Below are 54,966 nucleotides of genomic sequence, written 5' to 3' on the forward strand. Positions count from 1 at the left end.
GATTCTCACAATTCAAGAATTTTTTCCTCACCTATTACCGTTTGGCCATGAATTACACTTGTTTGAGGGTAGGAAATTTGTCCCTCGCTCAGATTTCTTCAGATTTCAAACTCTGGAAATGAGGCACTTTTTTCTCTCGTCATATCTTTTTGATGGATTTCAACAGAGACCTGAAAATTTCCATGACTGTTCACCAAAGCCTGCTGTTTCTTACGGTGAAAGAATGATTTAGATGCTCCATATAGATTTAGAGTTACATAACGTTGTTTGAGGGCAAGTCAAGGCAGTTTTGCTTCGCCTCTACTCAGTTACAGTGTATTACAAGTCATATATCTTTAATAATTTATATTTTATCTCTGAATTATGAAGGCCTGAAGTTTTCCCCATCTCTTCTGAACAGAACGGTGTCAGAATGAGCATTCTAGCCCCTACGGTTAGGAAATTATGGCCATTTGTTCGAGGGGAATCCTGAATGTGAGAAATACACTGAAGAAAACCCATAGCTCTCTCTGTGTCTGTGTGTGTAAGTGCTGATTACAGCAGGTGCAGCCAATTTAGCTGACCTAGATATACCAAGCCCAGACTCTTAACAGCCCCTGTACACTTTGCTCTATGTGTATGTGTGTGTCTGTGTGTATCAATAATTCTCCCATGTTAAAGTATTACTCCTCCATAATAGTATTTCTGTTAAATCAAAGTACTTCTACTACATCTTAGTACTTCTGCTCAATCATAGTATTTCTGCTAAATCATAGTATTTTTGAAAATTCATGGTGTTTGTGCCAAATCATGGTTTTGGGGCAAAACCATAATATTTATTTTATGTTATAGTATTACTACTACGTGGAGGAATGTCTGTTATGTTATAGTATATTTGCTGAATACAGTATATCTGCCAAATCATAGTATTTATCCCAAATCATAGTATTTATGCCAAATTACAGTATTTCTGCTAAAAAGCAGAAACAGTACCTTTTAGCAGAAATTTCTGTCCAAAGATATTATTTATGTTAAAACATAGTATTTCTGCTAAATCATAGTATTTGTGCCAAATCATAGTATTTGTACCCAATCATAGTATTTGTACTAAATCATGGTACTTGTGCCAAATCATAGTATTTTTTGCAAATCATATTATTCAAACCAAAACATTGTACTTGTACGAAGTCATAGTATTTCTTCTAAATCATAGTATTTTAATCAAATCTCAGTAGTTGTGCCAAAACGCAGTATTATTGCCAAATCATAGTATTTGTACTGAAACATAGTAATTCTGCCAATCATGGTATTTGTACTAAATCATAGTACTTGTGCCAAATCATAGTATTTGTACCCAATCATAGTATTTCTGCCATATCATCGTATTTTTTTGCCAAATCATGGTATTTGTGCCAAATTATAGTATTTGTGCCCAATTAAAATTTCTGTTATGTTATAGTATTACTACTAAGTCGTAGAATTTCTGTTATGTTATAGTATATCTGCTGATTATAGTATATGTGCCAAATCATAGTATTTATAACAAATCTTAGTATTTGTGCCCAAACATAGTAATTCTGCCAAATTGTAGTATTTGTGCAAAAACATAGAATGTCTGCAAAATCACAGTATATCTGTTATGTTATAGTATTACTACTAAGGCATAGTATTTCTACCTAATCATAGTATTCCTTCAAAATCATAGTATTACTGCAATTTCATAGTATTTGAGCAAAATCGTAGTATTTGTGCAAAAACATGCTATGTCTGCAAAATCACAGTATATCTGTTATGTTATAGTATTACTACTAAGGTATAGTATTTCTACCTAATCATAGTATTTCTTCAAAATCATAGTATTACTGCAATTTCACAGTATTTGAGCGAAATCGTATTATTAGTGCAAAAGCATATTATCTGTTAAATCACAGTATATCTGTTATGTTATAGTATTGCTACTAAGGCATAGTATTTCTACCAAATCATAGTATTCCTTCAAAATCATAGTATCACTGCAGTTTCGTAGTATTTGAGTGACATCGTAGTATTTGTGCAAAAACATACTATATCTGCTAAATCGCAGTATATCTGTTATGTTATTGTATTACTACTAAGTGACAGTATTTCTGCCAATTCGTAGTATTTGTACTAAGTCATGGTACTTGTGCCAAATCATAGTATTTTTTGCAAATCATAGTATTCGAACCAAAACATAGTATTTGTATGAAGACATAGTATTTCTTCTAAATCATAGTATTTCACCCAAATCTCAGTAGTTGTGCTGAAATGCAGTATTATTGCCAAATCATCGTATTTGTACTAAATCATAGTACTTCTGCCAAATCATAGCATTTCTGCCATATTGTGCTAGTTGTGCAAAAACATAGACTCTCTGCAAAATCATAGTATATCTATTATGTTATAGTATTACTACTAAGTCGTAGACTTTCTGTTTTGTTATAGTATATGTGCTGAATATAGTATATGTGCCAAATCATAGTATTTATAGCAAATCATAGTATTTGTGCTAAAACATAGTATACTGCCACATTATAGTATTTGTGTAAAACCAGAATGTCTGCAAAATCATCATATATCTGTGATGTTATAGTATTACTACTAAGGCATTGTATTTCTGCAAAATCATAGTATTTTTGCAGAAACATTGTACTTCTGGTAAATCATAGTATTTCTACTAAATAATAGTATTTCTGCCAAATCATAATATTTGTTTCAAATCATACCATTCGAACCAAATCCTAGTACTTGTGCCAAAACATTGTATTTTTAGTCATAATATTTCTTCTAAATCATAGTATTTCAATCAAATCTCAGGAGTTGTGCTAAAATGCAGTATTATTGCAAAATCATAGTATTTGTACCCAAACATGTCAGTTCAACTTGTTTAACTCTTCTCAACAGCCCAACACCTCTTCTTCACCCCGTTTCAGCAGAATTGTGAGTTTTTTCACCCCTTTCAGCACAAATCCCAGATTTTTCAGGTGTTTTCAACAGAAATCTCTTTTTTAGCAGAAATTCTGTTGATTTACCTCTTTTCAGTAGAAATTCTGCTGATTCACCTATTTTAAGCAGAATCTTCAGCCTTTCAACTCTTATCAATACAAATCTCAGTATCTTCTGCTCATTTCAGAGGAAACCCTTTCTACTCTTTTCAGTAGAAATTTGAACTTCTGCACCCCTTTTAAGCAGAATCTTTGCCTTTTCACCTCTTTTTCAGCAAAAGTTTCTTTTTTTTCACTTGTTTTCAGCATAATTTTTCAGTTTCTTTAATGCCATACAATTTTTGCAGCTTTTCATCTTTTTCAGTCATTTTCACCAGACAGCTTCAGCGTTCTGGCATCCACACAGCATTTTCGCAGGAAATGCAAATTTTTTCTAGTTATTATTCTAGTTGCTTCCGTACGTTTTTTGGACTTTAACTACTTCCACAATTTTCAGCCGATTTTCACCGTTCAAATTTTAAACTATTCAGCTTTTTCTGCTAACGACTGCTATGACTTTTGGTATTTTTAACTATTATACTTTTTAAAATATTAAGCTTTTTTCCTTTAATTTGTCCCATTGAAATGAATGGGAAACTTCCACAATTCTGCTAAAACTTGCTTGTTTTTGAAACTTAACTACTTCCTCATACTTTCACCTAGAACAACCATTCAAACTTTAAAATGTTCACAAATTTTTCTGCTATTCTTGTATGATTCAGCTTTTTCATATCTGTTACCATTTTCATATTGTCCCTCTTTAAGTTTTGAGTTTCATTTTTGTGATTTTTCACAAAATACATGCGTTGTTATGGTTGCTATGCACTTGGCTTTCAGTGAGCCACTGTAAGTTTCGCAGTCTTCTCTTCATGTCCGAACAACTTCTTGCTACTCGTTCAATTTTCACTCAACCCACACAAATTATACATCAAAACGTAGGTATTTTTGCTGGCTTTCAGAAAGTGTCACTATCATTGTTGTGGGATTTATAGAATTTTCCCAAATCCCCTCAGACCAACACAAGGTCGGAAAAGTCTCCATACAAAGTCAATGGAGAGTTTGTTCAAAATCACCGCTTGATTTCTGTCATGAGAGGCATTTTCGAATCGTCATATCTCCTTAACGAAGCGAAGTTAAAACATGAGGCTTGTCCCAGTATATCTTCAGACACTCCTGACGCTCACAGTTCAAGAATCTTTTTCTCACCTATTACCGTTCTGAGATGAGTTACACTTGTTTTAGGGTAGGAAATTCGTCCTTCGCTCAGATTTCTTCAGATTTCAAAATCTGGAAATGAGGCACTTTTTTCTCTCGTCATAACTTTTTTTGGGATTCCCACAGAGACCTGAAAAGTTCCATGACTGTTCACCAAAGCCTGCTGTCTCTTACAGTGAAAGAATGATATCGATACTCCAAATAGATTTAGAGTTACAAAGCTTTGTTCGAGGGGAAGTCAGGGCAGTTTTCTCTTCGCCTCTACTCAGTTATGGTGCATTAGAAGTCAAATATCTTCAATAATTCATATTTTAATGATAAATTGTCAACACCTGAAGATTCCCCCATCTCTTCTGAACAAAACGGTGTAAGAATGACCGTTCTAGCCCCTACGGTTAGGAAATTATGGCCATTTGTTTGAGGGGAATGCTCACAATGACAAATACACTGCAGAAATCCTGTCTCTCTCTGTGTCTGTGTGTGTAAAAGCCTGCACTTGGTGCACCAGTTTTGGCGGGAAAAAGCACACAGCCTCTCTGATTGGTGAATTCAAATTAAGCAGCTCCCAGGCTGCTTGACTGACCTAGAGTCTTGCTTGTCTCTCCCTGTGTGTGTGTGTATGTGTGTGTGTGTGTGTGTGTGTGTGTGTGTGTGTGTGTGTGTGTGTGTGTGAGAGAGAGAGAGAGCTTTTTTATGGGAGCATCTTACTGTATGATTTAAATTCAATATATTTAGACTGGTTGACTGAATTTGGTCCTGTGTGTGTCTCTCTGTGCTTGTGTGTTTCTATATGTGTCCATCTTTGTGATTGTGTGACTGTTATACTTTTTTTTACTGATTTTTTTTTCATTTAACAATTACATTTGAGGGACCCTTAGCATGTTCAGGATTTTTTCAGCTGTCCATTTTGGTTTTTCAATTTTTTTATTTAAGTTATTACTATTGTGCTAAGTCATAGCATTTCTGCTGCTTTTCAGTATTTGTGCTAAATACAGCATTTCTGCTAAATCATACTATTTCTGCTATTTCATAAGATTTTTGCTACATGTAATGTTTCTGCTAAAAAATACAATTTCTCCCAAATATAGTATTTTTGATTAATTATAGTTTTTCTACCAAATCATAGTACAGTTTTACTGCTTTTTATATGGCGTCTAAGACAACCAATCATGTCTGAGGGCTTGCACATTCAAATTTGCATATTGGGGCCCTCGTGGCTTCTTAGATAACCAATCATCTATGTCATATATCTATGATATTTCATATTTTTATTTTAAATGGTCAACATTTCAAGATTCTCCCATGTCTTCTGAACAAAACGGTGTAAGAACGACCATTTTAGCCCCTACGGTTAGGAATTTATGGCTGTTTGTTTGAGGGGAGTCCTCACTATGAGAAATAGACTGCAAAAATCCTGTCTCTCTCTGTGTCTGTGTGTGTAAAAGCCTGCACTTGGTGCACCAGTTTTGGTGGGAAAAAGCACACAGCCTCTCTGATTGGTGAATTCAAATTAAGCAGCTCCCAGGCTGCTTGACTGACCTAGAGTCTTGCTTGTCTCTCCCTGTGTGTGTGTGTGTGTGTGTGTGTGTGTGTGTGAGAGAGAGAGAGAGAGAGAGAGAGCCTTTTTATGGGAGCATCTTACTGTATGATTTAAATTCAATATATTTAGACTGGTTGACTGAATTTGGTCCTGTGTGTGTCTCTCTGTGCTTGTGTGTTTCTATATGTGTCCATCTTTGTTATTGTGTGACTGTTATACTTTTATTTACTGATTTTATTTTCATTTAACAATTACATTTGAGGGACCCTTAGCATGTTCAGGATTTGATCAGCTGTCCATTTTGCTTTTCCAATTTTTCTATTTAAGTTATTACTATTGTGCTAAGTCATAGCATTTCTGCTGCTTTTCAGTATTTGTGCTAAATACAGCATTTCTGCTAAATCATACTATTTCTGCTATTTTATAAGATTTGTGCTATGTACAGCATTTGTGCTAACTCATACTATTTCTGCTATTTCATAAGATTTGTGCTAAATACAGCATTTCTGCTAAATCATACTATTTCTGCTATTTTATAGCATTTGTACTTAATATAATATTTCTGCTTAATTATAGTATTTCTGCCATTTTATAGTATTTGTGCTAAATAATGCATTTGTGCTAAATCATACTATTTCTGCTATTTTATAGGATTCTTACTTAATTAAATATTTCTGCTTAATTATAGTATTTCTGCTTAATTATAGTATTTCTGCCATTTTATAGTATTTGTGCTAAAACATAGTATTTCTACTAAATGCAGCATTTCTGGGTAATCATTGTATTTCTATATATTTCTGCCAGGTCCCCAGGGAGACAGTCCTCTGTAAGGACTGTAATATTCAAATTTACATATCACGACCTGGACGGCTTCCCAGCCAGCCAATCATATCTGAGCCCTGGCACATTCAAATTTGCATATTGGTGCCTTCATGGCTTCCCAGCCAGCCAATCATATCTGAGGCCTGGCACATTCAAATTTGCGTATTGGGGCCTTCATGGCTTCTAAGCCAACCAATCATCTATGTCATATATCTTTAATATTTCATATTTGTATTTTAAATGGTCAACATTTCAAGATTCTCCTATGCCTTCTGAACAAAACGGTCTAAGAATGACCATTTTAGCCCCTACCGTTAGGAATTTACGGCTGTTTGTTTGAGGGGAGTCCTGACTATGAGAAATAAACTGCAAAAATCCTGTCTCTCTCTGTGCTGCATGTGTAAAAGCCTGCACTTGGTGCACCAGTTTTGGCGGGACAAGCCACACAGCCTCTCTGATTGGTGGATTCAAATTAAGAAGCCCATAGCTATTTGACTGACCTAGAAACATGTTGTTAACAGCCCTGTTCACTTGTTGATGCTGCTGCTGTGTGTGTGTGTGTGTGTGTGTGTGTGTGTGTGTGTGTGTGTGTGTGTGTGTGTGTGTGTGTGTGAGAGAGAGAGACAGAGAGAGAGAGAGAGAAAGACACACACAGAAAGACCCTTTTTAGGGCAGCATCTCATTGTTGGATAAAAATATAATATATTCAGACTGGTTGACTGGCATAGACCCTGTGTGTGTGTCTCTCTCTGTACATTTGTGTATCCATATTTGGTTTTCTGTGTATTTGGTGATTTGTGTATCTATATTAGATTTTGTGTATATCTGTTGGCTGTTCGTATTTGTTTTTTTCTAAATGTATTTTTATTTAATTTTTTTCACAGGTGAACAAAAATTAGTTTTGAGCTTACTTAACCATCTTCCTTTTTGTTCAGCTTGTCATTTTACCTTTCCAATGTTTTCACTTAAGTTATTACTATTCTGCTCAATCATATTATCTGTTCTAAATCATTGTTATTAAGCTATATTGTAGGATTTCTGCTAAATCATAGTATTTCTACTATATTATATTTTTCTTTCTAAATATAGCATTTCTGCTATAGAGTAGTATTTCTGCTATGTTATAATATTTGTGCTAAACTGGAGTATATTTATTTAAATTTACAATATTCATAATATATTACAGTGTCTCTGGTAAATCACAGCATTTCTGCTATGTTGTACTGGTTTTCTAAATCATAGTATTTCTGTAATGTTTAAGAATGTTTGGCTAAATATATTCTTTCTGTTATCTTATACTATTTCTCCTAAATTCTTGTATTTTTGAGAAGTTATCGTGTTTCTGGTAAGTTACAATGTTTCTGCTAAGTTCTGCTATGCTATTGTATTTCTGCCAAGTATTATGTTTCCTCTAAGATATTGCCGTTGTGCTAAGTTACTACATTTTAGCAAAGTTCCTTTGCTTGTGCAAAGTTTTTACAATTTCTGCAACTTTTTAGCTTTTTCAGCTATTTTTAGCGGACAGTTTCAGCATTACAGCATCCACACTGCATTTTCGCAGGAAATGCAAATTTTTCTAGTTTAAAATTATGTTCTGAAAAGAAATCTGTGTCAAAATAAAATTCCTAAACAGATAAAGATATATTTTTGTTTAAACCCTTGAAATAAAAGTGATTAAAGTCTGCAGTTCAATCATTTCAACAGGTCTGTTCATAAGTAACCGTTCCTTTTTGAGCAGCGGCTCGTCTGTAGCAGCACTGTAGACGTTTGTAAGCACTTGTCCTTCATGCTTTGTAGAGCTTTGGGTACTTGGGGTGTTCAGAGACAAGAAACACAGTGCATTTGTTTGGACACTCGGTGTTCCCAGAACAGACACCATCATAGCTGTAAATGGGTTCTTCATGCTCTGAGACCAGCACAACAAAAGAGAGCAGGAGACTCTTTTTGTACAGCGGATCAAGAAGCTATCACACGGGCTGGCATTTAATATGTATTCTGATGTTACTGAACTCTCCCCCACTTTCAGTAATGAAGACCAGCAAATTTACAACCAGCTCTGCTACAGCTCAAAAGTGAGAGAAAGGTGGGAGACGATACTGGTGTGCGGGGATACTAAATCCCTGTACACCAGTGTTAAGGAGAGGAATGCTTAATGACAGGTTATGGTGGATTTTGCAAAAAGGATTGAAATGGCTGTGGTGAACATGTACTTTAAGAAGAGGGAACAATGCCTGAGGAATAAAGAAGTGCAGTGGTACAGATTATCAAGATCGAGGGTGATGCACAGAGCAGTTGTAAATACAGGGGGATGAAGTTGATGACAATGAGAAAGACTTGCTTAAGATAGGTTAAGAAGAGAGGTGACAGTGAAGCAAGTGTACCAACAGAGAGATGTGGAGAAGGTCTGAAGGAGTTACGCTGTCTCTTTGTGGAGAAAGGATGTGATGGTGACAGGAGGGGAACTGTGGTCCTGCACGACTGCAAGGTACACGAGGCTGGTGCAGGAACTATATATAGGAGGACAGTGAGCCAGTGGTGAGGTGTGCAGCAGGAGTGACAGATGAGCTCAAGGCAGAGGTGGGATCGTATCAAGGATCTGCTCCCAGCGCCTTCTTGTTTGCTATGGATACACACATGGTCTGTTAGATGAGGCCAGGCAGGGGTGTCCATGGACTCTGATGTTTGCAGACGACATTGTGATCTGAAGTAAGAGTAGGGAGCAGGTAGAAGAAAGTCTGGAGAGGTGGAGGTATGCACTGGAGAAAGAAGAACTCAAAGACAGGTAGGAAGGTGTACACACAAGGAGCAGAGACAGTGGAAGTAGATGAGTTCAAAGACCTGAGGTCAACCATCCAAAGCAACAGACAGTGTGCAAAAGAGGTGAAGAACATGCATGGCGGAGCAGGTGAAGATGAGCATCAGGGGTGACAGAGGAAAAGCCGTAGTGAAAGGGAAGCTTTACAATACAGTAGAGACTCTCTGAAGATGATGGCACTGACAAACAGGAGACTGGGCTGGAGCTCTGCACGTTCAGTCCTCATGTAACTGCACTGTTAATGAACTTTAACATTTAACATGCCACTCCACGCTTGGGTCTTTGTTTTCTGAAAGTTGAACAGTCTTAGCTGGTGAACTGGCTGGAACAGGTAACAGTACTTTCTCTCAGTCCTGTCCTGGGAAATGTTTCACTGGGATTCCTTTAAAATGTTTGTGTTTGAAAGGATCCATCCATCCATTCACAAGGACATCAGAGCAGTGAACATAAAGGCAAAGAGCAGCTTTTTGGAGTCATGGACATGAATCACAGTGTTAATCCAACTATGGATGTGGTGGCTTATCAACACGTTCATAGTTGTTTGAAAGATCAGACAAGAAACCCCTCAAACGTCTTGCAACTAAAGTATTTCTGCAAGACGTTTGGTCATAAAATTTCGAGTGGATGGAGATTAATGGGACATTACCCAAACATAAATTCTCCTCATTTCTAACACCAAGTGTACTTTTACTGCCAAGAGCCATCACATCCATTAATAAGTTTGTTTAATAAATGACTAAACAATTTTCCCTGTGGCGTTTATCTGCAAGTTTAAAGTTTAAACGTTGGCTTTGTCTTCATGCAGTTTCCTCTCCTGATGTCTGGGCCACACGCTCGAGGACAGAAAGAAAGTCTGCTTTCCTTTCCCATCTCTCTCAGGGCCTGTGGTCTCATAAACTCTATTCTGATTAATTAAATAAGCAAGAAAATAACAGCAGTAAACATTTTACTATTAAGTATCATTTTATGGGTTGGAAACAAATGTATCTGGTAGACACTGGTGCTTCAACACCCGATTAACTAACTAACCAGTTTCTTCTTCGTTTATTTTACATGTAGTGTTACATTAAACGTGGCCAAAATTTGTCCATGAGCCAAGACGTCAGGCTTAAGACGACTTTATGTGATTGCACAGAACCCCAATATGCTAACTAGCTGATCCCAGGCACACAGCTGTGGGTGTGAAAACACAAAAACTCAACCCACTTGCTGTTCAAGCCTTCAACCTCTGATACGTGGCTTAAAGGACAATGAGATAAAACAGTTGTAAATAAGCTGAACACAATGTTCGTACTTGCACACATATTTATGGACATTAGACAAAAGGTAATTATTTGTTAAACTTGCATTACATATAGTATGACAAAATGAAAGTAGATTACATTGATTGGTTTTACAAAGAAGGTCAAGGCACAGGCATAAAAGGTCAAAACTCCAGCACGACTGTGAGCCAAACATGTGGCTCCAGGTGTTTCATAGTGGCTACAGTCCGCATCAAAGTCCAGCATCACAGGCCTCTCGTGGGCTCAAGGTCCTCGGTCTCCACAGTCAGTGCTTCACGCTGGGAGTGAATGTTTTCATCGCCGCCCATTCGACACAACACAGGACACAGGAAAGAGAAAGGCCCTACTACACAGACTTTTAGTACGCTTTCAATTAACATTGTACGCTTTTCATATTTAAACACTGCATTAAAACTCACTTCCAAATATAAACATGACAGATTCCTGCTGTGCAGCAGGAATAAGAAGAAGCTGCCTTGTTCATGCTGTTGCTGCTCAGGTGAATGGAGATGATGTTTCATGTAGTGTAAATATATTATAGATGCATCTGATGAACAGAATCAAATAAAAGAAGGAACAAAGTCGACGAAACAGTAAACATCTCCACGTTTCACTGAAAACACTCTTCCTGGCACATTTTCATTTTAGTTTCCCTGGTTTGCATTGTGTGAATACTTGAACTGAACGCTGGATGCACTTAAAGATCAACCTTGTTAGATACTGTATCTCCTATAGACACGGCTTCCCTTGAACCACTGAAGAACTTCCAGGACAACAACCAGGAAAATGTATTTGATTTGATCTGCTTTCTACAACAAGGCAAAAAATAAAAATAGATAAGAGATGATTTCAGCTGCCTGTTCAGTGAGAAGGCACAGAGAATCTATAGGGTTATACTGGATATGGCTCAGTTTTAATGTGTTTATTGTCTATGCTACATCACAATAATGGAAAGGGGAGGAAAGCTGCTGCATATCCAGCTGAGCGCGTCTCATAAAGCATGTATGAATGAACTGCAGTAAAATTCAGGTAGCACATCCTTTGAACCAGGTCAGAAGTCCATTCTATTAATGAGGTGTGAGTCTAAGAAATACCTAAAACTATCTTTAAAACTTTTAAGTTGTTCACTACCTGTTGGCCAGGTGTGCAACTCCCACAGGTTTGTAACACTTTGTGGTCCTCCGAGGAGTCTGCAGTGATACACGTTTCTACTTGAACTTACAGTTACAGCGACTCTAATGTCACACGCTTCTCATTCCCGGGGTGTAAATTCCCGTCTTTTGCCAAATCCACACGGTGCGTGGCCCCACCCCCATACAGCCACACCCACATCGACACTGGTCCAGCAATGCTTGTTTTTTACGTTTTGGCACGATTGTGACCTTCGCCGCTTCTTTCTGCATACTGGAACATACTCTCCATCAAAGTGCATTTACACTGCACACAGAAAAACACATGTATGACATAATAACACGTGCTGAACATGTGCAGACCTTTTGTTAAACAAATACAACTAGCATCACGTTTATGCACTCAAGTCAAGCCCTTTAAGGGTTTTATTTAAAGTATCCAGATTACATATTGGAAGGTACTGCTCGCTGACGTTTATGCTGTTTTATAATAAATTTGAAATTCATCCCAGCTTTATCAGAATGAACATACTTAAACATCATTGCTCTAAATAACATCTTTGGCTGTTTGTATTCACCTTCTACCTGGTTCGAGCTCCACCATAGTAAATGCACTTGCGGCTTCATACTTCATTATTATCATAGTGTATCTTCACTAAAGCAACAGCTTTTAAAGACAACAGAGGCCGGACAAAGCGTATCTGATACAGAGGGATATAAAACACAATAATAAGTGTACGTGTGTGGATGTGTGGATAAGCACTGATACAGGCAAAGATATGCTGGGGTTTGTCCTTCTCCAGCAACGGTAGCACCAGCAGCAACACGGAGGCGTGTCTCCATCCCATCAGGTGTGTGGCTGCATCAGAGAAAGTGTGAAGGAAGCTCTGTTGCACTCAGCGGGGCTCATATCGTTCTGCTGGACAGAGACAACAGGATGCTCAACGATTACACTGACAAAGACATTCACAGCAGAGTCAGTCAGTTCGTTTTGGGTGGAGACTCTCTGACCTTTAACACCAATAACTACATTCTCTTGTTATATATTTTTATCGCTGCATATAATAGCAGAAAAACACAGACTTTTTGGATAAAATAAAAATGTAATGATTGCAAATAGAGCAGATACCCAAGGCCTCACTTAGGAAACAGATACATGTGATAATTTATTCAGATGCAGAATATAGAATCAACAGATGTATTAAAATGACTAAACATAAACAAATCGCCACCTCAGCATGTTTACGTGGGGTTTGTGTGTCCCAGGGCTTATGTTGTCGGGTTGCTTTTGCCCCCTGGGAGGGTCTCCCAAGGCAAAATGGTGAGGATGAGGTGAGGGTCTTTAGCCTATGGGGCTCAGCCCGAAGAGGATACATGCGCCCGCCCACCTGTAGACCCACAGCCTGCAGGAGGCACAGTGGGTGTCGGGTGACAGCCAGCGGCAGAAGCCCTAGGTGACCAATCCCCACTATCGAGACTGGCGACTGGGACATGGAACCAGTTTGGTGGTGAAAGAGCCTGAGCTAGTGCATGAGTTTGAGAGGTCCTAGCTAGTTACAGCAGGGTTTACCTCAACGCATGGCTTCACTCTGAAATCAGCCTCCTGAAAAGGGGCTGGACTCCAGTCTGGGGTTGCCCTCGATGAGAGGGGTCAGGTCCTGGAACGAGGAGTTTAAGTATCTCTGGGTTCACGAGTGAGGGAAGAGAGGACAGAACTAAGACCGAATGTAGTTAATTTTACTGGGGCGAGACAAAATATAAACCAATAATCCAGAAAAACTGATTACAGATGAAAAGTTATTCACTGATTTGCATGTCACTGAGTGAAATAAGTCTTTGGCACCCCACAGATTGGTTGTGTGCCCAAGTGGCTCACAGACTACAACCAATCTTATCTTACAGATACTCCCGATCTTAACTTGTTATGTGCATAGACACCTGTCCACAGAATCAGCTTCTTCCATCCCAACCTCTCCACTACCATGGGCAAGACCAAAGAGCTGTCGAAGGACGTTGGGGACAAGATAGACCATCCGGAGTGGGCTACAAGACCTTAATGGGCTACAAGACCATCAGCGAAACGCTTGGTGAGAAGGTGACAGCTGTTACTGTGATTATTAAATCAGGTCCCCTCGGTCTGGAGCTCAATGCAAAGTCATTTCCCGTGCACATGACTTGCATTGAGCAAAGTAATGGGATGAGGATGATCATGGAAACAGTGGTGGATCAGCATTAATCCACACTGCAACAGCTTGTTAAAATGTTATGTGAAGGCAGTTGGGACCACAGTTACGGTTGGTAACACAAACTACGCCATCTGAAATCTCACTGCCAATTATGCAGTTCCTCCAAAAAACCCTCCTACATCTGACATTTCGATGACGGGACTCAGGGCCACCTACTAATGCTGTAGTAAAAGCTGGGGGTGACTGTTCAGTTCTGAGTGCTTACCTGTATGTGCTTGTTGCTTTCTAGGTAGTGCTGAATGCTGTGTGAGTGCTCTGAGGAAGGCACATTGGGAGGAACAATTAGAGACCTGAGGTTCTGCTGGTTGATGGCTGATGTGCCCACCGCAGGCTCACTGTGGTTCCACTGGGAGTAGCAGGAACCTTGAGGAGGACTCTGATCCAAAGACGTGCCAGGCACCTTGAGGCTTGAAGGCTCAGAGATGGACAGGATGTCTCGTCCAGCTGGGTTGGAAGAAAACATGCAGCTGCTGGGTGCAGCTGCCTGGTAACCTGCCAGCCCTCCCTGCTGTGTGCCATTCAGTCTGGTGCCATTCCTCGGGAAAAAACTAGCACGGGTTTGGTTTTGTGAATTTTGGCTCTGCAGTGCTGGCATGGTCTTGTGTCCATTTTGCATCATGCTAGCATGAAGCAGCTTTTGCTGCTGGCTCTGTGGCCACTGCTGAAGAGGAAGGTTGTGCTTTTCAAATGGAAGACTTTCCTGCAGGCGAGGTGAGGAAAACTGAAAGGGAATATTAGGTGCATTAGAGGAAGTAAAGTCTTGGCAAGGAATCAGTGGTGGCACACTGTCCATAACAGTGGGTGGTGAACTGTTTGGTTGTGGAACAGAGCTCTGTATGTGACAACTTCCTGCCATTACAGGTGCCTGCAAACTGTTTTGGTGTAGCAGAAGATGGTTGGACTGCTGGACTTGACCAGAAATGTCCTGACGGAAGCCCGTGTGTGTGACAGACGCTTGGTCATGGGACTGAAAAGGAGCTAAAGAATTATCAGCTGAGATGTCAGGGACAGTGAGATCAGGCAGCTCAATAGATGGGCTGAAGATGTCGTGGAGCTGGAGCTGCTGAAGAGAAGGCAGGCTGGGGTCAGGCTGGGGACCCTGGTGAGAGAGCGTCTGGGCGCTTTGCCCTGATGTCACCGCATCCTGTTGGTGAATGTAGAGGCCATTGACCGGAGAGTAAGTGCAATCAGGGCTGGGTGCCTGTAATAACTGTGGCTCGCAGAGATCAGAGGCTGAGACGTGGGCAGCCTGAGTGAAGGGCTCCTGCTGATGGTTGCTGATGGCGGTGAGGCAGCTGGGAGGGACGGTGTCCAGACAATCCTCGGCTTTCTCCTTGAACAAAATGCTGTCGATGTAGTCAAATACATCGCTGGCGACAATGCTGTCCAGATCAGAGCTGACCTTACTCTGTGAATCCTCCTGTCCTAATCTCTTCAGAGCATTTTCCCACTCTAAGAGCTCGGCGTTATCCACCTCCAGTGTTTGCAAAGCTGAATAAAAATCCCCACTCTGCGCCATTTTTTCAAAGCTGCCGATCACAGCCATGACGGACTGCTTGGCCTCCTCTTTCACCACAACAGGCTCACTTGTTGTGACCGTTGCCTCGTTCCCCTGCCACGCATCACTGACAACGCTGACCAGGGGCCTGCTGTCCATGAACACTTGATCCACAGGTAGTGGGGTCTCCACAGTCTGGGTGTAAAGACTTTCATCCTGACTCAAGAAGCAGTCCAGCAAAGAGCCAGGCACCACATCCTTCTTCATGTCATTGTTGCCGAACATTTTATTGGACTGATGTTGCGGGATGTCCATGGTGGGGCCGGTGTTATAGAGGGTGGCCTCTCCTTTGGTGAAGCTGAAGGGAAGCTTCAGGCTCCTTTGGCGCAGATACTCCTCACCCTCAGCGTTACTGGAACAACCAGAGACAACACAGTCCATTACCAGACAACCTCTTATTCTTACAGTGTCACATTACTCTCTGATTTCATCCTTTAAACAACCAGTCGAGGGGACACTCACCTTATAGCTTTCTGATATGCAATGATAAATTCAGGTCTCCCTCCTTTGTAGATCATCTTGGCATTGGACTTCACCCACACCCAGCTGCCCGGTTTGCTGAGGAGCCTGAACACAGTCAGCCCAGTCTCTCCTGTTTTAAGCACTGACACACGGGAGAGGGTTCATAGTGAGAGAGGAGAAGGTGTGCTTGTGTTCATGCTATATGAAATCCTATATTAGGCAAGAATGGGAAACCAAACAACAGCAGCTGGTCTCCTGCGTTCACGTTGTTAAAAGAAGTCAACATGTTGTCCTGTCACAAAAATATAAAATTCATAATAAACATGTTTTTAAAACACTGTAACATTTAAAAATTAGTCATTTTTAGGTTTTTGTACTCATAAATATACATCGATTCATGTGTGTAGATGTTTTATGTCTGTGCCACGATCAAACCTAACCTATATAACTGTTTAACATGTGTAGATGTCATTTTTCATCGTCTTTCGTCCTTCCACCACTGCTCTCTCCTCCCTCCTCTCATCCTCTGAAGTCCGAGCTCTGTCACCCAAACGTGTATAAACATCTGCATTTATTCCAGATGTTGTCACAATCATTTCGTTGTAATCTCCCGTCCCAGCACAGCTGACGATGCTCCAACTAAACGACTACACCAGGTTATAAAGTTTGTGTTAGGCTCAAGTCACAATCACACTTTCCCTCTGATATAAAGTTTGACTATATTCTTGCAAATGAGAGTTCATTCACTAAATATTTACGCCCAACAACGTCAGACACACTACAAAGACAGTTTCAGACTAAGACGAGTCATGAGCAGCTACACGGTCTAATGCATGATCTCAGTCTGCAGTAGATGTGTTGCAGCATGTCGATACGATGGTATCAATGGTCTTAAATTTGAAGGCTGACTTTGAATTGCTAACATACTGCGGATGTGGTTGTCGGCACAGTGCATCATGTCAGCTGCGTGGATAAACTGGTATCCGGAGCCTTTCATGCACAGCTCAATCTCGGAATAGCCCAGCACGATCTTCCCCCTGGAAACAACAAATGGGAGAGTCATGGCCAGTGGAATAAAATTCAGTTAGCAGTAAAGCTGACTCCAGCATGACTGAGGATGGTGTTCTGAGACTTTAAGTACTTTAAAAACAAATATATGAAGAATATAAAAAACACACCAGCCCAGATAATTTGCTGTACCTGCTATCGATCCCTGTGGGAGTGAAGTCCAGCTTGTGCTTGGTTTGAAACAGGAGCATTTTAGCTCTGATCTCCACGATGGACGGAGGCTGCACGGGCATGGCAATGGCGAACAGGGCCAGCTGAGGTCTGTGACATGCCCCGTTGTCCCTCAGCAGACTCTGGCCGTGGAGGTACTTCAGTCGCCCCTGGAACTTGAGAGCCTGGTTAACACAAGGAAAGGCATGAGATGTATTTTTCTTTTTTTTCTGAGCTGACCTTTAACCTTCAACCTTTAAACTAACCAGAAAGCCCGAGGAATTGTCCAGCAGGCAGCGGAAGCGACACACAAAGCTGCGCTCCAGGAAGGAAGAGTTCTCCGGCGGGAGGTGCTCCGGATTGTACATCACTGTATTACCACAACTCTGCAAGACTGAGAAGGCAGGTGAAGCTGTTACTGCACGACAGAAGAGTCTGATGTGAAGCTCTGATTTATGCCATAACAGCAGAGTGACTCTGTAAACAGGTGCCAGGTCAGGTAGCACATCAGGGTTTGGTGCAGAATTGTTGCATGCATTGAAATTGTACTTGTGGAACCTTGTGACCACAGTTTCTCCAGGCTACATCCTGCCGCCTGTCCTATAACAGCTGGGACGAGCTCCAGCCCCACTTCAGGCTAACAGCATGGATGGATCAGTAACAGGGGCGGCTGGAGGCCATGTGGTCATACGTTCACAAGGGTCTCATTGGCCATAATTTGTACTTCAGGCACTCAAATGTTGTATAAAGCCAAACAAAAATAATACTGAGTCACACTGTGTGAGACGATTCCTTACAATCAGAATCAACACTACTGAAGTGTATCTGTAATGGTATAGGGCCTCAGCGCACATGTGTAACATGCACATCTGTCAAGACACAACATACTTAGTGAATATAACACTAAATACACACACACATGTGTTTGGATTTAACAGGGAGCCAATGAAGGGAAGCCAATACAGGAGAAATCTGCTCTCTCTTTCTAGTCCCTGTCAGTACTCTTGCTGCAGCATTTTGGATTAACTGAAGGCTTTTCAGGGAGTTTGTAGGACTTCCTGATAATAATGAATTACAGTAGAAGAAGTAATAAATACATGAATTAGCTTGGATGTTTCTAATTTTAGTGATATTGTGCTAGCAGATACACCTGTGGTATCTATTTGAAAATGCTACATCGCTTTATTCTGAAGTTATCACATTCACAAGATTTTCAGAAATCTTGACCTCTGACCTTGAGGTCATAGGAATTCAAACTCGTCCAAGATGTTTAGCAGATACACGTGTGGTATCTATTTGAAACTTGCACGCTGCCTCGTTCCTGAGTTATTGCATTCACTAACTTGGGTTCCACACCATCCACACCACCCGTGGGAGACGACAACAATGATACCTGATTGGCCTTTTACGACTGAGAGGTAAAAAGGTTATCTGGTAGGATGTTTGGAGCAAAGATGTCGATGCATGTACTGTTACACGCACACGTTTGCTTGAAAAGCACTCACCATCCTCATCGGCTGCAGCAGGTGGGTTCAGAGCAAAGTGGAGCTGCTCTCTGAACGTGCTGCGATCATCAGTGTGGATGAGATCAAACACACTCTGATGCACCACGTCTGACTGTTGGCAGAGGAGCACAGCATCAGTCAGTCAAGCTGCACAGTTTAAGTTTGGCTTATAAAACATGTGAACAAGGCATAAACACAATGGACGTCACCATCTGTGTACAGCGTAGGATTGTAATTCATGTTTGGATTTATAAATGTTCAAAAGAGATTCAAAAATATTATTTTCATATGATTATTTTATTGTATACTGATAAACTAATATTGCGTGAATGAAGCATTTCTTTGGTAAAACTCAGTATGCTGTTCTCTTGGCTCGGCCTCCTTCAGCACTGCTCCAACAATGAAAGCTCACAGGATGGAGGTGGATACTACCTTCATGCACTGAATCCACTGATGTGTGAAACTTCTGGCTGCTTCCTTTAGGGGTCGCCACAGCCTCGTCTGCCTCCCTGTCCTCAATATTCAGCATTCCCTGCTCGGTGCAGCCACTATTCCTGCTCTGCACACCTGAACCATCTCAGCCTTGACCTGGACTTTCCTCTCCAGGATGCTGTCCATCCCGGTCCCTGTAAACCTTGTAAATCATTCCTTTCACTATTGCTGCTTCAGTGTGCCTGTAATCTTCACCTCTCTTACACCGTCTGTTGTTTTGGGTGGTGGACCCTCGATAATTAGACTCGTCCCACTTTACTACCACTGCTCCTCGCATCTTTAATCAAACACAACATTTAAAATAGGAGGAGTTTGTGTGACTTCTGCATTTTAAAGTGCAAGTTCATACTCAGACCAACTTATCCAAACACCAAAGTCATAAAATAATCCAAACCAATCAGTCTGTGTTCTCCTTTGTGTCCACACGCCGTCAGCAGCAGGACATGAACACAGCCTCCACATACTGATTTGTCTCAGTTATCCATGGCAGTGTGTGGCTTTAGCCTCTGTCTGTGCTTTGGTGTGTGCTCTCCTGCTGATCACTACAGCTACACACTGACAGCGGTCTATTCTCAAAGTAGTGAAAACCACTCAGTCAAACAGTTTTTGTTTTATTTTTAACATCACAAAGAAATTAGTAAAGAAGCTTTCCTGCAAATATACAAAATCCATTTACCTCCTTCCTGAGAACTTTTAATCACTTCATAAATAAAATCATCTTTGAAAACAGTATTTTGTATTTACCGGTTATTTAATATTCATATGTGTTTGATGATTTGAAACTAATACTTTTTAATGGCACTGTGTGTGTGTGTGTGTGTGTGTGTGTGTGTGTGTGTGTGTGTGTGTGTGTGTGTGTGTGTGTGTGTGTGTGTGTGTGTGTGTGTGTGTGTGTGTGCAGTGACTCACCTGGTGGAAGCCCAGGTAGTCCTTGATTGTGGGGGAGGCGTAGAACACTAACCCAGCTGACGTGACCACCATGACGAACCCGTTCAGAGCCTGTACAGACGACACAGTCGCTGATGACACAAACATCCTACACAAGTTTAGAACTACACATTCACTGTGTTTTTTCAGCTAAATCTCTCAGCACATCGTACACACACTGTCACACTGCAGCAGTATCTTTGTGTGATGCTGGAAGAGTTTCGCGTTGTGGGTTTTGTCTTGAATGCATCACAGAGCACAACGTTGTGTCGTTTCAGCTGCTACAGTTTGCAGGATCTGCTGAAGTCGTGTTTGGGACTTTTCAATAAGCTGACATGAATGTTAGCCTGCTGTTATTCCACATTACCTGGATTATATCCATATTCACACTATACAAAGATTAGCAGCATCACAGTGATGTATGTGTTTTACATGTCGTCACACTGATTTGTGTTTGTGTGTGGACTGAAGTCTACGTTTGTGAGTTCTCAAAAGTTACACACGAATCACAGGAGTTTATTCTTGTGGATCAAACTGTAACATCTGGATGCTTTTGGAGAAAATTTCTCTCCATGTCTTCTGTAAAAGACAAAGTGCTAATAAACACTGGTTTCTATCAGGAAGCACAAAGCGTAACAAGGTTTTGGCACGTTCACCTGTCATAACGTCCTCATGACTGGACAGACGTGGATTAGCTCCACACAAAACACAACTATGACACAAACAAACAGAGGCTGAGTGTGTGTTTGTGCACCTGCCAGCGGCTCGCTGATCACTCAGGACCAACACTGTTACTGTGCTCGTCTGTCAGCGTCACGACTCTGGCTACAGAGCTGTTTATCTGAATCAGACTCACATGCTGCTCTGTAACAGCACACAGGGTCGTCTAAAAAAATTCACCTTCATTTGTGACAAAGTTATCAAAGCAGTTTTATTGATTCTATGTGTGCACTGAAATGAAAATGATTCTAGCTTCAAAATTAAATGAAAAAACAAAAAACTGCTCATTTAAGAGGTTTAAAGTTGGCATTAAGTAGTAAAACTGGCATGCAGAAGGACGTTTATAATAAAAGCTCCTGAGTCTCACCTGGAGCAGCAGGTCGCCTTCAGAGAAGGCTGTAGCGTCCATGTTGTTGTGCCCGTTCAGCCCAGGGAACATCACGCTGCTTTTGCTGTTCTTCATGGTGGCTGCATCACAAAACGTTGGCAAAGAACCGAGAGAAACAGGAATCAGCTGAGGTAACATGAACATTTAGGCTCGTCACTGATGGTCACTCAGGGTTTACAGTTCAGTCCTTTCAAATAAACAGGACAGTGTTGGAACCACACACACACAGAGTCTGAGAGACTCATGTACTCAGTAACATTCGAAATGTGGCTCTGTGGCTAAAGCTAATGTTAGATTTGACATGATGTGAGGTCAAAGAGTTACAAGTTACACAAAAAGCTTTCCCTTAAGTTTCACTGGCTGATGTGATTTTGAAATTCAATGAGAAAACAATCAGCCTTGACCATCAACAGCAAGACCAGTGACTTAATGCATTCATTTGAGCTGCTGTAAAAACCATGGCAGCAGAGCTAGTTTAGACGACCATTTCCAGGTAGAGAAACTTGGCAATGTGTCTGTTCTGTTTTTTTGACATTAGGAGTGTGTGCGAGGCGCATGCATTGCAAACAGATAAACCAAAGTGAATCTGAACATGTCGTGTCATGTTCAGATTCAGAGAAGTTCTCTTATTGTTCAATGAAATTTAAACATGTGCAGCTCAGGATCCAATAGCTGATTGTGATGCAAGCTTTAAGCTATATCATGCTAATAACGTATGCAATTAAAAGTTTAAGTTGGTTCCACTCTGCATCATGAAACTAGACTCTTATACTACATTAACAGGTTAATGGTGACCTGTGGAGCCTGTCCTGGGTGTCACATCATCGTTTTGCAGCAGAAAAGGCAAAGCCAGCTTTTTGGCTTTAGCAGAGGTCCAGTTGCTGGTTTGACTGCCAGAAAACAGGTTTTCCCATCGCTGGAAAGCTGATCTGGCAGGCTGCATATCCACACACACAGACACATTTATGCATCTGCCTGGGGGGACTTTTAGTAGGCAGCAGCTACACTAATGCTTCCCTTTATCTGGACAGCCACTGCAGGATATGGCCTCTCTCACTCTGGTCGTCCAGTCCTGCTGCACAGATCTTTTGATGAGAGAAGCGGCCCTTGAGCGCCACCGCTTCAAAACACCTGCCACCCCGTCGCCTAGGACTCACGTAGCACATACACAAACACTCTGACCTGCACAGCCTGACTTTTACACAAAGCTCAAGACCTGACATATAATGAAAGCCACACACACAACCGCTGCTAGCAGAAAATGTGAGCTTCACATGTGGCTATAGAAGCTATCAGACAGACAATCATGCTAACTGTCTTAGAAATAAACAGACATAATTCATTTGTGCTTCTTCAGCCAAACATATACACAAACAGCACACTGTTGTCCAAATGTGGACCAGCCACCACATTCCTCCATCACTTTTTTCCTCCTAATTCAGTGTTTGCGTGAGTAAGTAGGCCTCTTTGTGGCCGTCTGTTTGTTTTCATTCGAGCTGTGTGAACTCTGCGTTGGGTTCTCGTTTTTCCATCGCTAACAGCTCAACAGCTCATGGCGCTGTGGAGCGTCCTGACAGCTCTGTGAGGTTGTGCAAGAAGCATGTCTATAGATGCTTGACCACATCTTAGGAAACACTTCTGAGGGCTTGCAGGGGGCAGTGAAAGAAGAGAAACACAGATTAACATTAACATGCATGTACAGTCTGTGCATGTACAGCCACCTTGTGACTGTGCAGACGTCTAACAGTCAGATGTGCCCTGCAGTCGTGAGCAGTCTACGGTTTTCCATGACTTTAGGAGCTCAGCCTTCCTCTAAACCCAGGCACAAAGGCAGCTGCAGGGCAGTGACAGGACTTCTTTCACGCTGTCGGTGCTTCTACTGAAACCCTGAGAGCTCTTTGGACAGGTAACCTCAGCTTGCTCATTATACTTTAGCACTGGCCCTGGGCCATCGGGCTTTTGCTTAGACTGAACCCTGTGACCTGTGACGCGAGTGTACGTTTGAAATGTACTGAGCTGAATGATCACAGTATGTTTTTGCATTCTGTAAAACCAAATGAAACGAGTGCTCTCTGTGGTGTCAGCTCCAGTTAGAAACAACAAATCAGCAACTGGCCCGAGCGAACCAAAAGGATCCGCTCCTGCAGCTTCCCAAATAACACTGACTGTTATGTCTGTGACTCAGCCTTACTGTGAAAACCAAGACAGCACCAAGACAGAGCGAATGATAAACCATTTTATGGCTCTTCTTGTTTTCGCAGGCTACAGTGTAACGTGACACCGTGACAGCGCCTGTTTCAACATTAAACTGCAGCTTCCTGTTTAACAAAACAGACTGGCTAAGGTCCACTGTATACCTCTGATGGAAGATCCATGTCTGTCATTCATGCCTTTGCTCCATGTGGTAATGAAATAACTATGAAGTCTGAATATTCAGGAGACAGAACACCTACATCAGTAAACAGTGACAGCTCTGGATAAAACAGCAAAGAGGAAAAGCAAAGGCACTAAAATAAGCCAATAAGACTAAATAAACAACTGAATTGGATTCTTGAGCATGTAACGTGTACTTGAGAGTAACAGCATGAAGTGGAGGCACAGTGAGGCTAAGGGGAGAAAAGGGAAATGCAGTCACAGTTGGAGGTCTGCCAAACTCAGAGTAGTAGTATAAAGCATGCCAGCAATGCATATGGGAATATTGTCTAGATTTGAAAACATTTAGTTCCAGTAGATCCTGTACAGAGATCTCTGTTCTCACGCAGATGTGCAGGAAAGGGCAGAGCTCGCTGCAAGGAAGCCAATTAGCTGGATCACTTGGTCCAAAGGTTCATCCTCCCATCACGCCTTCGATCAGTGCACCCATTTACCTCCCTGATTTTAGGGGGAACACCTGGCCTCTATTGTTCAGTATCAGACTTCAGTGTGATCCCAAAAACGAAGCTTTGGATGGAAACAGGTTTGCTGATCGCACTCAGAGTTTAGAGTAAATTGTGGGATGTGCTAAATACCATCACGCCGCCATGAAGTTATGCAAATGTCATCATTTTCAGACCTGATAAAGTACAAACAGTAAAAATGTAATAAGTGGACAGCTTTGAATCTTCAATCAGCTGTTTGGGTTTATTAAAACATGTTTTACCCCAGCAGGTGTCTGTGCTGACAGGTGCGTAACTCTTTCCTTTAATACCTCAAACCACACAAACCCACCCTGAACATCTATAAACGAGTTACTCCACACTCAAATGACACAAATGAAATCAAACCCAACACCAGACTTAACAAGAGCGATATAGTGACACAACAACACAACAACACAACAACAACAACAGCTCAGGATAGCCGGTGTAAGAATCTGGGGCCTCAGCCCTGGCTGTGCTGATGTGTTCAGCAGCTCCAGGATGCACTTTGGCAACAGCGCTCAAAACAGGGTTCACAGCATCACAGAGCTGCAGTCTGGACGCTCCTTCTGCCACTTTGCACGGGTTTTAAGAGCTGAGGGGTTCACTTTCTTGGGGTAACTTTGCTAGGACGTCCACTCGTGGGAGAATGGCAACTGTCTCCAGAGTTCAGAAAACATAACACAATAGGACATTATGTTGACTGTGCCAGGTGTTTCCACCTCATTAAGTGCAATGAACCAACAGTTTGAGGCAACACAGCCACAGCATTTCTAAATGTAGCCTTGGCAAATCAGATTGAAGCAGCTGGATGCTGCTAGAAGACGGATAAATGCTTCAAGTATGGACACATATGCAGTTATGATCATTATGATCTCTAAAAGCTAAATGACGTTTACATTCTTGGCAGATTTGAATCACAGTGCTTAAATAAATGTAATAACACATGTTCTATGTTTCTGATGTCCCATCCAAACTCTGAGTGGGACAACAGCTGATGCTGGGTCAGGACATAAATAAGCAAAGTGTCCTCACAGAGAGCCTTGGTGAGCTCAGGCTGACCAGCAGAGACTCTGGGACTGTGGGTATGAAGAGAGATGTAGCGCCGTGGTCTGAAGAAGGACAAACCTTCAGAGAATGGAAAAGATGGAAACTGCTCTCCCAGTTGTTGCTTAGAGGATCACGATGCACTGACATGCAATCAAAACGCCAGCTGGCTGTCACTACATCAACACTGGTCTCGTGTGATGAGACAGAGCTGAATGAAGCACAGCCAGAGACTTCCTCCTAATGAGCCCACCAGGACGGAGACCAGACCGGTCTCCTCAAAACCGATTCTCTCGTCTTCCCACGTCGTTCCTCCTGTTACAGTCACGTGTCACGTGTACAGGTGTGTGTTTACATGGTTAAGACATCACAAATACCAGATGACATCACATTAAAGTGCACCACCTCAACTATGATTGCTAACAGGCCTGGATGTTTTCAGTCAACTTGGTAACTCTGCATTTTTCTCGGTTTTCTACCAGCGTCACACAAATATGTCAGCAGCAGCGAGCCACAAGCCTTCCAAAACATCCAGCTCTGCTTCACAAAGTCACGCTATGAGGCCGGGGGCCCAGCTTGTTCAGGGAGATTTGCTATCACCAGGCAGCCTGATAATGTTTCATGATCATGCCACGGAAACTGCCCCTAAAACTGCCTGTTTCTTTTTCCTCTAGGCCCTTTTCTTTTAGCCAAAGTGTTTTACTTTGGTGTTACAGGATCTGTATCTTAAATCCTCGGCATGTCACCACTTGAACGCTCGGGCTCCGGGCTCATATTTTGACCAGGACAGTCACCCTTGATGACCAGAAAAAACTGCTGCTGACCGATGTAGGGTTAGTGGTAGGTTTAGGGTAAGGCATGCATCTACCTCTTTATGTTGGGCTGTCATTCATTCTTTATACGAGAACTGTAACCTTACAAGGAAAAATCTCTAAGGTCAAAACTCATGCAGGAGTCTTGGTTTCAAAGAGTAACATGTTTGAGTTTCAGAAACAAATCCTGTTTTCTTTGATGCAACCCAACACTACCCATACAGGGTTTGGCAGCAACCTGGAGGATGTTCATTCTTCACATAGAGCTTAACTCTGAACTAAGAGCTGTATATTCAGCACAACACCTGCCAGCGATGAAGAACTCTGCATTCCTCTCAGATGTTGATCTGAGTCAGGTATCGACTCAGATCAACATCTGCATCAAGCTGAAATCAAATGAGAACAAACATAAATTACGTCAAAGCTCCTATACAGGGCTGTCTGCAGACACCTCAATGCATTTTGCCACAGCAATATAAAGAAATGCACAAACACTCTTAGAACATGCAGTGAATGCACTGTTTGTAGTCGCAGTATAAATCATGTCACTCCACAGTCACTACCAGCTGCACCATGCAAGAACCGCATTAGCTGCTCTAACGGATGCTTTTCAAAACGACTCGGATTTACCGCTCACTGATTGAATAATAAACCATACAACACAGCAATCCATGCTTTTTGACCACATAAAATAGTTCAATGTAAGCTTCATATGGACTTTTCTATTATAAGAGTAGCTGCAGCAAAAGCAGGATATTCTGTACTTATGGCTGAAACACATTAAAGTCAGTGGATTCAACGCCTTGTTTGGAGATATGACTGTTGACTTGAATAAATGCTGCGACGCTTGACGGTCTAATCTGATGTTTCCCCGACAAACATCTTTTTTGGCTACAATGTGAACAGCAGCATTTTAAAGCAGCAGCATGGAGCAGTGAGCCCATGCTGTAGTACTTAAGCATTTTGCCTTACATGAAAAAGATCTGAGACCAGAACGAAACACAAACCCACCCTCAGAGGGTCTCGAGCCAGTGTGCTCTTTATGCTGGTCCTAGATAAAAATCAATGGGAGGCTTCGATTCAGACTGATTTATTTCAATGTTAGTTTTAGAGAAGAAGAAGAAAGTTGTACGGCAAAATCTGAAGTCCTCAAACTCTTGATCGTCTTCCTTTTAGTGCTGAGCTAACTGTGAATGCACTGGGAAAGTCTCATACAGACACAGGAGCCTGTCTCACCTGTACAGACAGAAAGGTGTAATAGGAATGCCAGCGCTCATGTGATAACATGCAATATCCATTCACGATGCATTCTCACACTGCAAACAGCTGGGCTGACAACAAGCACGCACACTTTTCACACACTGTCTATTTAAGGTTGCACAGCATTTATAATTTCACTTGGTTTCAAAGATGTCTGTTACTGATAAAATCCGTCTTTGGAATTCACTTTGTGCATTTTTACCTCTACTTCCGTACGACTCCTGAACCAAGAGACGCAGACACCTGGAGATAAGACACTTCATGTCTATTGTTAGAGACAGCAACTTACTCAGCAGTCTGTCAGGAAACAACTCGGCTAAAATGTCTGTTGTACTCAAAGACAGGGATCCTCTGCAGCTGTGTACGACTCACATGTCATTGACTTTCTTATGACTCATCAGCTTTTCAAAGCCTGCACGTTTAATTAAGTTGCAGCAACTCTTAAAAAGCATTTGAGAAATATTTGAGGCTGTTGTGGGTGTTGCTCGGAGGCAAGGTGGGGTCAGGTTAGCGGCAGTGAGGATGTGCCGTTTCCTAAAACTGGATTCCTGCATACTTCTCATTCCTGCCTCAGCTGTCAGATGTAGTTCAGTCACTTACAGTGCTGGCTTCACTGCGCCCAGGTATCAAGCTTTGCCTACCTTTACTCCCACCTTAGTCTACATATATTACCTCATTCATACAAGTGTTTGCTCGTATTCATTATCAGTATTTTGGACTTTTGTGTCATTATTACGGTGAAATAAAAACTCCAGCCTCTATACTGATTTACCTCTCATATATACCTTTCACTGCGTCCACTGTTTCATGCCTACTGAGTCCTACACGTCCCCCTGTTTAACTGACAGGGTTCTAGTGACACAGTGCACCAACATGAGCTTCATTCCTCGTAGAGTCTCTCTTTTATTTCCAATTATAAACCACCGTTCTACTACAAGTTGCCCTGACTCAAAGCTTTGCCTGGGCAGACTGCAGGGAGCTGCAGACAGCCTATCTGCAGAGAGCATCTGCTGCCAAATGGAGGCAGTGTCCAAAGCATGTGGTCGAACCGGTCTGTGGGCTGCTCTTCCTTGTGCTGTCGTTGGTCTCTGAGAGCCGCAGAGAACAACTAAATCATATCATGCAAAGAACAGAAGGGAAACTGAGTGTTACAGACAATGTAAAGTGTGCACTGCAGCCACTGCAGCTGCATTTCATACTGCACTCTTTATCTTTGATGCCTTTTGCATTTCTCCTGATGATGCTAAACTTCTTCTCTGTTCAGGTCGGCTTGTCAACCAGCCAGCGTCTGCTCAGTGCAGAGGTATGCGCTGTTGGGTTTGTGTGGTTAAACACATTTCTTAACCACAGTACCACAATTACTCAACACAAGATTCGGTAAAACCAGACATATTATCGTTTACTCTGTGGTACAAAGAGCAGGCTGTCATGTGTTTGTGGCTATTATAAGGCAGCGAATGTGGAGGTCAGAGTGGGCTTATCATCATTTCATTTCACCACACAGCACTGACATTTCAACAAATCTTTGGATATGCACTGTGGCTGGTCTTTACCTTTGAAGAAGCTCTTAACCCTCAGATATCCCACGCTGAGACGGAGGACTGACAGTTTGTCCAGGCGAGAGCGCACCTCCTCAGGAAACGGCAGCAGGTCCATCAGCCTGTCAAGCTCCCCGTTCAGCCGATCCCGGTGGCGCTTTGACGGGTTGGATTTAACCACGGCATTGCCCTCACTGACCTTCTTTCTGAGGAATTACAAGAAAATATCCGGTTAGTGATTTCATGGCAAAATATCAACAGTGAATGAGTTCAACTGGCTAACTGGGGTGCAGCACGGCACATGGATGCACTGAGTCAGCCGTGCATCAGAGCTGCATGTGTTACTAAACCATGACGAGACAAACTCAGAGTGAGAAATCCAACCCAATAACTCTGATGCTAACATGACACCAGAGGAACATATCTATTGTTCTAAACACCAGAACAAAGCAGACTGGTTGTTCTTTCCCAAGGAAACAATCTTCAGCTCAGGATAAACAGTACAGACAGCAGTTTACAAAACACACATTTCCACAAGTCATTCGATCAGGAGGAAAACCAGTCTTTAACCACGACACCCACGGACATCTGTTTGACCACCCATGCTCAAATGCAAAGGGGAAACTCATGAGGCTCACTGGAGATACATGTCATTACTCACAAATCACAAACACATGCTGAACTGGGAGTAAGACCAAGTGTCAGTGAAAGTGAGCGATCAGCACTGTTATCATTCCTTCAGTGAACACCTGCAGAGCAAACTCACAGCACGAGGAGAAAGACTCCCAAATGTTCAGAAAACAACCACCTGCTCAAGTCTACACGGCAGCTCACTTGTGCCAGGATCACCAGATGGAGCACGAAGCGTGAGAAGTCTCAGGAATGACAATCCTGCAGTTAAGACACAGTAAAAAACATGAAACCAAAACTGTGACAGATGCTGTTTCAGGTTTCAGCAGTGTAAGCCCAACATGGCCTACGTCACGAAACTGCGAGTTATAGTCAGTCATGAATGCTACAAAGGTTTTACTTTATTTATGTGGAAATGATCAAAGACCCTACTCTTATATTTTGTCTTCTTCTACAACACTTTAAGCTTTTAACAGCCAGAATTAAGATTTTAGATCGTTATATGTGTTCACTATTTAAAAACAGCAGAATAATCTCTACATACATGTTTATGTCCGAAAATAAATAACACCTAAATATCCAGTAACAAAACAGAAACTGTCAGCTTGACAGAAACAATCATTTGATGAAGTACACACTGACTGATATGGAAACAAATGATCAGGATGACTTTTTCCATGTTCTCCCTCCTACTTCTGTGCTGAACAGTAACCTGGGATTTAACTAACCAATGTATTTTAGAGATTGTTCTAAATGGTCTTTCTTGTGATAAATCATATATTTCAGACATGGATTAATTCTTATAATTGACACCAGCATAGTGTCAACTGACCCCCAGCAACTCTAGCCATGAACCATGACTTGATGTGAGTCTGTCTGAGCAGGATTCACTGTTAATGAGTAAAAAAATCATGTGTGTGAATGTGTGTGTGAATGTGTGGATGACTGAATGTAGTGTAAAGCGCTTTGGGGTCCACAGGGACTAAGTAAAGCGCTATACAAATACAGGCCATTTACCATAATTTGGTGACTGAAATGAAGTGAATCATTCCCTCGTTGTTGTATTTTGCTCGATGTGTGTGTAACCCTGTGTGCCTGCAGCGCTCCCATTAGTGTTACCTGTCTCCCACTCAGCCAATCATTCTCTGCACAGAGCACACTTGCAGGATTGTCAGGTGAGCCAACATTTCCTTCTGCTCCTCATGCGTAGATGTTTTGCTGTATTTATGACGTTTTGGACTTTGCCCTGTCAAGTTTGCTGCCTCTGCTGTGTTTGCTTTGGCTGACTGTGACCTTTGTCTGGACTTCGGTTTCTGCAGTTTGGATGTATCTCTACCACCCCGTGTCCTCCTTTTGGGGTCTTCAGTCCTGTATAACTGGTACAAAACATCCACGATAATATTACGACAGGTTAAACTAGGGTTTGCCTTAAGCTGCATCCACACTGGAAGCTATTCACTCATGGCAACAAACTCATGGCGAGTCACATTTCAGGCTCTTGTTGCCCGGTTTACTACCAGGTCATGTATCAATCAGTGGTATTCATTACTCTCATTACTCGTCACTTTTTTCAGCTTTCCGTCCACTTCCTGATGCCGGCATTTATTCACTTGGAGTTGTGCTGTCTACCAACCAAGGTTATCTCTTCTGCTGATTCAACAGTTTCTACATCTCCTCCAGGAAATGGTAAATGTGCTGATTCTTTCTACCCTCCCGGAGCATTCAAAGCACTCTATACATTCATACAAGCACCATTTCTATCTAACAGTCACACTCGGCATTGGAGAGCAGCTTGGGGTTAGTATCTGACCCAAGGATATTTGACTGGATTAGCCAGGGATTTAACCATCAACCTTCCAATTAGCAGATGACCTGCTCTAGCAGCCCACTCAGTCTATCTTTGCACTGTGGTAGTCGTGCGTCCTCCTTTTCTTATTCTTTTCTGTGCTTTATGGTGGATGGCGCCAACAAAAAGGACCAAGATGGAGCGCCAACCAGATAATTACTGTTGCTTTACATTTTTATAATATGTATATTATCGACATATTATTTGTAATTAATTTTGCCGTTACCGTCATTATACTGTGACACCTCAACATGAAAGAGTTTGATTCATATGAACAGACTCGTCAGGGAACGGCTGTGTCTCTACAGCCGGAGGCTTTTCTTCAAATCTTTTCTTATGAAGAGGAACCAATCAGTAAACTGTGTTAGTCTAATCACATTAAACCACTTGGTTTACCAGTAACATCCACTTCAACTACTACTGTAGCATATTTAGAGTTTGTGGCTGTCTCTTTCTGTCTTTACCAAAACTCTGGTTAATGGCAGATTATTAAATTTCCTCCTGCAGCACTAACTCGACTTACCCGAGCTGTACCTTCCCACAAATGGTGCAAGCCTGACTTCAGTCTCAAGAAATGCTAGCACAGAAAAAAGGCAGCATTCAGAAGCATTTTTTCCACTTTGCTTTGCCATGGATCACAGGGTTGAAGACATCTGGGGACTCGCTGTATAAAAGGAAGATGTTTTAGCATATCTGTCAGGATTCCTCATCTCAACAGGGCAAAGCAGGGATATGAACCCAGAGTCCTCCGTCTCAGCTGTAAGGCAGCGCTGATGCACATTTGTCTGCTCTGAACAGGCAGAGCGTCTGCCAGATGCAGAAGGATGACTCAGTGGTGCTAAAGTATGAAACACATGCTGACAAACACAGGCGGCAAAACTGGAAGCAGAACAGTTTCCTCAACAGAGGAAAAAGAACACTTACACTAAATCCCACGTGTTCCACATACATGTGAAAAAAGACAGAGACATGACAAATGAGTGACAGTGGGACCAGCACCACCCTACAATACTGGAGTCAGGACCACGAGAGCTGAAAGAACACGGTTATTCCCATCTGCGGCTGTGCGTTGTGACCCATCTATATCCACTGGATCACGCGAGGAGATCCCCAGCACAGAAAAGCTCAAACATTAGTGACAGCAAGATGTAACATTAAGTCAGAAACAGCATGAAAGGATGAGCTGAGGTAGAGGTGGGTTGCAATATGGCTTGCAGATGCACAACCATTGGCAGATTGAAACAGCTTGAGTAGCATGTCCTGCATGAAATAACCATTTAGGTACGTTGGAGGGCATCAGCTGAGACTTCAGGACTGTGTGAGCTAAAGTAGCCTGAATGAACTAGTACTATGCCCGACATCGCTATAAAGAGAAACGATAGAATCAGAGGAAACCTCTTCATTAATAATTTCATCTTCAGCATTAATCCTGTGTTTAAGTCATAATCAGTGGGAACACTAAACGAGATGTTTTTGGTGGTGGAAGGAACAGGAGGAGTTTTTGATGATTAATTATGTGTCAGTTCAAATAGTTTTGCTCCCTGATTGCAAAGATTTAGGAGAACATTTTAAAAGCCTTTTATAGAAATGTGACATTAACGTACTGAATGTTGGTAGGGATTTGGATGAAAAGTTTCCTCAGGTCAGACCTGTGCAGGAGCTTTAAAAGGCTCCAGGGCTGGGACTGCTTTCCCACTTTGAGCCCTCGTCTTTCACTCTGGGAGTAAAGCACAGAGGCAGGCAGCTGCTCTGAAGGCACACGGGACGGAGAAATGACTCTGTAGTTCTCTGACATGCACCCTGCTTGTTATATTTGATGCACTCTACATTTATTTTGCATATTTTCTGTACACACACACACATTGGTATTTCTGCTAAATGGTAGTGTTGACAGTATACATATTATTTGCACTTGATTTTTCAGTTACTGTCATTATCTTGCGACACCTCAACATGAAACAGACGTGAGTCATTAGGGAACACTTCTCTTCTCTGTGTGTGTGTTTGGTGGCTACATCCTTTCCTTTTGGAAAAATAAAAAATGGTTAAAAGCGTGCACTGTTTATGAGTGCACAAGTGAAAAATGAAACAAAGGCCACAGAACAAAGGGTAATGTCCTGCCACACCTCTTATCAGCATGTCTCTGTGTTTTTCACAATCCCTTTAGATTACGAGTCAAAAGAAATATTTGCACTGCAAGCATATTATCCCCATTAATAAGGACACAACTGCTCACTGCAGTGAATAAATGATGCTATAAAGTGCACACCTTTAATCCACTTAGTCTGTGTTGAGTACACATTCACACACAGAGAGAGCAGCAGGTAATGAGCCCTACACACTACCATGGGAACCAGACACATCTCAGTGCTCGTGTTTCACCTGCTCTGTCAGGATACCTCTGGCCCGTCTCCTGTTCAAACACATTTCCACTTGTGCTGGGCCAATCACAGAGCTTTACCTAATATGGCTCAACTTTGATTGGTACTAGCAGCACTTGTAATCTAGTCAAGAGCTCCACCTTTTTGGACCAATCTGATAAGGGACACCTGTAAGATAGTCCAGGATGGAGTTGTGGATATAAATGTACATTTCTTAGTGTTAATATTTTTAGTCTGTAAATGCTCATTTTGTGTTTGATAGATGTGATAAAAAATGAATTCAGTTCTGTTTTCAGACGTTTTACAGGTTTTGATTACCCTGAGCACCCTGAGCCACTTTACAGCATGAGCCAGCCTCCCGTATCATCCAGCAGCGGCTAAAATATCTCGCTCGTCTCTCTTGCACTCTTCACCGTGCCCTCCCCAAGCACACCTGACTTCTTTACTAACAAAAATGACCAGCGGTGAAAAAAGTAAAGGACACACACACACACACACTCGCACACACACACACGGAAGAATGTCCAATCATCAGTTTGTGTCCTGAACCTCAAGTGCGTTCGGTTTATGCAGCAGGACAATGAAACACACCAAAACGAAGCTCCACAGGTAGAGCAGGTCATCTGCTAATTGGAAGGTTACTGGTTCAGTCCCTGGCTACTCCAGTCTGCATGCCAACGTATCCTTGGCCAAGATACTGAATCCCAAGTTTCTCTCTGATGCATCCGTTGGTGTGTGAATGTGTTTGATAGAATGCACAGGGGCAGAAAAATGTGCTTGGAGGTTTTAAAGTGGCCTAGTCAAAGTCTGGACCTAACTCTGACTGAGATGCTCAAACATGACCATCCATGCTTGAAAATCCTCCGTGTGGCTTCTTCTTCCACACCGCTGTGAAAGGCTCGTTGGCAGTTATCATTAAAGCCTGACTACAGTTCACACAACCAGGTGTCAGGTTTAGGGAGCAGTTACTTTCACATGTGGCCAGGTACGTTATGATTCCTTTTTTTTCTATAATAAATGAAATAATTGTTGAAAACTGCATTCTGCATTTACTGTATTTATCTTGTATAATATTAATATTTATTAGATGAAATGACATCTAAGCGTGACAAACAAAACAAAAGAAATCAGGAAGCGTGTGAACAATGTTGCTTTCAAACAGAATAAACTTGGAAAATGCAGAATATTTAACATAGTGGACAATGGCAAAGGAGACTGGCAACATACATGGTAAGAATATGGATAATAAAACAGACTGTGGATGGACAGATCTGCCGTGGAATGTCCCTGTGCACTGACCACAGCTTTTTACAGTCAGGCTCAATGGGTCCTTTGTGCAGCTGAGCACAGCTGGCCGTCCAGGAAACCTCAGTCCTCACTGCACAGCCCACACTTTCAGAAACACAGACGTCTACACATAGGCCAACTCTTTATTTTGGGATTTACACCGGGAACAGCCCATACACAATATACCAGATCGGGTATAATCAGACACATCAAACCCACAGTGTTCACTCTCAGCATCTGTGTTTAACAGTTTATGAAGCTGACTCCGTTTGCACAAGAGTCCCAGAGCTGCAGAGAGAAGATTTTACTATAGTCTGAATACTTAAAGCAGAGTTGAAACACTTTTATCAATTAGTGTTGTGCTTTCCCTACATTAGGAAGGGTTAGCATTGCAGTTTTTTGAAAAGCATCTTATTTGAATAAAACTACAGCTGCTGAACATAACTGCAGTTCTATGAATATTTGTGCAGCCCTCTAATTTTCCTATTGGTTACGGGCACACTCCCAAAACACAGTTATAACCAGGAGGTAGGGGAGGTTACATACAAACACATAAAAATGTCACTTTCAGTAGCATTTGTTCAATCCAATGTCTTTTTCTACAAATGTCTGCTATTTATGTAAAATGATGTTTCATGCATCTTTATTACTGTAACTTAGAGCAACACAGTTATCACTATTTAAGTAACTGGCTTTTGTTAGTGACCAAATAGAATGTAAGAATAAATAAATCCAGTTTTATTGCAGAAATGTTTTACAGTGTAATCGTCGTGTTATATATTACTCTGTTTGTGTATTCCAACATATTTATCCTTCTGATGTATTAAGATAATTCAGCCCAACCGTGTTACAGTGAAATTAATAGGATTCTAACTATAAAAGCAGTAAGTGTCACCAACGTCCCCCTCACAAATACAGTTAGAATAAAAGTCATAAGGCTAGTTTATGACTCTAGTATTACCACCTCATTATTAGACTAAACCTGAGTTGGCCGATGTCTGAAAACATGTCGCTGGTTAATGTACCAATGGGTCCACAGCCAGCTGCTATTGTGCACGTTTTGAATTTGCATGCAAGTCTTGGAAGTTGGTGTTTAGGAAATTTGACTATATAGGTCACGCTAGTGTAACAATCTGCTGTATAATAAAGTTCACAAAGAAAAAAATAAACGGAAAAGGCCATAGAACCCAGAGTTAACCCCCCTACACACACACAGACACACACACACAGAAGCCCGTTCAGCTATCTTAGTCAGGACCTTCATTGACATAATGCGCATTATGTTTTTAATTTTAATTTTTAATGGTTAGGGTAAGGGGCTAGGGAAAGCGCTTTCCCTAGCCCCTTACCCTAACCATTAAAAATGAATGGCTAACCCTAACCCTGACACTAAAACCACATTTTGAGCCTCAAAAAGGCCTTCAAACTTGTGAGGACCGGTGAGTGTGTCCTCACAAGTGACTGTTGGTCCTCACAAGTATAGCAGAATACAGATTTCGGTCCTCACAAAGATAGCTAGACAGGAACACACACACACAGGGCCTATCACAGCACAATAACCTGCATGCAGAAACATGCTTTAATACACAGACGCAGATTTTCATCAGTGCTAAACCATCAAAAGCTTACACTAAAAGATTGTCTCACGTTATTAATGTAATTTGTAACGCACAGAAAGTCACAATAAATAAAAGTAATTGAAAGTAAGAAAACTCCCAATGAAATGATCAGAGGCGGTGGCCTACGTTTCATACATCTGGTTAACAAAAACAAAAGCATGTCAAAGTAATTTAAGTACCCGCGTGTTCGTGTAACTGAGCATTAAAAGCCAGAAAAGCCAAACAATAGTGTGGAAAAGAGCGAGAAAGACGCACACGGCGCGAGGCCGTATCACATTACAATAACATCAGAGGCTCGCGCCCTCGCCTCCCCTTCCTCCACCCCCCGCCCTCCCCGGAGCATCGCGTGAGAGCAGCAGCCGACTCTCAAACTTGATTGTGATTAATGCGCGAGGGGAAGATATCCATGCCAGATCCAGTATGGAGGCGCATTCTTAAGGTGGTCCTAAACGAGGAACCCTCACAGACCGTCTCAGAAACACAGCACCACATTTTCTCAAACATATCAAGTATACGGCTTTATAATTACACACAGCTGACTTGGCGATAACGGGAGAACACAGTCCACCTTAATTGGTTTAATCTGTCATTTCCACCACAGGTTGATTTCATAACTTGACAGCGAAGTAACCGAGAGTGTCGCGTTTAAAAAAACAAAGCAGTGTTAAACTTCAGTCACCTTTCTACACTTGCACAGAGATTTAAAGTGAACTAGAAGTTAGTTCCTGCTTACGGCTTTTTGCCCAAAGTGGAGCCTACCTTCACCCTAACGCTAACACGTATGGTCATAATGTTGTTATTAACAGTGGTAACTCTGCTATTATTATAAGGTAAAGAAAGGCTGTGGAGTCGGTGCTGTCTTAGTAAAAAGTCTTACTGTTTGAGGGCGGGCTTCTTCCTTTTCTTGTTCGCATAGGTCCCCGGGTTTCTCAGCATGGTGTCACGTAGGTAGTTCTCACAGCCTTTAAGTTAGAATAACTTCTCTTCAGCTCGTTCACTCCTCCACTCCGGGGCTTTCATCCATCCGTCCGGCGACAGTCCTTTATTTAGCCTGTTGATCCAAATCCCAGGTTATAGACCTGCCGGGGTCCTCGGAGGGCTGCTGCCGCATTGACAGCTCCCGTTGGCGGTCACTGTTGCTGACCTTGGTCGGTAGCGCAGTGAGGGTACGCTGGGTAGTGCTGGTAGGTTTACTGAGAGGGGAGCAAATGGAAAAATGTTTGGCACAGAAGTCTTGTACCGATGTCCAACCCCTCTCCTTTGGATAAACAGCGCCGCCTTATTATTATTATTATTATTATTCAGAGTCACTCGAGTTTTCGTTCTCGCCCTTACACGGGGCGTTTTCAGGAAACGTGTGTACAGTCTGTCGAAGCAGCTTTTTAAGGTGGAATGGACTCATTGTGGATGAACGTTTGCTTTTGTAATATCCACCATATTTGCGTCTTTTGAGTTGAAAAAAAAAAGTTATTTATTTGAGGTATCTGACCAAAGCAGGTCGTGACGTCATGGCCATGGTGGCAGCATGAGAGCAGTCAGTCTGTCCTGGGGTCTGTGTCCCCCTACCGCGCTCTCTGGCTCTCTCCCTCACTCATTCACACACACACACACACACACACATAATGTCCGACGTTTTATTCTGTGAACACAGAGGTGTGTATATTTCATGTAAGCCAGCATGGGCAGCTGCAGTGTTTGGACCTTGATTCTTTGTATTTATTTATTGTGCAAGTCTGAGTAACCATTCCTGGTTTTCACTCTAAGAATTCTGGCAGCACATTTCACTTTGATTTTTTTAAAATTGAACTTTCTACCTAAACCTCACAGAGTTTTTATGCACAGTTCAAATCCAACCATAGGACCTGAAAAATGACACAACAACAGCTGCACTTCCTCTAGGCGCAACATGAGGCTTGCTGCAGAAGTGAGTCAGTCCAGATAAACTACGATTGTTTAAATTCCCAACTTTTAAGCATTAAAAAGCATTTTTACAGACCGGTACACAAAACCTTGACCAGTTTCTATTTTCATAACCACTGTATAGGGAGTTAATCCACTGGCAGACTGAAGTGTACTGGGCTTCATCGTCACTCACTGGAAGCACCAAACTGAGCCCTAATCACCACGTTTGTGCTGTTGGTGCCTTTGGAGCATTTTAATTAAAATGATCTTACCAAGTTTTTAAAGCTACAGTCTTATGAAGGGGATTCAATTAATTTTTCACCTCAAAATTCTACACACAATACACTATAATGACAAAGTTAAAAATGTGCTTGAAATCCTTGCATATTTATTCTAAAAATATAACCTGAAGTATTCATAACATTTGCATATTTTGTTTGAGTATCTTTGCCAGCAATTATAGCTTCACCTTTTTTCAGTGTGATGCTAAAAGCTTTTCACACCTATTTTAGGGCAGTTTGTCCCATTGTTTTTTTTGCACAACTTCTCATCTGGTCAGCACACAGACATTTTTACATATCTCAAGAGATGTTCGGCCGGCCATTCAAGCAGATTCACAGAGTGGCCCTGAAGCTGTCCTTTGTTATCTTAGCTGTGGGCTTAGGGCCATTGTCCTGTTGGAAGAACCTTTGCTCCAGTCTGAGGTACAAAGTGCTCTGGAGCAGGTTATTATCAAGGATGTCTCTGTACATCTGTACATTACTGAACTGTGCAAATGTGGAACAAGTGAAGTTCTGTGCATACTTTCCAGATGTATGGTTTTCTAGGTGGTACCATTCAAGATGTTTGTGCATCTGTTTGGTTGAGTCGAAGTCTAGTATTTTATAAGTTTGTTCATGTTAATTTCAGATATTGAACAAATATGTAGGATTGCTTTCTTCCATTTGCACAATATCTCTCAAGTTAGAAATATCCTGTGTCAGAGAGACACTGAAAAACCAGTTCATGCATTTATTACTTCTAGGCTGGACTACATGTTATTATCAGGAAAACTCCAGTTTATCGAAAACATTTCAGAGAGCGCACTGATGGGGACTAGAAGGAGAGAGCATATTTCTTCTATGCTGGCGATTATGTGGTAGCATCCAGTCTCTCGTCCAAATATGGTCACTTCTGGCTCCAAAAAACTAACATGACTGCAGCTGAAATGACAATATTGAGGGTTCAAAAATTCAGTCCAAAACTAAATTTATCAGTCGCTTTCTAGTATATACAATACGCCATAAAGTACTGTGAATAATAGCCACATATAGTCATGTTGAAAAGAAATTACATGCGCTTTCAATTCTAATATTTCACCAGGACATAATCAAAATATTAAATCCTTTGCAGGTCTTAGGGAGGACCATCCGGGTGGTTATCAGTTCAAAAGCCAGCGTCTGTGATAGTATGGGGGGGGGGGTGTTAGAGGCGTGGGTAACTTGCACATCTGTGAAGGCACCATTAATGCTGTAAGGCACATACAAGTGTTGGAGCAACATATGCTGCCATCCAAGCAACAACTTTTTCAGGGACGTCCCTGCTTATTTCAGCAGGACAATGCAAAGCCACAGTCTGCATGTGTTACAACAGCGTGGCTTCGAAGTGAAAGAGTGGCCAGACCCATCTCCCATGGAATATGTATGACACATTATGAAGCGCAAAATACAGCAAAGGAGACCCAGGACTGTTGAGCAACTGAAGTTGTACATCAAGCAAGAATGGGAAAAAATTCCACCTACACAGCTTCAACAATTGTAGTGTCCTCAGTTCCCAAACACTTACTGAGTGTGGTTAACAGAAAAGGTGATAAAACACAATGGTCAGCAGGCCCTGGTCCCAGCATTTTTGGAACGTGTTGTTCAAAATGAGTGAAGATTTGCAGAACAACAATAAAGTTTTTCAGTTTGAACATTACATATCTTGTTCAATTGAATATAGGTTGAAAAGGATTTGCAAATCATTGTATTCTGTTTTTATTTACATTTTACACAACGTCCCAACTTCGTTGGAATTCTGTACTATTGAAATTATACCATCATATTATATCATATTAAATATTGAAGTTAAATGTGAGATGACTGGGCCACACAGTGTCTGCAAAAACATCTAATCTGGTCTTTAAGTCTGATGTCATTAGTCGTGTCTGGGTCCTAAACTCTGTCCGCTTCAGGTCCCAAACGAACACTGCGGCATCACTGAGAGTTACAAAATGTCTAAATTCTTTCATCTTTAACAAAATGATCAGCGTTGCTGCTTTACCAGGTGCAACGATTAAGTTTAACATCCAGGCATCCATGAAAACAGGATTTATTCAATTTAACAGAGTTAGAAGTTAGCAGGAAGTTAGCTGGTATAGCATGTTCTGACTGAGAGATTTCTGAAACAGTTCAAACATACAGCTCTGCTATCACTTCCAACATAAATGAAGGCAGAAAACTAAACAGCAGTGACGTTTGTAGGGTTACTGAAGTTGGGCTAGCTGGTATATAATGATGTGCTACGTGATCGCTAGCGACACAGCTATGTTAGCATAACATAAACAGTGAAGCTGGAGGATGAACGCTAACTTTTTCCCACTCTATAAAAGTTAACGTGAGGGTTCCCGATGGTTAGAGACAAATGCAGTCGCATGGCAGGATGCTGTAAACGGACCAAACTTCAGTCAGGAGAACAACTGAGATAATCCATCCACAATACGAGGTTAGTCATTAATATACTGCTGCATGGGCTGGGCTGGAGTTACATCGTAAGGGTTTAAAAACTGAACTCTAAAATGAACAGCGGTAATAAAAACCGAGAGAGGCCGACAGTGGTCACTGACTGTTTTTAGGGGCTTGTTCAGATTAAATAGAACAAGATACAAAACATTAAAACATGTTAAAAACACAAAAGCCTTATTAAACGCTGAGTAGTTTGGGCCCGGAAGCAGGATTCATCACATCATCTCTTAAAGACTGGATTAGGGTAAATTTTTGTCCTGTAAGAAAATATAGACCTCTTTGTGCAAGTGGCAATCCAGGTACCTAACTCTGTCCACCTACACCAGGGGTCTCAAACTCAAATGAGCTGCGGGCCACTTCTGGCACCGTCATCTCATTGGAGGGCCACTTTAGTGTCCAAGTAGTACAAAAGAACAAAAACGAAACCACCCACTAATATTTCCTAAAATGTAGTGTTTTGTTTGTTTTATTTAATTCCAAATATTGTGCAACAAGACAAAATTGCAAACATGAACGCAATTTTTTTTCTCATTCTCAACTATCTGAAGCCTTTCAGTTTCAGTTTCATTTGTCATATGCAAGTTAGCACAGGGTCAACATTGCAATGAAATGCATTTGACGAGCAGAAGACAGTCACTCAGCAGTATAGTACAGTATAGTACAGTATAGTACAGTAGTTTCATTGAACTACCAAATAAAGAGCTCTTTCTGATCAGACACATGGCAGCACTTTTGCTACAATTTTGTTTGTATCTAACAAAATAAAAATGCAGGCATAAGCGTACACATTAGTTTTCGACTGCAAGTGAAAATTGTTTTCTTTCCAAATAAATCTCTCACTGAACTAACACAGCCCTCAACATGTTTGCACTCTGTTGTTACCTCGGCCAGGTCCGCGACTCCGAACCATGGTGAGGAGACCTCTGGATAATACTTTGGGTTCCGTGTCGGGCTCGTAGCCGGGAACTAGCTTTACTGTCTGGGTCAACTTTGCCAGTGAGAGACAGAAAGAGGCATTGAAAGGCTGCTCGAGCAGAACTTTATTGTTTCGGAGGAAAACACGAACACAGTGTAAAGTCGAGTCTTAATAGCTTACTGGGCTCGTAAGGCACTCTTTTTGGCTTATATTTACATGCTTCCATCTCCCGTTTCTGCTCGGTAGCACCTCGTACTTTTCCACTTTCCTTTTTCTCCCTCCCTCATGCTCACACACACAGCGGGAGGGGCGGTCCCACACGTTCTCCCTGCAGCACGGACTACACCGCCCATGAGGCTACAGTCTTAAAGGGCCATGCCTGTAACACTCTGCCGTCATATTAACACTAGAATTACTGAGCCTTTTTTCCCTGGTGCAAGTCCCTACTACTAGATTTACTAGCCTGCGCAAATCTGCGTAAATTCCCCCCGACCTTAACACCTCTTGGCACCCCGCTGAGATTTTCACAGGTCTTCAGCTCCATTGTTCTCCTGCTTTTGCTGTGCAAACACACCCTTCCCCAACCCCTAACCATGAGAGATTCAGTTCTTTCCTTCCCTGCAAGGCTACTTTCCTTCCTTACCTGCAGCGTACTATACACCATGGTAGTTTCTATGTGCAATATTTCTCATATGTAATATTAGTTCTTGTCAATCCTTGTCACTATATTGGATGCCTGTCCATAAACATATATACACAGAGTTGTACATATATTTATATATTTATATAGCTACACCTTTTATAATATGCATAAAGTCTAGTTATACACACAGACACATCTATATATATATATATATATATATATATATATATATATATATATATATATATATATATATATATATACAGATAGATCTGTGTGTGTGTATGTATGTATGTATGTATATATGTGTGGTGTGATGGAGCACCTCTTCAACCTGAGCCTGAGGCTGGGAAGAGTCCCACAGCTCTGGAAAACCTCCTGTGTTGTACCAGTGCCAAAGACTTCACGCCCCAAGGACCTCAACAGCTACAGGCCGGTGGCTCTGACATCCCACCTGATGAAGACCCTGGAGCGGCTGGTCCTGGCTCAGCTTCGGCGCCTTGTGAGCTCATCACTGGACCCACTTCAGTTTGCCTACCAGCCTGGCATTGGAGCCAGGCTGGTAGGCTCCTACATCGCTCCCTCGCTCACCTGGAGACCGCTGGAAGCACTGTGAGAATCATGTTCTTTGATTTCTCCAGTGCCTTCAACACTATTCTTCCCTCGGTTCTGAAGGACAAGCTGGAGAACTCTGGAGTGGACCATCACCTCACTACCTGGATTTTGGACTACCTCACCGACCGACCACAGTATGTGAGGACTCAGGGCTGTGTGTCGGACAGGGTCGTCTGCAGTACGGGGGCCCCACAGGGAACGGTTCTGGCTCCGTTCCTCTTCACCATCTACACTGCAGACTTCTCCCACAACTCCACCCAGTGCTTCCTGCAGAAGTTCTCTGATGACTCTGCTATAGTCGGCCTCATCACTGATGGGGACGACAAGGAGTACAGAGGACTGACTCAGGACTTTGTGGACTGGTGCCAGCTGAACTACCTCCAGATCAATGCCAGTAAAACCAAGGAGCTGGTGGTAGACTTCCGCAGGCACAAACATCCTCCACTGCAACCACTGAACATCCAAGGTATGGACATTGAGACTGTGGACAGCTACAGGTACCTTGGTGTTCATCTGAACAACAAACTGGACTGGACTCATAACTCAGACGCCCTCTACAGGAAAGGGCAGAGCAGGCTGTACCTGCTGCGGAGACTCAGGTCGTTTGGAGTGGAGGGCCCACTCCTGAAGACCTTCTATGACTCTGTGGTGGCCTCAGCCATCTTTTATGGTGTGGTCTGCTGGGGTGGCAGCATCTCTGCTGGGGACAGGAAGAGACTGAACAGGCTGATCCGAAGGGCCAGCTCTGTTCTAGGATGCCCTCTGGACCCAGTGGAGGTTGTGAGTGACAGGAGAATGGTGGCTAAGCTGTCATCCCTGCTGGACAACATCTCCCACCCCATGCATGAGACTGTGACAGCACTGAGCAGCTCCTTCAGTGGGAGACTGCGGCACCCACGGTGTGGGACGGAGAGATTTCGCAGGTCTTTCCTCCCCACTGCTGTCAGACTCCACAACAAAGACTTTAACTGATCATACACACACATCCACAAATGTGCAATAACACAAATGTGCAATAATCTTTCTGGCACCGTTGTATTTTTCACTCTGTTGTATATAGCATTTGTATTCTATTTTTATCCTATTGTATATTTTATTCTATTTTATTCTACTGTATATAGTATTCTATTTTTATTCTATTCTGTACAGTTGTGTACTGTATTTATTCTTATTTTATTTTATTCTAATTGTCCTTCATAACTTTTGCACTGTCCACTTCCTGCTGTGACAAAACAAATTTCCCACGTGTGGGACTAATAAAGGTCATCTTATCTTATCTTATCTTATCTTATATATATATCTATATATATACACACACACAGATAGATAGATAGATAGATGTGTGTGTATACATACACCAATATTTTTGAATACTCGTGTCCATATATATGTTTCCAGATTGTTTGTATAGTGCACTTTCTATACCGTGCTCTGTCCACTTTTTTGCAATGACAATGCAGATTTTCCACTTGTGGGACAAATAAATGCAGATTTGCTGTGTGTGTGTGTGTGTGTGTGTGTGTGTGTGTGTGTGTGTGTGTGTGTGTGTGTGTGTGTGTGCGTGTGTGTGTGTGTGTGTCTGTTTGTGCAACATTGGCATTTGTTTACTCAGATCCAAGGCAGGCCAAACCTCTGTGTTACAACCTACATACAAAAGACACACATTCACAATATATGGGTACACAAGTCTGTTTTTTTTCAAAGTGTTTCAAACTTTACAGCGTTTGCAGACCCAGTGTCCATCATCCCTGCATTTGGCACAGGTGAATTTCTGACATGTTGCACAGGTAAACCTGCTGCGATTCCTGTTGCAGCTCTCTTGCACCTGGCACTGCGTCGTCTTTACAGTCCCCGGCACAGCAGCTGCAGAAGCCAGCCTCTGTGATAATATTTCCTTGTGCTGCATGAATCGGCAACGAAGTTGCTGAGCTAGAAGACTCATAAACAATCTTCTTTTGCCTGTCCACCCTGTACATGCCTTGTACAAAATGTAGGCATTCACTGCCGCCAGGTCCAGCATATTGTAGAAAACCGCTACTGGCCACCTGCGTGTTGCTGATTTTACGGAATACATCCGTGCCATTTGGTCCAACACGTCTACACCACACTGTAAAAGCAGAGAGAGAGAGTCATGAGTATATGTTTTTTTCTATAGGCCTGTATAGCACACATCAGAAAACATTGTAGCACTGGTGTAAAATTGTACACACATTCACATACCTTCATGTGGTTATAGTGTGTTATCGTGTTGGGTTTCCTCTTTCTGCCGTCACCGATCGTCACGTCTTGGTGCATGGAACTTAGAACACACACAGTCTTGTTTTTTTTTAGGTGCATAAATTGTCAAGGAGACACTGCCACTTCTAAGCACTGAAGTGGAGAATACCTCTCGCTTTGCAGTATCTTTTGCAAGTTGAGGAAGTTCACGCCGGACTTTATTCACCGTGCCCAGTAACGTTGTTTTGCACTGCAGCAGTCTGTGTGACAGTGAAGTAAAGAAATTGTCCGTTGTGACATTTCTCCCATCATCCAAAAATGGCTCCATCTGTTTCATGACCACGTTCTCTGCCAGCCTCTCTCCCTTCTGACGACTGGGGTCCTTTCCCAAGAAAGGAGATGCACTACAGACATATTTGGTGTCCAAATCCGTGGCCATCCAGAACTTGATCCCAAATTTGTCTGGCTTGGTTGCAATATACTGTGTGAATGGACAACGAACCTTGTTCTTTGCTTGGTAGGGAACAGCTGTTCCCTACCAAGCATTTCTTGCAGCTGGCAACAATGGTCGTGCATTCAGTACAGCTGTGACTTTCGCAAGAAATGTGGTCAAAATCTCATGAGTAAGTTGAAGCATTTCTACCAGGCATTTCTGAAAGTTGTAACACAGAGGTTTGGCCTGCCTTGGATCTGAGCAACTCTGGGTGAGAAAATGCAAATGTGCCAGGCCTCAAGGATAATGGATGGTTTGCACAACAAAAGCTGTAGGAGAAACAAGCTGACAACCTGTGAAAATCTCAGCAGGGGTGCTTAACACCTCGGGACTTGCACCAGAAAATAAAAAAGCCAGTAATTCTAGGGGGTTTTGGGTTTAGGGAAGTTACGCAAATTTGCGCAGGATAGTAAACCTAGTGTTAAATCATTTTTCGTATAATAATTTTTAAAAAATATTTCTTCCCATCAATATGCGGGCCGCAAGTAGAGGTGACGTGGGCCGCAAATGGCCCGCGGGCCGCGAGTTTGAGACCCCTAATCTACACACTTCTTCAGGTTGGCAGTGAGCCCTTCACCATAGCTACTATCTGAAGCTAGATCTGTTTTCTTTTCTGTTTGTTTGGTGTTTGTTTGATTGACTGTGCTGTGAGCTGATCGATTGTTGATGGTAGTGGACTTCATTTGTAATCTTCTTGGCAGGGGTGTGGAACTCCAGGCCTCGAGGGAAGGTGTCCTTGAGGGAGAGATCTCACCCTGGGTTAACACACCTGAATCAAATGATTAGTTCATCACCAGGCCTCTGGAGAACTTCAGGACATTTAAATCAGCTGTGTTGGATGAAGGACACATCCAAAACCTTGAAGCCTGGAGTTCCCCATCCCTGTTCTAATGTGTCTTTTATTTTCACAGTTGTGAGAAAGTAGAAGAGGGGAGTGAGGCATGGCACACAGGAGGGAGCATCAATGTCAGAGCCTTTGGATTTTCACAGAAAATTGAGTCTTTGGCACAGACATCAACACTCAAGCTGTTAGAGGCTCTTAGAGGATTGGAACTTTTGTTGTAATTGTTATTATTATATATCCCATGTTATTAGAACATATTTCTAAGACCAATCAAAAAAGGATTTAGAAACGTCCAGCTTCTGAAAGTTTTTTTGTTGGGGCTCCTTCATGACAAATCACTCTATCAAAGTCACGTGACATGTAGCAGTTAGCTTGTGGGACTGCTGAGCTGTTACTGAAGTCCAGGTTCCTTGAAAGTAGCCTTCAGTTCATCTGTATTTTTGGGTTTCATATCTTCCTCTTGACAATATCCCACAAATTCTGGATTGGGTTCAGGTCAGATAAGTGGGTATTAACATGTTAACATGGTCAGCAGACCATTTGGGAGGTGCCGAGTCCTGTTGGAAAAATAAATGAACATCTCTATCAGCCTTGATGCAAACTGAAACATGAAGTGCTCTAAAATGTGGTCGACAGCTGTGTTGACTTTGGACTTGATAAAACACAGTGGACTAACCACCACCAACACCAGCATGACACGGCACCTAAATCATCACAGACTGGAAGCTTCACACTGAACTTAAAACACTTTGGATTCTTTGCCTTGCTACTGGATTTCTGAATGAACTATGAGCCATAATAATCACAATGATTACAAAAAGAAGCTTGAAACATTTGACTTTATGTGAAATGAATATAAAATAGTTTATTTTTTGGAAGTCCCTGAGAACCAAAAACGTGTTGCTTTAATGACTTCATTCTGTGGACTGGGCTATTGTGATGTTACAGCAGGAAAGCACTATGGTCAACACAACATCTGTGTGTTGTGGCTTTAAAAATTCCATTAATTTTGTTGAAACTAGGAACACAGACTGGAAGAAAAACAATATTCAGGATTGTGCAAGGATTGAAATGTAAATAATTTTTTACAGTTTTGTCTTGACACAGTATGAAGTAACGGTATGATCTGGGACCACAGGTGGGTTGAGGAGCCAAAAATTGTACTCGAGTAGCATTACTTTAAATTAATATTGCTCATATAATATTACTTTGTGCTGGTCTCATCCAACTCTGTGTCAGGGTGATGTCTGATGAAGTCGAGAGGTTTCTGTCTGTGTGTGATTCTTGTGCTGTACAGACTTCCAAGCATCTCATGTTTGCCATGACAACTTTATAACACTGATGTTTTTTTCTAACTAACACTATAATCCTAAATCACAGTAACCATTAAGTCAATGTAAGTCAGTGTCCAGTGTCTCACAATTTAATGCATAACAAGCATATTTCCCAGCTTTTAAGATGATCTCCTCTGTGGTCCAGGATGTCCTGAATCTTGAAATACTGCAGCTGCAATCAGGGTTTTTCATTACTTCCCCGAAACGTTTCTGGATCCCGTCCTGCAGGGTATCAACAAGAGGGCTACACATTTTGCAAGATGATTTAGCCTCCTCAGCTTCTCCAGCAGCTGGTGAAGTGTTGACAGCATGTGCACAGATGATTTCCCTTGGAGGATGTAACGGGCCATGGCAACGGGCTTCATCACAGCAGTGTACTCAGCCAAAAATCCCATTTCAGCAGCATTTAACCTAAAAAGGTTTAAAAAAATAAACCATAGCCATTTCTACAACAATGTGATTACTGTGCATTGTCTGTGTGAAACAAAGTTACCAAAGAAGGGTGGATTCACCCATTAGTCACACATTAATATTTTCAAACAGTACAAGTTCTGTCAACTTACATCTTTACGCCATGCAAACATTGCGGATTGCTTTCTCTCTATGAATGCGCACAACTCTTTCCACATCAAGGACCACGGAGCTCCAACGAGTCTGACGGGGTCAGAAAAACTGAAACTTGCACTCACGTTCCACTTTGTCGTTAGCGATGATTGACCTGCTGGTTTCATTTCACAGAGCATGACATTTTGCAGACTCTAACTGAGACAACCTCTTGTATGTATCATTAGCAGCTTCTGCAGCAGTGGCTGATGATATAAGGTTGAGCAGATGACATGCACACACATCTTGATACTCCACCTCTAACTGCATCATCAAGAACCCTCCATCCTCCTGTCCATTGGTGGCTTATATATATATAATCCAAAGGCCGTCAAGAAGTTTGAACCACTATCTGATGTCCTGGTCCCTTGAATGGATTTCTTCTAATGCTGCAGCAAGAACGTCAAACTTTTAAGAGGTCTACAAGTCAGTGCACAAAAGAGATGTCATCCAGGGACAAGTGACTTGTAGGTGCTGTTTTCTGGCTGACCAGCAGTCTGTGTGGCAGCAACATAGTTGACAGTGCTCAGTTTTTTGATGGTTATGTTCTTCATGTTCTTGGCAGCTTCTTGTATTTTTGAGCACAAAGTTTTCCTTGTCATTACACTGAGGTTGCAAGGTTTCCATGATATTCTTTAGGAGGCTGTCTCAGCTATAGGAAATGGTTGGTTGACCTCACAAACGTAAGCAGGAGGAGCAGGAGTGTCACCTGCACAGAGCCAGTGAGTTCTTCACAGGTGGCTCAGTAGAAGAGGAAGACTTTTGTTTTCTGTGGAAGTCTATTTGTTCTGTATAGATCTTAATTTTGTGGGGTTGGTCCCTCTGTTGGCAGAAAAAAGAAATCAGACTATGAAACTACATGTGACTAAGCAGTTTGTATACACTTTAAGAAATATATATTTCCCCATTTTTGAAAGAAAAAAAAAGTCATACCGTCTGTGTGTTTCCACTAAAAAACAAGAATTGTGCCATTCATATCCCGCGCAGACAGTTTGTGGTGACTTATTTAGACTTAGTTCCTCCTATGCCGGGCGGCGCATGGGGCAGCTAATGATCTCCATCGATGTTGGTCAGCGGCGACTGCTGCAGCTTCATCCCAGGCAATGTCGACGGTTCTCAGATCATCCATAAATGTTCGACGCCATGTGATCTTTGGTCGACCTTGGTTTCGCTTGCCAGTGCGTGGGAGCCATGTAATAGCAATCTTGGCCGGGCGATAAGGGGGTAGACGTAAAATATGGCCCGCAAAGCGGAAGCGCCTTTCTGCAACAACATCGGCTAAAGGGCGGGTGCCTGCTCTTCGTAAGACCTCTTCATTTGTTATTTGGTCCCAGTAGGAAATTCTCAGGATTCACCACAGGCCACGTTGTTGAAGCACTTTCATGTGTCGAGTAATTGCATTTGTTGAGCGGCAGGTTCCAAATAGGTTGGAGACGTCGCAGGACACCGACCGCCTTCCCTACTCTGATGTCGACATCTCAGTCAGAGATCCCGTCATTTGAGATGATGCTGCCAAGATATGTGAAATTCTCCACCTCTTCAGCACGTTGTTGGTTGATCATGACAGGAACGCGGGCACATGTATAGCCAACTTGGTCTTCTTTCTGCTGATTCTTAATCCGACTTTCATCGCCTCCCTCTGCAGGGCCACGGTCAACTTTTGGAGGTCTTCCTGAGTCGAGCCCAGCAGGATGATGTCATCCACGAAGTCCAAGTCAGTGAGATTACGCGCTTCGTGCCAGGGGACACCAATGCCAGCTTGGTCAACTGATCGTCGCATGATGAAGTCAATTATCAACAGGAAGAGGAAAGGGGATAGCACGCATCCTTGTCGGACGCCAGTATTGATCTTGAAGAAATCTGTGCAGCCGTCATCCATCCGGACGCAGCAACGGAGTAGAGACCACGAAAGACATCTACATACTGCTGAGGGACTCCATAGTGGCGTAGGATAGCCCATAGAGTCGGCTGGTGGACGCTGTCAAAAGCCTTCTCGAAGTCAATGAAATTAATAGAAATCTTTCTTTGGTATTCCAATGTTTGTTCAATGATCATGTGGAGGGTGAAGATTTGCTCGACGTACGACCGGCCACTCCGAAAGCCAGCCTGCTCTTCTCGCAATCGTTGGTCCACTGCGCGTTGTAGCCAATTCAAAAGAACGAGGCAAAACACTTTCCCGGGTACCGACAGCAACGTGATGCCCCGCCAGTTGTTACAGTCACCCAAATCACCTTTCTTTGGAAGTTTGATGATGACGCCTTTTGTCCAATCATCAGGTACATGCGATGTTGACCAGCAGGCGTTTAGGAGTCTTGTAAGGGCGGCTTCCAACTGGGGTCCGCCATGCTTCAGCATTTCGGGGAGGATTTCGTCCAGGCCTGCGGCCTTTCCACTCTTGAGGAGTCAGATCGCTGTCTTGACTTCGACGGCGCTGATTTGTCCGATATCGACAGGAAGAAGGTCCATGGAAGGTGCCAGGTCTTCGGCCTTGAACAGGTGGAGTGGCTCAGGTTGGCTCAGAGTATTGCGGAAGTGTTCGGCCCAGCGTTGGTCTTGTTCAGCTGCAATAAGGAGGACGCGTCCATTTTTGTCTCTGATTGGGACACCGCGGCCACCACGAGCCCCAGTTAGATCTCGTACAATGCGATATAAGGTTCTGGTATCTTTCCGGTCGGCTGCTTCTTGGGCCTCCATGCCTTTAGCTTCGATCCATTTGCGCTTGTCACGCCGGCAGCTGCGTTTAACCTTTCGGACAAGGTCTCAGTAGTTGGTCATGGCCCTCTCACGCTGGACTGCAGGAGCATGTGGGTCAGAGGCCACCTGGTCCTGAACTGACTTCGCCAAGCAACGTTGATCGATAAGTTCCCATGAATGGTCAGAGATCCAGCGTTCCTTGAAGCCGCCCCAACCACCAACCACAGCCTCCTTTAGCTCATCCCAGAGTGTAGCTGAGTTTTCGTTGTTTCTATTATTTCCTTCCTCGGCGAGGAGCTGGAAGCGGTTTCTCAATTCGAGTTGAAATTCCGCTGCCATATTTGCATCTTTTAGGCATTGAACGTTAAAAGGACTTGGCCGTTGCAGTCGTGGTTGGAGGCGCTTCAGGTGAGGTTTACATTTGGCGATTAGCAGGTAGTGATCAGAGTCGATGTCGGCTCCACGTCACACTCTGACATCGCTAATGGTGGACGCCCAGCGGGATGATATGCAGATGTAGTCGATCTCGTTTGAATATCCGCCACCGGGGGCCTTCCACGTCGCCTTGTGTATCTGCTTGTGGCCGAAGAAGTTTGTGGTGATTTCAAAATTAAAATTAAAAAGATGAATATATACAAGGCTAAGCAGCGCTAGCTAAAAGACTCTTTTAAAAAAATGTAACTGGACATTTCTCTGACAGTGTTTAGCCTTTCCTCTTAGTTATAAACTTCTATGGCTCATAGCTGGAGTTTATTTATTTATTTTTATTTTTTATTTTTTTGCCTGTCCCATTTGGTTCTTTAGCCATCAGAATTGTTGTCTGAAGACCAACAAGGATACCCAATGGATTTACTTTGCCAAATGGATCATCACGGCCTTGCCGTATTGGTCCATTTGATCGACCTTTGTTGTTATTATTTATTTTATTTTATTTTCAGTTGTTACAGACGGGACAGACATGACTGGGGGATAGGAAAGGGAGAAAGAAAGATGAAGGAAAAGAAAAACAGAAGGGAAGAGGGGCAGTGAGAAAGGGCACTTAAAAAGAGAAAGAAAGAAAAATCTCCTGGATCACCTGTTGAGAGAAAAAGAAGAGAAAACAAGCAAAAAAAAAAACAGAGCAACATACTAAACACAACACCATCGCATTAATCTAGCTAAGTGTAAACATCAGTAAATACTAAACATTGAATGTTGTTGTGCAGCACGAAGGACCGACAGCGCACAATGTGCTTTGAAGTAGCAGCCAAGAAAGGTGTAGTTTATGTCTATGAACAGTGAACACCCGTGTGCACACCTGTGTGGATCAGCGTGCTTGTATTCAAAAGGTTTCCCCATGTAACGGTCTGCTAGAGGGTGTAGGGAGCCATAGCCCCGTCCCCCAGGGCATGAAGCAGGCATGGAGGAGATCCAGGCTCCAGACATCCAGAGGCCCCAGAGTGCGAGAGCCCAAGGAGGACCACCGGAGGGGCATCCGTGCCACCCTCCTGGGAAGAGCTGAGGAGAGCCCCAGACGAGGGGTCACCCAGTAGCCACGGAGCAGAAGCCAGAGGGGGCTGCACTGGCGTGCCCGCCGGCTCTGCCGGCAGCCAGCTGTGCCAGAGTGAACCGAACCGCAGGCCCAGAAGCCGGAGGCCCGAGGGCCCCCTATGCCCCGGAAGAGGCCTGACCGAGCAACAGGCGCCAGGCCCCGCCAAGTAGCCACCGGGAGTGAGCTGGTACATACCTGAGCGCCCAGCCCCGGACACCAAGAACCACCAACGCACCGACCCCTGAGGGCATCAGTCACCGGCAGAGAGTGTGGTGAGGGGAGATAGGCCTCCATACTTGGGAGGGCCTGGGAGTTCCCAGAGAGGTGGAGTCTAAGACCCGACCTGACATATAGACACAGACAAACAGGCACACACAGACACAAACATGCATTCCCACCCTCATGCACACATATACAAACACTCAGCACTCACCCAACGTAAGGATTGACATAAATGGACATGTACACACAAACATACTCTATACCCCGGGTCCAGGTACCCTCACCCCCAGAGGGGGAAATGGCACCTAGACCCAGGAGATGTTACCCTTTCCCCCGGGGTGGAGGCAAGCAGACCGCCCAAGGCTCCGCAGCAGCAGGGAGGCCCCGCATCCCAGATCCCAATTGGACGGCCAACGCCTCCTCCCAGCCCCCCCCCCCCCCCCCCCCCCCCCCCCGATGGCCAGCAGAGAACGGAGGTGTGTGAAGATCCCAAACCTCCCTCCTCTCGCTCATGTGTAGTGTTGCTGCGTGTTGTTCTAAAGTGCATTTAAAACATGGGAGGGCATGGTGCTGCTGCCAGAGAGCAGCAGGTGTTAGCATGGCCCCTCCCGAGAACCCTCAATGTCTACATGGATTTAAAATTGAGAGGTGGGCACCGGTGCCAGAGGTGGGGTTGAATACACAGACCGTCCACTGGACGCCGTTAACGTGCCCACCCTCAAGGCCCTATATATATATATGTGTGTGTTATGAGAGTGTGAATAATGTGGATGTTTAAGTTGTGGAATAAAATTGAGGCACAGGTGGCCAGAAGGGGACGGGGGGGGAATGCCTCCCCTGCACCCTGGTGACACACCCGCACCCCAAGGCCCTACCTGTGTGGGTGGGTGTGGTGGAGCGGGAAGAGGGAGGCAGCCGGGGATGGGGAGGAAAAGAAGGGAGGGGCAAGATGCCCCTCCCAGGGGCCAGCTCCCCCGCTGACCCCAGTAGGCACCCCCGTCCTTTGGCGGGGGTGCCCAAGGCAAGGGAGCCCAGGCCCATCCAGACCGGGGCCTACAGCAGCAGCACCGCCAAGCCACACAGGACCCGGGGCAGCCCACCCGACCCCACCACAGAGGAAACTGTACCTACCCCAACATTCAGTCATCTCCCAGACTACACAAGACAGTAGACACCCAGGTTAAGTTTATTCTCCACCTCTCCTATGTCTCTCCCCCACCTGCAGAGTGGACTCCTGTAAGGATGGAACAACCTCCCTGCCAGTTGAAGAGCCCCCCAGTTAGGCCGATGCACCAGAGGCCCCCTGCACCAGGGCTGAGCCCCTGTGCACCCACCCGCCCACAACCTCGGCGACACACCGATGAGGACCGAATCCCCCAAGGCCCAGCCAGAGCCCCAGCACGGAGCCGAAGCACCCCCGAACCCCAAGCCCCCACGCCTGCCCTGGATCCACTCAGGGGCAGCCAGGCTACCAGGCCAGTAACCTACGTCCGCCAGCACAGACCCTCCCCCAGCCCTGCTGCACGCAGCCACGAGGAGAACACCCTCTAAGAGCAACCAGAGCCACTAAC

The 54,966-nt window shown here is 43.0% G+C and overlaps 1 protein-coding gene across 2 annotated transcripts; it reads right to left on the minus strand.

Annotated features, from left to right (window-relative positions):
• Nucleotides 1-10,439: 10,439 nt before the first annotated feature.
• Nucleotides 10,440-37,905, minus strand: LOC134645072 (aryl hydrocarbon receptor-like). 2 transcript variants are annotated; one of them, XM_063498331.1, is made up of 11 exons: nucleotides 37,497-37,905; nucleotides 28,872-29,062; nucleotides 21,282-21,382; nucleotides 20,177-20,266; nucleotides 18,776-18,887; nucleotides 17,537-17,664; nucleotides 17,253-17,455; nucleotides 16,980-17,089; nucleotides 16,053-16,194; nucleotides 14,238-15,942; nucleotides 10,440-12,702 (listed from the first exon to the last, which is right to left on the minus strand). In XM_063498331.1, exons 1-11 carry the CDS (start codon nucleotides 37,553-37,555, stop codon nucleotides 12,634-12,636), a joined length of 2,910 nt encoding a protein of 969 aa, XP_063354401.1. In that variant the 5' UTR covers nucleotides 37,556-37,905; the 3' UTR covers nucleotides 10,440-12,633. The 2 variants fall into 2 exon arrangements, with proteins under 2 accessions (XP_063354401.1, XP_063354400.1); XM_063498330.1 differs by having other exon boundaries at nucleotides 10,440-12,705.
• Nucleotides 37,906-54,966: the final 17,061 nt, after the last annotated feature.

The sequence above is a fragment of the Pelmatolapia mariae genome, linkage group LG16_19 (assembly GCF_036321145.2).
Source record: "Pelmatolapia mariae isolate MD_Pm_ZW linkage group LG16_19, Pm_UMD_F_2, whole genome shotgun sequence".
NCBI lineage: Eukaryota > Metazoa > Chordata > Actinopteri > Cichliformes > Cichlidae > Pelmatolapia > Pelmatolapia mariae.

What these genes read in the sequence shown, in the direction of transcription:
- LOC134645072 (XM_063498330.1), bottom strand. Translation starts at nt 37,555, where the DNA reads ATGCTGAGAAACCCGGGGACCTATGCGAACAAGAAAAGGAAGAAGCCC. An exon ending in ACTACCTGGGCTTCCACCAG is followed by an intron (nt 18,888 to 20,176) that starts GTGAGTCACTGC and finishes CTCTGCCAACAG; the next exon opens with TCAGACGTGGTGCATCAGAG. An exon ending in CCCACAGGGATCGATAGCAG is followed by an intron (nt 17,090 to 17,252) that starts GTACAGCAAATT and finishes TGTTGTTTCCAG; the next exon opens with GGGGAAGATCGTGCTGGGCT.